Raw genomic sequence first — 56,247 nt, forward strand, 5'->3', positions numbered from 1 at the left:
GTTTAACAATTCCTCTAAGTCTGAAAGACCTAGAGAGCAAGGTGAAATGATATTTAGTGCTACTTGAAAAGTTTCATGGAATGCTGTGAGTGAAAAGAGGGTCAATGGGCATCAAATTCACAAGGCCATGATTCAGAGGGCATTTTTATATAGAATCAAGAGAGATATAAAATACTCTACAAATTTAAATAGTTTTGTGGAAGTGCTCCTGGTGTCATATCGCAGCGTGAACTTCTTACTAATGTTAGGTATTACCCAAAGCTATAAGGAGTTTCACTCTATTCAGAATAAGCAAACAAACAAACAGAATAACCTCAACAAATAAAAAACCCACAAATATGTGAATAGTTCACACCTCTGGTTAAAGTCACTTCCTTGTCATGGACTTCTGTGATGGACTAAGGAGGAATAATGTAGGACGGATGTTATTCTGTGTCCTTGGACAAGGTTGTTAACCTCTTGGTGTCTCAGTTTCTTCATCTGTACCATTAAGATAATAGTGCTGTACTTCATAGGACATAAGGATTGACTGGGATCATGCATGTAAAGTTATTAGAGTTGTGCCTGACACATAGAACTCAATAAATGTTAAGCTTTATTGTGTAATTTCTTATGATGATGATGAATAATATAATATTTTATGTTAAGTATAACCAAATGTATTAAATATCAAGGTAGTTAATAACTGAATTTAATATGCCAAGACTTCTTTAAGAGCCTTTGGTATTTGATCATCTTAAGAAACTGGGATTATATATGATAGAAAAGAAAACTTTAAAATGCCATTTAAAAGCAAATTTATGAAACTCTGGGACAACTAAATTACATGGTGGTATATGATATGTACTTATTCCAGATCTTTGGTACATAGAAAATTGTTATCAATAGATAGAGTAAAATCCATATTTTCTGGGAGGAGAAAATTCAGTGGATAAAACATTGCCTCTTATATATCCAATCTAATTGAAGCTTAAATAAATTTCAAATACTATCTAAGGACTCGTGAAGACTCTGAGTCAAATTTTCAGTAAATACTGAAAATTTCTACTCTTGAAAAATGAATATTACAAACTGAAGTTACTTAACTTGTGAAGACTGTATGGTTCATAAAACAGGACTCATGTTCACCTCTACAAATGGAAACCAAGAATATGGCCAATAATAAATGTTTCTCCCCTACAAAACTGCCAAGTACAGGCACAGTGCGTGCATCTGTCTCTTGTCAGGATGCAACTGCTCTTCCCTGCCTGCTCTCCAGCCTCCTACTACCCTCAAGAAGAACCATCTTCTTGATCATTCCATCATCTGCTTCTGAGACCCCTGAATGCCATTTTGGGGCCATAGTTGGCTCCTCGTGGCCAAAGAACTATGAGACCCCAGATCAGCTAGAATTGTTCCTCCAAAGTAGAAGCTGCCATCAGAGCCTGGTCAGCCTGCATCTGCGGACCTCACACACCTACCCAATCTGGGCCTCCATTTCCATGTGGAACACCATGTGGCCCTGTACAGTATGCAGCACTTCTTCGGCAAGTTAGCTGAGAAGAGAGGACACCCTGCCTCTCTTAAAGATGCAAAAGCAGCAGAGTGACCAAGCCTTTCTCCAGGAAGTTCACAAGCCATCCAAGACAAGTGGGGTGGCAGCCTGCATGCCATGAAAGCCTCGGGAGACTAGGCACACCCTGGGCTCTACCTGTATGGGTTTCCACCTCTGTGACTTCCTGGAGAACCACTTTCCAGCCCTGGAGCTGAAACTCATCCAGAAGATGGCGGCCACCTGACCAAACTCACCAAGCTGTTGGGCCCCAATCCTGGCTGAGCCGGCCTCATTTTCAAGTGTGACTAGGAGCTTCCCATGTGCCCAGTGGCCTTTGCACCGTCCTGGCCTACCTGAGCCTCTCCTTCCCACGTCAAGGTCGCTTTTTAACCACCCTGGAGCCCTCTCCCAAGCTGTTGACCAAGTAGAAGCAATAACAGAAAAAGAAAAGAGAAAAAGCCACCTGCAAAAGACTGTTAAGAAAACAAACAAAAAGAAAGGAAAGTAAATTGTCATGTTGAACAAAAATAGTCTGCTTTTAAATTTGTTTTAATTAAAATGCTCTACACATTTTCATGGTTCATAGCTACTTCTTTTTATATATGATACAAATAAGGAATTTCTACAGAAAGCTGTATCAACACTGAAGAATTGGGGCACCTGGTCTCTGTACATCTAAAATGTGTTGTTTTGCCCAGTTTTGCTGATAGTGAAATTCTTTCACAATGACTGCAAGAGTTGGCCAAGATCCAAAATAAGAGACTCTAACTCAGTGCCTAAATTCTGATCAGATTTAGTTCACAGCAACACCCATTCTGCAAAAACTAAGACATGAAAGCTGATGTTTCAAACAGCATCCTCTAACCCAACCCTTAGGAGGTGTTGGTTCCAGTCTTTCACAGTGCTGCCTGGTAACTTGCAATGGACAAGGACATAATTCCATAAAGTCTGAATGCCTAAAACCAAAAGCTTTATGCTACGGTGAGATAACTATGGTGTGGGATCGTGAAATAGAAAACAAATAATAAAAGTCAGTTTTTGATAGGAGTACTTTGCTTAGGCCTTTCTCCACTAAACATGAGACTTCTTGCTTTGTCATGTAGTCTGCTTAAAATTAAAGTTCATAAGTATTCCCTTAGGACCACAATTTTTTTGAAACCCATTATACACACTAATTTAGAATGCATGTTTAATAGGAGTAACAGGTAAAAATGACCTAAGATAATTTCTACAAGATGCTTTTCTCTTAGATATGAGTCTTGGAGGCAATCCAGTTGCGGTAGGCAGTCACTCGCATATAGACTCCTGGCTTATTGATTTTACCACATTCTGATCCCCAGCTCACTGTTCCAACAAGGTACCAAATATTTCGAAAATTGGGATAAACAAGAGGTCCTCCAGAGTCACCCTAAAGAAGACAAAGAATATTTGTCATTATGAGAATTTACTCCCAGATATTTCACTCACACAAAGTGATAAGCCCAGATGAAGTATGTGATTCATATTTCATAGAGACCATGGGAAGCTGTATGGTATAAATCCTTGCTTCACCCTTATCCATAACAATGACTAGCCAGAATATATTCCCTAGGGCTCTTTGAGGTTCTACTGAACTTTGAAGGCATGAACTGATAAGTTACAAGGTCTAGTTCTATGAGAAATCTTTGGGAGACATATGTTATTGATATACTCCAAGTATCTGAGAAAAGTACCCAGGCCCCTGGCCATGAGAAAGCTAAGAAGGTAAGAGAAGTGGGCTGGAAGTAACTGAAAACTTTCTGAGACTGATCCTTTATTGAAATATGGTTAAAAGTATGGACTGTGATGCTAGACTACCTTGTTTTGGATGTCAATCTTCCCACCTTTTAGCTGTGTGACCTTCTGCAAATTACTTTACCTTCCTCTGCCTCAGTTTCCCACCTATAAAATGATAATAATGGTAGTAACTATATCACAAGCTGTGATGAGGATTAAATGGATTAATATTTGTAAAGGACTTCAATCTGTGCTTGGTTCAGAGTAAGTCCAACGTAAGTGTTTATTAAACACAAACTTATGTTGCATGTAAGGGAGAATTACTTAAGTGCCAAAGCCAAGAGGGAGTTTGACAGGATTGTCAAAGTGCAAATTAATTGTAGTATAGAATTGTCTCCACATTGATAATTTTAAAAAAATAATAGTTATTTTAACATTACATGGTCAATGTAAATAATGTCCAGACTTACCTGGCAGGCATCAATATTTCCTTCCTGGTACCCAGCACATAGCATTGTGTCTTTCACCAAGCCGTTATATCCTTCCCTAGCATTACAGGTCTTTGTATCAATAATCTTCACAGGTGCTTTCTGAAGTAACACTGGGTATACACCTATAGGAAGTAAACATCAGCAAAAGAGCTGCTCTGAAACAGAGCAGGACGGAAAATTTGTTTTGTCCTCTGTACGTAAGTCTTGTATTTGACTCTTGCCTATTAGGATGAAAAAGCCCACTCAGTTCCCTGACTCAAATCAATTAAAAAGAAATGTTCGAAGAATAATTTGGAACAGGTTCCTAATGCTTCCTTTCTATGGCCTGATCTCTCTTCTTACATCTTTGGAACAGAATTTTCTAAATTAGTTTCTCCAGATTAGGGAATTTCCACAAACAGATTGGACTTCCAAACCAAGGAAATTTGCAAAGTCATAACTCTATTTCCTGAGAGACTCCCCTGGGAGTTCCAGGCATCCAGAGGTAAATGATGACTTTATACCTAGATCACTAATTTTTTTTAAAACCTTACACACTATGTCAAGTTTTCACTGAACTTACCATCATACGTCAGTGCTCCCCATCCTGTAACAACAACTCCTTCACCTGGTAGAAAAACCTGTGTGGCCTCAGGAAGACAAACTCGATGCACATCATTATTAAATAAAACTTTTTCAGTGAGCTCTATAATTGCAATATCATCATGATGTTCATCCCAGGTGTAGTTTTCATGAATAATAATATTTTTAACATAACGTTGCATGTAGGATGGATATACTTTGGTGCCAAAGCTGACAGTATAGTTTCTGGGATTTTGTGTCCTAAAGAAACAAAAATTATGCACTTTGTATTTATTTCAAAATAATAGAAATATGACATTAGAATTTCCTTGTTGAATAGTCCATTGGCAGTGATACAACATGATTTTTAAACTCATTTTGAAAATCCTGTTTGGGCCCCTAGACCATACACTATGTGAGGCAATAAGGATATAGAAATAAAAATAAATAAATTTAAAACAATGAAAAATAGCATAAACACAGGCAGCTATAATTGCTTAAATGGTTGTATATACAATTAGTGGGACCACGAAAGAAGAGGATTTAAATCTGCATGCTCTAGGGAACGGAAGATTCCTTAAGGAATGTGGCGTTTTGGATGAAACTATAGAGCTGAGTCATATTTGCCTAAAAGAAGAGGAGAGAGGGACAGATGTGCCAACCGGGAAGGTGGTTTGAGCAACTATAAATAGTTTGGGATGTCTGGAGTATAAAGTGATGTGAGATAAGAATCACGTCAGAAAAATATGTCATGTGACTGGTAAGGTAGGAAAGCCTTATTGGCTTACCATATAATTTTTCTCTCAAACCTTCCAGGATGCTATTGAGAATGAAAGGAAGTGATATTGATTATTAAACTGGGATAATAAGGATAAACTGGAATTGTTCCAGGGCCTTTAGTCTTCCTAGCCTTGGGCGACGTGATGAACTTACTTTCGAAAGCAGTGAGCTGCAGTCACTAGGTATTTTTCACTGATCAAAGATGCCCCACAGATGTGTTGGCCATTCTTTTTGAGACTTGCTTGCCACGGCCACTCTCCCTCCTGAGCAGCAGAACCTCCCTTGATTCTATCATATGTAGCTGACATCCTTGCTCGTCTCCCACAGCCTGTGAAACGGAGTCAGTTTTGTTTCATTGAGAATAGGAAGACACTGTTAATTGGATTACAAAGCTGACAGTGAAATGAATTATTCTTGTATGTTCTGTCTGACACTATCTTACATTTATAGGAACAAAATAACCTGTCCAGGAATCACTAGCATTCCTTGAATCACCTCCATACCTAGCATAGTACCTCGAAGACATCTCAGCACTTGGAGAATATGAAAGTTGTGGGAGTCAGATAAAGTAATGGTTAAGTCCATGAATTCTGCAACAAGACTCCGTGGTTTTAATTCTGTTCCCACCATTTACAAGCTAGTTGAATTTGGGCAAATTATTTCACTCCATTGTGCTTCAGTTTCCCCATCTCTAAAAAGAGACCGTAATAATACCTATTTTAGAATGCTTGTGAGAATTAAATAAATTATATATAAAACACTTAGAGCTGTGCCTGGCCAAGAGTAACAAATCCTGACTGTTATGTTTTAGATCATCTCATACATTTAATTAAAAAGCATATGAACTTACGGCTGTTAATAATCTTTTCAGCATTGACCTTACTGATTTCTGAAAAAGAACCAAAAGAACACGGTAAATTTAATACCTCGCATTAATCCAATGACCCAGGGGCCCATGAAGTAAGGTGGTAGGTCCAGCAGAGCAAGAAGGACCAGAAATAATCTGGAATCTCACGATAAAATGTTGATAAAAAGGAACGAACACTGGCTTATTTGAATTGTTCTTTTACTATAAGTAAATGTGTGATACGGAAATACCATCTTCATACTTCCATGTGAGAGACTTCTTTTTATTTAACTGGAATTATATTCTGCATTATCTAGAAAGTAGCCAATATCATTCTTTAGAAGAACAGGAAGTTCCTACAAGTGAACCTGATTTCTGTCAATATACAAAAATAACTTTTAGAAAAGTGATTTGTCATAATGGCAGATCCTAGGCTGTTATAGAGCATGAAAAAATAGCAAGACACATCTTTACTTACAGGAACTGTTCAAAGTCATACTACCTGCTTTAGAATAAGAAGCAACATTTTCCCCTCAGAACTAGTTTTAAGGTATGGCATTATTATGATTTCAACGTGTTTTTAATAATGAAGAATAAAAATTATTGCTCTGATATAAAACAATGACATTCATTTTTTTGAAACTATTGGGGATCAGCTTTGCGTCTGGTGCTTGTGATATGTGTTAGGGATAAAAAGATGAAAAGTAATACGCCTCACAGCTAATGCATAAACTTACCCACGAGCCTAAGAGAATTAGGATCTGCAGTCAAGGTTTGTGAGCGGTTATTTAGCATCTGACGTAAGATGTTTTCTATTCTTCTTGTTGTGCTTTCCTTCCTTGATCTGGGAGCCTTGAATATCAGCCATATATGTGCTATCACACTGTTGTCATCAGGACTGGAAACAACATAAAGGTGTCGTATGTTGCTATAAAAAAACTGCAATTCTTTCCTCATATCTCGATTTCTTCTGCTTTTTTATGGGTTTGTGCAATACTTTCACTTTACTCACAGGACTATCCATCTGTCTACCTTTACTTGGTGACAGTATGCATGCAGCTATGTTACTCAGTTTAGAGGGCAAGCAGTTCTACAAATCTGAAAAGTAGGAGAGGCCTAAGGCACAAGGTAGAAAAACTGGGATAATTTATTCATGCATCCACCAATCATTAATTGCACAAATGTTATAGACAAGTGAGTTAGGTACTATAGGGTGATGTGAGGGTGACTAAAACATGGTTCCAACCCTCAAGGAATTTCCAGATTATTAAGTGAGATAAAACATATCTACAAATGACTATAATAAATGAGGCAGAAATGGTAAGATGTGTATCTTATATGCAGATAGTCAGAGGAAGGATATGTCATTTTTTTCTTAACAGACCACAGAAATTTTCATGAAAGAAGTGACAAACCCATTGGAACTTTCAATATTTTCACCACTGTATCATCAGCAAAAAATATTCATCAGGCAGAGAAGAGGAAGAATAGCACTCCAGAATAATTGAAGAGCAATAACATTAATTAGCATTTATTGGGAATCTGCTGGGTTCCAGGTACTCTGTCATCACATTTATTATCACATTTAATCTTCACCACAACCCCGCAGCATCAATGTCAGTCTTTATTTTAAAGACAAGGAAAAATTGAGGGTCGGAGAGATTACCTAATGTGCTCAAGATTACACAGCGACTAAACTAGGATCCTGCTTCAGTACAATTGACTCTATAATCCGGGGTTTTTACACTGTGCACTGTCCCCCTGTGCCCAGACAGCCAGTTACCACAGTGTCTAGGAGATTGGGCTCAGATGGAGGAGGGTCTTTAATGCTAGCGAAACGGTAGTAGTGAAGAGAAGTTGAGTAAAACCATGCTTGAGGAAAATTAATGTGACTATCGTGTTCAGGGAAGATTTGTTTGTAATTGGGAAAGGGATGGGCAACCCAAGAGGCTAGCCAACAGCCATGTAAAAATTGTCAAGCAGTCCTGAGACTGGTGTCTGAAGTGTCATTCTTTTACTTTGAATCTCCCTAATGGATGGCCAATCTTCTGGCATATAAATCAGTAATCATTCCTAGGATGCACTCAACTCATGCAAGTTTGATTATCATAACAGGGTGTGCCAAAATAAAAAACTGCCTCTCCATCATTTCCTGTGGTCCCATGCTTTGTGTAGATACCTGAAGTTACATACATAAGAAAACAAAACAGCCTACCAGTGGTTGCAGTTTTCTCTGAGAGGTACACGGGCCCTTTAATTTTAGTCTCCCATTTCTTTCCAATACTCAAATTGAGCCCCAAGGTTAATGCTAGTTGAGAGCTTGACCTATTCTGCAATTCCACGAGTCTCATGAGTTCCAGGAGCAGAGAAAGAAGGGAGACATAGTCTGGTGGTATTCTTGAAGGTGAAAGCAACAGTTTCCTTCACTTGAAATGTGTTTATTTGCAAATATTTCCACACACGTTAACTTACGTTAACTTCTTTGACCCTGAGTACAGTTTTATTAGAGAAGCAGTGTAGGTATTATTATCAATATTTCATAGATAGGGGAGCAGACTCAAAGTGATATAATGACTTGCCCAAGGCTCTCTAGGGCACTAAGAGGTAAAGGCTGGGCTCAGGTTGTCTAACTTCCATGCTAGGCCTCCCTCTGCTTTCCCATGCTACTCCAAACCCACACACAGAGAACACAGCATAGGTATTTTACTTTTTGTTATGGTGACTAGAAGGCTTTCCTTGGCATCAAAGTCTGGTGTGAACATGCTCTTTTCTACCCTTTAAGAACTCTTAGACAGTTCTATAAGGTGTTTAACTGACTTGCAAGGAGAAAGATATGAGAAAACAAGGTCTTTATTTATGCTATTGCTAAATAAAAATGTCAGAGCATTAAACGTTGATCTTAGGGACCATCTAATGTTTGCTGGTCATAAAAACCTATGAAACCAGAGGGATACATCATCTGTAACTTATGGATTGATACGTTCTCAATATAGCTAATGAACTAAACTATAGAGCCTGATCTTTGCTTCAGTTTTATACTCAACACTTAATCTGACACTTTAGAATAATGTTGAAAATTAATAACTAATTACTTAATGACTATAACATATCAATAGACTCTTTTTACAGAGGAACTTTAAGCATAATTGTATGTATGATGGGTTGATCTCTTTTCTGTTATTGTTTGCTACTTACACCAGCGTGATGACTTGAGAATTGATATATTGTCTGTAAAGGCTAGAATTTTGAAATGCATCAACCATCTGTTAAAGAGAACATAGTCAAACATCAAATTCCAATAATATATTTATATGTCAGAAAATTAACAAATAAATATAGGAAATACTAAAAACTATTTACCTTAGTCTCGAGAATGTTGCTAAGATAGTTATTTTCTGGTGATGTCTCCCTTTCATAATTCATGTTAAATGGGATATCCAGCACTTTAAAGCTACCTTGGTAGTAGTAGGTTCTGTTTTCTGTGAGATAAAGAAATGACCCAATAATTATTTAAGTTAAATGGATTTCAAATCCAGATATAAATTACATAGTAACACCACCTAGTAAGTATTATGCTCATATTAGATTTTGGTAAATGCTGTGACTTTTCCTGGCACAGTTGATTAGATAATCTGGATATTGTGGCAACTGTTTATTAGACCAAGAATGAAGTACACATATATCAGAAAGAGGTCAGAAAGAATCACATCTTGACTGAGACACATATGACCATATACTATAAATAAGATTACTGTCTAGAATAAACAGTTCCCATACTGAATAAAAATAGTTACCATTTATTAAGTATTTACTATGTACAGTTATTTTATAAAAATGATATGAAGTGTACCCACTTTTTAGAGAAATGTAGTTTCGGAGATATTCAGTAACTTATCAAATATCATATAGCTATTAAGAAAAGCCAAGTCAAAACTTGATCTGAGTCCAAAGCCCACATTGATTCCATTATATTTCCTTCCTAATTTTTCATAGATACTAAGCTATTTGATGTATAATATATCTCACCTCTAATATGTGATATATATTAAGCATCTGGCAGTGCCTTGCATATGACAAGCACTAAATAAATGTTAATATTAGTTTGCAATATGATCATTGCCTTTGAAAGTCATCTTCGGAAGAGACAGGCTCAATATGTATGAAATTATTACTAATGAAGTACTAATAAGCTATTAATTGAGTGATATAGTTAAATGTTCAACTACGAGTCCTACATGAATGCAGAGAAGAGAGATACTATACTTAAAATAAAATATGATCTGTCATTGTAAATGCAGTGAAAATATTTTACAATGAGAAAGGTGATGGGAAAAAAGTCAGAAAGTTCTAAACAAAATGCTGAAATGGGTTGATTATAAATAGTAATTTGTAAATGAAAATTATTAATTGTAATTAATTTGTCTGTAAGTTATGGATCTTTTACTATAGAGACCAAGCTTTGCAATGGCAGTTTATTAGGTTTTACAATAAGTAGCAAAAAATAGACCTTGAAATGATTCAACTCTGTTTTTCATAATTTAATACTCACAATGTATCCTTCAGTTCTTCAATTAGATTCCTAAATATTTCTACCTATTACAGCAATTAGACAGCTATCAATATTCCTCAATGTAAAAAAAAAAAAACAGTTTGGCAAGATACGGACAATTTTTATTACTGGAACACTTTTTGCAGAGCCAGTGAATAAAGTGCATATGTAATGGGTAAGACATTTAAGACTAACCAACCATACTCTGGAACAAGTAAATCAACTCTTAAGTATCTTATTTTTAATTTAATTGTATGTAGCAATCCTAATGGGTTACTGGGATTGCTCACTATGCTGAGGCCACTGGGAATACAATTATTGTACTCTGTTGATACCTGATGAGATGAAAATAACCCTTTGGGATGGGATATCAATAAGTCATGATTTATATTCCCATCTCTATAGGTGATTCAAATGCCAATAGGAATTGATAAAGATGGATAAAGGGCAGAAAGAAGGAAATTGTTTTACAACTTTTCCATGACTTGCTACTTATAACTTATTTCTTTAAAGAAAACTTACACAAACACATGATATGTTCATTTTTGTTTGTTTGTTTGTACTAAGAGTGTTCTCTAGGTGCAATAACAGAGTTTAAGCATGAATTATGATAACACATATTTAAAGGTGGCAGAGTATAAGCACTTCTTCTACATTGTCCTGCTTCTATGCCCTGGCAGGGGTGCGGAGAAAGACAAGGGTAAAGGGCTCAATTCCAAGGAAAATAAGAAAACAGCCACAACTCCAAACTAAAACCTATGAAGCAAACATGCCAAAAGCTGTGAAATATACACTAAGCTAAGGAATGACATAGATCAGAGATACATCTTCTCACAAGTTGTGTTAAATGAAGATTTTCTAAAAGTTCTCAATGATTCCATGATTTGAGTAATAAGACTTCAGGTTCTGGAAAAAGATAAGGAATATTTGTGGAGACACCTATTTGACCCTGCAGCATGTCAGCAGTGAAAATAGAAGTGAAACCATACTACTGTGCCATTTTTATTATATCTGATCCAATTTCCCAGCTGAGGCAACCTGCTAGAAGTAAGCCAGGGTAGAGGAAGGAACAAGTTGGCATCACTGTATCATAATTTAGAGAGTCTGAGAATTAAGGAGCTTTCCTCAATGCCTCCCTAGCTTCTTAATTATTAAAAACTGAAGGTAAATGTGCCCTGGTAATAAAGACAATAACAGACTGGATAAGAGAATGTTTGAGAGGACAAACCAAAGTATAAGTTGCAAACTCCCTTAGTGTATGAGCCAACCCTAGACTCGCTTCCCACAGTGCTCCTTAGAAAACGATCTCACCCAAATCAAAAAGAGTAAATAATGATTACAATGGAACCAATAGGGAGTTTGTACATAGATGCTGAAGGGGAGAAAAGCCAAAGGAGGAAAAATATAAATAAATATTAAAGGAGGAATTATCAAGGTAACAGAGGAAGAGTTTCAACTACTACTTCTTATTGTCTTCAAAATATTGTAGAATAAAGAGCTCAAAATATACAACAATTTAATGATGAAGAAAATCTGGAGAATTCAGTAAAGAAATGAAAGAGGAAAGTAAGACTATAACATATGAAAGCCACACTGGAAACAACAGATATAGATTTAAAATGTTGTGCTATGGAAGACAGGCTTGAGCAAAACAAGCAAATGGAAATGGAAATGGAAACCAGTATAAAATTATTATTGAGGGAATAAACAATGTGAGAGGCAAAGGTGATCCAACAAATGCATAATTGATATTCCTGACAAAAGAATTGAATAAATGAATTTGAATCTGTAGTTTAAAAGGGCTTGTTGTGTTCTAAGAAAAAATGATACATTATGACCACGAGGCTAAGACAGACTAGATGTGATGAATCCAAAGGATAAAAAGTATTGCAATGGGGGCAGTAAAAATTTGTGCCATTTTAAACCAAAGATCCCTGAATGGCATCAGGCACTTCTGGAAGTAGAATTGAAAGTGTGATTAAAAATAGGAAGATTGGTTGAAACAGCTAGATCCCAGTGTCTTACCCAACTGCTGTTTTTAGATCAGAGAAACTGAGACACAATTGAGGGCAGGTACATCGTACCCAAAATTTATATGCTGGATTTCTGCCCTCCCTTCCCCCCCACAACTTGACTACAGAAAGCCAGAAGCCCAGAATACCTCCACTGGACAAAACAAGGGAAACGTTTTTTCTCATCTGGGAATTCTTACCAATCCCAGAGCAAAAACCTAAGTATACTGATAATTTGGGTTCTCTCAAGAAAACAACCTAGATAGAATGATCTATATTAAAAGTCATTGTCAACAGACACTCCTTTCATAGACAGCTTCCAGTCAGCTTTTTAATCCCCAATCTTAAATGTCAGCAGACACTAAAAGATGAACATATATTTGACAAAGTTATCTAATATGAAATACAGTTGACCCTTGAACAGCATGGGTTTGGACTGTGCAGATCCATTTATATGCAAATTATTTTCAATAAATACCTGTACTGTTTTTGATCTGCAGTTGGAAATCTGCTGTTGTGGAAGGCCAATTTGTGCTATGAATTTCAGACTTGCCAACTTCACAATTGTGTATGCATTAATCTCTACAATTTCAAGATTGGGGATTAAAGAGCTGACTGGAAGCTGTTTATGAAAGGAGTGTCTGTTGACAATAACTTTTAATATACGCCGTTCTATCTAGGTTGTTTTGTTGCGATAACTCTAATTATCAGTATACTTAAAAAAGAAAGAAAGAAAGAAAGAAAGAAAGAAAGAAAGAAAGAAAGAAAGAAAGAAAGAAAGAAAGTCAAAATATTATGTAAATGAACATGATAATATATATTATCTAAATAGCTAGGTAATAAAGAATATATTTTAGCAATTAAATATATAACAGGAACAAATAATTCAATAGGATTGGAAAATAAATTTGAGAAAATGACCAAGAGAGTGATTTAAAAAAAAAACAAAAAAACTAAGAGTAGAAAACAAAAAGATAAATATACATAAATTAGAGGCAACATTTAGGTAGTCCAATATCCAAATTATAGGATCTCCAAAGAGAGAGAGAAAGAGGACAGAAAATTATCAAAGACACAATCTAAAATAAATTTCAGGAGCTAAAGTATATGAGTTTCTAGATTGAAAGCATAATGGATAAAAATAAGATATAGACAATGTCACATTACTAACTGCCAGCATAATGGATGAAAATAAGATCCACACTATGTTACATTACCATGATATTTCAAAACACTGAGTACAAAGAAAAAGATCCAGGAAGGTTTCAGACGTTCAGGGAGAAATTTTATTCAGAAGTTCTAGAATCAAAATGACATCAGACTTCTTGACAGAAACTTTGAAAGCAAAAGGACAATAAAGCTTTATCTTCAAAATTCAGAGGGAAAATTTTTTTTCCAATTCAGAATTCTATACTATTAATTAAGGTTAAGAGTAGACATTCAAGTTGCCAAAAATGTATACTTCTTACAAAGCTCCTAGGATATACATTTCACCACAACTGAGTGAATAAAATAATTAAAAGGAAATACGGAATGCAATCATTACGAAATTAAGTCCAACCTACTGCCAGAAAATGAACCAGGAGACAATTGAAAGTCATCCCCAAAATGTTGCTGAAGGGAAATCTCAAATCAAGACCTATGTAGCCAGGGTGTGAATGAGTATGGAATTCTCATCTTGCATAGTAGAAAGTGAATAGATAACACCAATAACTGAAAAATTAGGATATAACGATATTACAAATCAACTTAAAGAGTTGAAAGTGGTGGCCTCTGAGAAACGGGACATAGGGAGGAGCTGCATTTTTCATAAAAAGTTCTGCCAATTTGACTCTTTAAATTATGAGTACGTATAGCTTTGTAGGAAAAAAAAAATCCAAACATGACGAAGTCACAGAAAAAGCGTTGATGATGACCACATCCTCCATTTAATATATGCATATTCAAAATTTAAAAACTGTAGTGATTATGATTACAAACCAGAATGAAGTGTTATAAACTTTGATAATTGACAAAGAATAATATTGTTAATAAACTATGGGGAAGTGTGGGAGAAAAATGAGAAGTATAAGTATGCTGATTTTCTTGTCTTTCATAGCAGGATATAAATATGATTATGTCTAAAGTTAAAACATATTTTTTTAAAAACAACTCCAACTTATGTTTCCAAAGTCTTTTTTAATCCATGTTAAAGGGATTTTTTATTAATGTTTTTGTTATAAGGAAAAATTAGTCAAAATTAAATATTCTTTGGTTTCTCTTCTTCACATAAAGTAAGTGTAATACCTTAATTATAAAGTGACATATATAATACCATCTTGATAGAGTACTTTTGTATCTATCAATTATCGATCTATGTATTCATATCTCTATATGGCATATATTTTTACCTGTGTATATTCAAAACAATGTTTATGATAAAGTGTTTGGTAAATGTTAATGTTTATTTCTGGGATCTCCCAAAATCCCAGAAATAAGAATTTTAAAGGGAGATAATTCATTACTTGTCACTGTCACTTTTTCTTTTGTAGAAATGGAAATAAAGTTTACAACAAACTGAAATAAATAGAAATGTATTCTTTACCAACCTATTGCCAAAAAATGAACCAGGAGACCAATAGTTATTCCCAGGATTGCCAACACTCCAAACACAATGAGGGCAATCATCCATAGTGGCAAAGATGTACGAGAAGTTCTGATTGGTCTGCAAGTAAAAGGCATAAATATGAAGGATACATCAGAAAAAGCAGTCATTCCAAATCTTTATTTCTTTCCTCTTGCTCACTCTTAGAAACTCCACAATTTAGGCAAAATAGCAAAAGACATGGAGAGAGAGAGAGAGAGAGAGAGAGAGAGAGAGAGAGAGAGAGAGAAAGAAGGAGGGAAAGAAGGAAGGAAGGGAGGGAGAGAGGGAGGGAGGGAGGGAAGGAGGGAGGAAGAAAGGAAGCAAGGAAGCAAGGAAGGAAGGAAGGAAAGGAGGAGGGGAAAAAGGAGAGAGGGAGCGAGGGACAGATGACTGGAAGAAAAAAATTCATGAGCTTACCTGAAAGTTTATGATCAAACCTCTGTGGATCGTGCTATGAAATTATTTTTCAGGAGTCTAAGAGTTGGTGCCAAGTTATCTATACTTAGCATCTAGCTCCCTCCCATAATCAATGGGTAGTGACAGAGTTAGTTAGTATCAATAAATGAAGAACTTGCCAGGCTGGGAGGAAAGAGGAGTGGGGAATGAAAATGTCTCAGAAGTTCTTTATGCCTAAGCCTATCATAAATTTTTAAATGTATGATCATGAGCCTATATTATTTGTTATGTCCTTGTTATATACAAAGAACACACACAAAAATGAAGTGCTATGTTGGGTCAGAGTAGTGTCCATCTCTCTTACTAGCTTGTTTATGGCTGTGGTTTAAAGGGATGTTTTATAGATGTGCATGCTATGATCAATCTGCAATAAATAATTTAGGTATTTTCACTGTGTGTCATTTATACAGCAAATACATGTTGAGAGCCTCTGCCTAAGTTGAAACAGGGATTTGTGGGAACTTTCCAGACAAAGAGGCATGGAAAGACATGTAGGTAGAGGGAACAATATACCATGCTCAATGAAAGGACAGCAATTCAATTTTTGTGCAGCAAACTGTGAGCCATGTATTGGCCAAAAATGAAGTTAGAGAGTGTAATGGTTAATTTTACATGTTAACTTTGGCTAGGCTATGGTGCCTAGCCATAGGCACCAGTTGTTTGGTCAAACACTGTTTGACATGTTGCTGTGAAGGTATTCTGTAACTGTGATAAACGTTTATAATCAGGGACTTTAAGTAAAGTATACCCACGATAATGTGGGTGGTATTCATCCAATCAGATGAAGGACTTAAGAGCTGAAACTGAGGTTTCTGGGAGAAAAAGGAATTCTGCTATGGAATATAACATAAAAATCCTGCTTGATTTTCCAGCCTGCCAATTTGTGCTATGAATTTCAGACTTGCCAACTTCACAATTGTGTGAAGCAATTCCTTAAAATAAAATCTCTCTCTCAATCTCCAGGTAGATAGATGATACATAGATGATAGGTAGGTAGGTAGGTAGATAGATAGATAGATAGATAGATAGATAGATAGATAGATAGATAGATAGATAGATACTATTGGTTATAGTATATCATATATATCTATATGCCCATGAATTTATGTCTATCTATCATCTATTAGAGATCTTACTGGTTGTGTTTTTGTGGAGAATCCTGACTTACAGACAAAGACGCACTAACAAGAAGGACTTTTGATGCCACACAAAGATGTTGAGATTTTTGTCTTAAAAATTGGGACTCCTCCAAGTATGATTAGAGGATCATCTTAATCAGAATCACCTGGAAGTTCTAATTAAATATGCAGACTATCATATCCTACCTCAGATCTACTGAATTCAAATTCCTAAAAAGGCCAAATAGTTTGCACTTTAACACTCTGGTGATGCAGATTCTCACTTAGTAAGTAGTGTGATGTCTTAAGGAAATCACATCTATCTTTCATCTAGCCACATCACATTGTCAAGTTTTTCAGATTAAAAGTAGCATCAGGGGCAGTGTGTATTATGTATTTGATCTCAGATAAAAAATAAATTGGGTTGATGCTTTCAGGAGAACAAGAATTTTTTTATTTTTTAAATCCATCCTCTATTGATTTTTTTCACTCTGTTTTAAAACTATTTCATGCTTCTTTTTCCTCAAACCTTCAGTACCACCCACCCCATTCTTAGTCTTAGCTGATAACCTTACTTCCTAGCCCACTGAGAAAATGGTAGGCATCAGAAAAGAATATTTACAATGCCATTATCACATTTGTGAACTTCTCTTCATTTGTACCCCACACTCTGCTCTTTTTCCATGTTTCTATTAATTAACTGTGACTCTGTCCTAGGCCAACCTCTCCACCATTTCATCTTACTTTCCAACCTATGTTTCTAATCTATGTGCCAGTCATTTCAAATTACTCAGAGTTCCACGCTCAACCAGACTCTTTCATGACTCCATGTCTTTGCACATTCTGGTCCTTTTGCCTAAAATATCTGCCTCAAGTCTGCCCAGTGAGCTTCCACTCAAACTTTATCACTGAATTCTGTCATCTCATTTTCTCTGAAGTCTCCCATGGCCCAGCCAATTATGGGTCTACATTGAAAATAATTTTTGTTTCTACATGGAAGTCTTTTTACCTCTAGTTTTGACCATGTTATCACCTGGGGCCATGTCATTATTTGTTGTGTTATATATACCCAGAGCCTAGTGTGGTGTCTAGCATCTTATAGATCAAGCATGTTGAGGAGTGAATGAATGAATCAAGGGCTATTAAGGACAGTAATAAAAGAAAATGATGGTAGTAATAAAAGAAAATGATGGATTTAAGAAAATTTAGTGTAGAATATTTGTCAGAACTTGGTAATTTAGTTAGCTATATTGGTAAAGGATGGGAATATGTTAAAGATGATGCAAGAGTTTACCTTGAGAAGTAAAAGAGAATAAAATGAAGCCTAGAAGAGATAACTTGTGGAGGAAATGGTAAATATTTTATATCTTGAGTTTGAGAGACATTTAAATTTCCAATACACAACTGGAGATATCAGACTGGTAGTTAACTGAGGAAACATAACTGGGATGTCAACATAGGAGTCATCCCAAAACAGGGAAGAAACAAAGATGTGAAACTATATTAATATATTATAGTACATGTTGTATAAAATATTGTACAGAAGTGATACTTCTCTTTCTAAGACAAACTTATGTTTCCATTGTAATTATAACTAATTTATCTCATTTTTTCATACCTTTCCTAAATTTCCAAGTCTTACTGTTTGATATCTCTCAAAAGATTTTAAACTCTCAGTACATATTTATTAACTATCAAATTCAAAATATAGTTCACCTTTCTTTGAAGGGTAAGCACTTACCTCATTTCATAAGCATTTAGCCCCACCAAAACTACTTTGTTCACTTCTTGTTTCTTTAATCTGCCCCACACCCTTTCTTTACTTTTCTGTCTCCCATGAACTCTTACTAATTACTTTATATTTATACATTTCATGTTTGACTAGTTTTATTTTTAAAGCTTTACCTCAGAACAGGACTTCATAAAGATTTGGGCAAATTTTTCCCTAAATCAACAAGTTGTTTTAAGAACTCGTATTCTTTTCAGTATAGAAATAAATCTAAGTCTATTAAAACTCAATCAAATAAGACGTTTTAGACTTCATCCAGACACAATGGTTTGAAAGTAGAGAACTGAAATGAAACTCAAGAGTAAAATTAAGCCTAGAATAGGTGGGGAGGAAATGATAAATATTTTATATCTTGAGTTTGAGAGTAATTTAAATTTCCAGTACACAACTGGAGACATCAGATATCAGAATTTATTTTTAATTGATCTTTATTGAAAACACTGTAGAATTTTACATTTACAATTCCTATCCTCCTTTTCCCTTTTGATTATTGCTTGTCACTATCTCAGATGCTACTCTGGGTTGTAGCAACCTTTTACTCATAACCTGAAGATCTTACAAACCATGGTGTAGATTAAATAGCTGCTTAAAAATGACAGACTTCCCAGGCAGAAAAATCACTCAGCTATTTCGCCAATATTTTTGGTAGTCCATACTACAAATTCTCCTGAAAAGTCATGTAAAGGGAATTACCAGAAAAGGATCCAGATTATTCATTTGATTTTGCTATTAAAAAAACCTCTGACCATGAACTCTCAGTGCTACCTTGACAAGAATCTAAACACAGCTTTCTTTCTTTTACAACCCAGAGAAGTACCTGAGCTGGTGACAAGCAATAATCAAAATGGAAAAAGAGGAATTGTAAATGTAAAATTCTACAGTGTTTTCAACCCATTCCATCCTATAGGAATACCATAAAAAAATTAAAATTGATAAAATGTGGTTTTGAAGTCTTGATTTCTACTTCTAGTGTTCTTTCCTTCCTCTTGGCTGTTTGTCATTCGGGCAGCCAAATGCAAACATTGGATTGACTAAAGTCTCCTCAAATGCAGCTGCAAAAGCAACCATGTTGCCAAATCCCTCCCAGCCCTTCTGAGCAACCAGATAAATGCCTCACTCTGAGAAGCTAACCAATGAATTAGTGCTTGAATTTTCCCTAGGTAATTTGGAGTGCTTAGAAACAGTGGCTTTAATCCTTTGAAGTCATTCAGGTTAGGACTGCACACAAGTGTCAAAATGTTGAAGGAGAAGGAGGAGGTGCCCCATAAATAAAAAGAAAATCATCCACCCAGCATTAAAGTGATGACTATCTTATAGGCAAAACAAAACAATCATACTGTTTCCTCTTCACTTTTAAAGGTGAGTAATGATTCTTCACCGATAGATCGGAGACGTGGCTAACAGGGAAACGGCAGGGTTATAATATAATATCTTTAATAAAAAAATTACACAACCATAAATTATTTAGTTCAAGACAAAAATGTTCTTGTATATTCTGTCACAGTGAATACACTTTTTCTAATAATGTTTTACATGAATACTGATACTGTGAAAATGCGTGTGTGTGTCTTAAAGAGCGCAACTATTGACTCAATGTACACATTTTAAAATATATATTTGTATAAATCACGTGTTTATATTTCACAGTTGTCTGAACATTAAATATTTTATGATTAGGTTCTCTGAATTTTACTGTTTTGCATATGAGTATATTTTGATGAAAACACCATATGAGCTAAAAGTACAGTTTTAGAATGGCATTAATGATCATTAACATAATAATTATCTAGTTAGGTACTTTAAAAATAAACAGCACATGTCTATGCATAATTAAACTCTTCTAGTTTATCAACATTTTACAGATAAAAATACATTGTTGTATATATGATTCTATAGAAAACACCTATGAATCAATGATACTGTTAAAATTCAAGAAAATATTCATGGAAGCACTTTAGAAAGCACAAGATGTTTAAAAAATACAAGGGAGTCATAATCATGATCACCACCAAGAACAATTTAACATTTGATTTATAAGAGCAAAAAATTTTCTCTCTGCTTCCTCCTCTCCACCTTACAATAATCACACATTCGTATTATTTTTCATTCACAGGATGTCAAGCCGCATGTCACCTTTCTGAAGCACTCCCCAAATCACTGCATAAAACTACAGATTCCAGACACAAATGCACGTATGTGGTAGAGTTGTCTCCATGCTGGAAATTTAAAATGCTGTGGAGGAATTACAAATTCCTCCTAAACTCAGTTATTTTACTGCAACTTTTGGGTGGGAGTCAGTAGGGAAATAGTGTTACTTCTATTTATGTCAGAATTTTAGGCAAGCCAATCTCCACTTACCTATACATAATGTGCTGATATTTCGGCTGTTGGTATCATAAAGATAAAGAAAACTTCTTCACTTCTTTTGTCCTGATCAGTGGTTCTCAGGTAAATGTGCTAACCACAATGAGACTTGGGATTTTAAGGGTTGGGTGCAATAGCAGAAGGTAATTAATGGCAAACTTGTTTAACAAGTGTTGGTGACAGCTGTGGATCTGTGGTTTAAAGGAAGAACTGAAAAGTCCTCTTTGAGTTGGATGTTTAGAAAAACACAGTAGACGTAACCTGGATTGGTCACCTGAGAGGTCCACCCAAGAAATAGGACCACAGATTTGTGAATCAGTATTCTGACTCAGATTCCATTCATCGCTGTAATGACACAGAGCTTCTCCTCAGTGAAACCAACTGTACCCATAAGAGCAGTCTCTGAAAATGACTTAAATAGAAGTTGGTTTTTTTTTGATACAATAATTCTGCTACAGCATTATTCATTGGTAGCATGCTTAACCTAAAAATTCTTATGTAGGAATGGGATGACGGAGGTAGGTTTTGGTGTAATAAATTCAGTTCTATTTTGGTAATTCTTTATAAGAAAAGGAACTAATTGACATAGTCAAGAGTTGTTTATTAAGTGAATGTGGATTAAGTTTTTGGGTAACACAAAATTTTTACAAAAACCAAAAATAAAGAGGTTATTTAGACATTTTGGATACAAATATCTAGATTTATTTTTTTTTCAGTTATAGTTGACATTCAATATTATTTTATATTAGTTTCAGGTATGCAACATAGTGGTTAGGCATTTATATAATTTATTCAATGATCCCCCTGATTAGTCTAGTACCCACCTGGCACTATACATAGTTGTTGCAACATTATTAACTATATTCTCTATGTCGTAGTTTACATCCCTGTTACTATTTTGTGACTACCAATTTGTATTTCTTAATCCCTTCACCTTTTTCACTCAGTCCTCCAACCCCTCTCCCATCTGGCAACCATGAATTTGTTATCTATGGGTTTGTTTCTGTTTTGTTTGTTCATTTATTTTGTTCTTTAGATTCCACATATAAGTGAGATCATATGGGGTTTGTCTTTCTTAGCATGATTTATTTCACTTAGCATAATACCATCTAGGTCCATCCATGTTGTTGAAAATTGTAGTATTCATTCTTTTTTGTGGCAGAGTAATACTCCGTTGTATATATGTACCACTTCTTCTTTACCCAATCATCTATTAATGGGCACTTGGGTTGCTACTATACCTTGGCTATTGAAATAGTGCTGTGATGAATACAAGGGTGCATACATCTCTTCAAATTAGTGTTTTGGATTTCTTCGGATAAATACCCAGAAGTGGAATTGCTGGTCATAAGGTAATTCTCTTTTTAATTTTTTGAGACACTTCCAAACTGTTTTTGTTAGTGGTTGCACCAATGTGCAATCCCACCAACAGTGCATAAGGGTTTCCTTCTCTCCACATCCTCAGCAATACTTGTTTGTTAATTTATTGATGATGGCCATTCTGCAGATGTGAAGTGATGTCTCATTTTAATTTGCATTTATCTGATGATTAATGATGTTGAACATCTTTTCATATGTCTATTGTCTGTGTCGATCCTCTTTGGAGAAATGTTTATTGAGATCCTCTGCCGATTTTTATAATGGGACTGTTTGTTTTTTTGGTGTTGAGTTGTATGAGTTCTTTATAAATTTTGGATATTATGCCCTTATCAGATATATCACTGGCAAATATCTTCTCTCTTTAAGTAGGCTCTCTTTTCATTTTGTTGGTGGTTTCCTTTGCTGTGGAAAAACTTTTTAGTTTGATGTAGTCCCATTTGTTTATTTTTGTCTTTTGTTTACCTTTCCCAATGAGACATATCCAAAAAATATTCCTAAAAGCAATGTCAGAGAGTTTACTGCCTATGTTTTCTTTTACGAGTTTTTATGGTTTCGGGTCTTACATTTACATCTTTAACTCATTTTGAGCTTATTCTTACATGTGGCATTAGAAGGGGTCCAGTTTCTTTTCTTTTTTCACATGTATCTGTCCAGTTTTCCCAACACCATTTATTGAAAAGACTGTCTTTACTCTACTGTATATTCTTGCCTCCTTTGTCATCGATTAAATGACCATATGGGTTTATTTCTGGACACTCTGTTCTGTTCCATTGATCTATGTGTCTGTTTTTATGCCAGTACCATGCTGTTTTGATTACTATAGACTTGTAATATAGTTTGATATCAGATAGTGTGATACCTCCAATTTTATACTCCTTTCTCAAGATTGCTTTGGATATTTGAGGTTTTTTGTTGTTCCATATTAATTTTAAGATTATTTATTCTAGTTCTGTGAAAAAAGTCATAGACATTTTGATAGGGATTGCATTGAATCTATAGATTGCTTTGGGTAGTATGGACATTTTAATGATGTTAATTCTTCCTGTTCATGAGCACGGTATATGCTTCTGCTTCCATTTATTTGTATCTTCTTCAATTTCTTTCTTCAGTGTCTTATAGTTTTCCAAGTACAGGTCTTTTACCTCCTTGGGTTTGTTGTTGTTGTGGTTGTTGTTGTTGTTTTATGTAATTGTAAATGGGATTGTTTTCTTAATTTCTCTTTCTGACAGTTCATTATTGGTGTATAAAAATGTGACTGATTTCTGAATACTAATTTTGCATCTTGCTACTTTACTGAATTCATTTATCAGTTCTAACCATTTTTTAATGGAATCTTTAGGGTTCTCTCTCTGTATAGTATCATGTCATCTGCAAATAACGACAATATTACTTCTTCCTTTCCATTTTGGATTTTTTTTTTTTTTTTTTCGTTTCTGATTGCTGTGGCTAGGACTTCCAATACTATGTTAAATAAAAGGTGTGAAAGTAGGCATCCTTGTCTTGTTCCTGATCTTGAGGAGAATGCTTTTAACTTTTCCCTGTTGAGTATGATGTTAGCTGTGGGTTTGTCATATATGGCCTTTATTATGTTGAGGTATGTTTCCTGTCTTCCCACTTTGCTGAGAGATTTTGTCGTAAATGGATGCTGGATTTTGTCAAATGCTTTTTCTGCATTTATTGATATAATCATATAACATTTATCTTTTATTTTGTTTATGTGGTGTATCACGTTAACTGATTTGCAAATATTGAACCAGTCTTGCATACCAGGAATAAATCCCACTCGATCATATTGTATGATCTATTTAATGTATTGCTGAATTCGGTTTGCTAATATTTTGTTGAAGATTTTTGCATTTATGTTCACCAGAGATATCAGCCTATAATTTTCTCTGTTTGTAATGTCTTTATCTGGTTTTAGAATCAGGGTAATGGTGGTCTCATAAAATGAGCTTGGGACCTTCCCCTCCTCTTGAAATTTTTGGAATAGTTTGAGAAGAATAGGTGTTAATTCTTCTTTGAATGTTTGGTAAAATTCACCTATGAAGTCATCTGGTCCTGGACTTTTGTTTGTTGGGATTTTTTTTGATTATTGATTTGATTTCAATAGTGGTAATTGGTCAATTCAGATATTCTGTTTCTTCTTGATTCAGTCTTGAAGATTGTATGTTTCTAGGAAATTATCCATTTCTTCCAGATTGTCCAATTTGTTGTATATAATTGTTCATAATATTTTCTTATAATCCTTTGTATTTCTGTGGTGTCAGTTGTCACTTCTCTTTCATTTCTTATTTTATTTTTTTAGGTCCTCTCTCTTTTTTTTCTTAATGAGTCTGGTTAAAAGTTTTTCAATTTTGTTTATCTTTCCAAAGAATTAGCTCTTGGGTTCATGGATCTTTTGTATTGTTTTTTAGGCTTTATTTTGTTTATTTCTGCTCTCGTCTTTATTATTATTTTCCTTCTTCTCACTTTGGGCTTTGTTTGCTGTTCTTTTTCTAGTTCCTTTAAGTGTAGTTAGATTGTTTATTTGAAATTTTTCTTGCTTCTTGAGGTAGGCCTGTATTGCTATGAATTTCCCTTGTAGAACTGTTTTTGCTGTGTCCCATACGTTTTGTATCATTGTGTTTTCATTTTCATTTGTCTCAAGGTATCTTTTGAATTCTTCCTTGATCTTATTGTTTTGTTGACTTATTCATTATTTAGTAGCATGTTATTTGGCCTCCATGTGTTTGTGTGTTTTCCAGTTTTTTTCTGTAATTGATTTCTGGTTTCATACAATTTTGTTCAGAGAACACACTTGATATGATTTTACTCCTCTTAAATTTATTGAGATTTGTTTTGTGGCCTAACATGTGGTCTATCATGGAAAATGTTCCATGTGCATTTGAAAAGAATGCATATTCAGATGCTTTGAGGTAAAATGTTCTAAAAATATCAATTAAATCCATCTGCTCTAGTGTGTCACTTAAGGCAACTCTTTCCTTATTGATTTTCTGTCTGGAAGATCTGTCCATTAGTGTTAATGGGGTATTAAAGTTCCCTACCATGATTGCATTATTGTCAATCTCTCCCTTTAGGTTGGTCAATATTTGCTTTATATATTTAGATGCTCCTATGTTTGCTACATAAATGTTTAAAAGGGTTTTATTCTCTTGTTGGATTGATCCATTTATCATTATGCAATATGCCTCTTTGTCTCTTATTAAAGCCTTTGTTTTCAACTATATTTTGTCCGATATAAGTATCGCTACCCCAGTTTTTTTGTTTGTTTGTTTCCACTTGCATGAAATATCTTTTTCTATCACTTTACTTTCAGTCGTCTTTGTGTCTTTCAATCTGAAGTGGGTCTCTTGTAGGCCGCATATGTATGGGTCTTGTTTTCTTATCCATTTTGCTACCTTATGTCTTTTGATTGGAGTAGTTAAGCCATTTACATTTAAAGTGATTACTGATAGATACATAGTTATTGCCATTTTATTATTCATATTTATGTTCTCCTCCCCTCCCCCTTGTTCTGAAAGAAGTTTTTTCTTTTTTTCAACATTTCTTGTGCTATTGGTATGGTGGTGATGAACTCCTTTAGTTCTTTTTTTCTTGTCTGGGAAGCTCTTTATCTCACCTTCAATTTTAAATGATAACCTTGCTGGGCATAGTAGTCTTGCTAGTTTCTTGCTTGTCATCACTTTGAATATTTCATGCCAGTTTCTTCTGACCTGCAAAGTTTCTGTTGAGAAATCAGCTGACAATCTTATGGGAGCTCTCTTGTAAGTAACCAGTTGCCTTTCTCTTGCTTCTTTTAGGATTCTCTGTCTGTAACCTTTGCCATTTTAATTACAGTGTGTCTTGGTGTGGGTCTGTTTTACTTTATCTTGTTTGGAACTCTCTGTGCTTTCTGGGCTTGTATGTCTATTACTTTCACCAGGTTAGGAAAGTTTTCAGTCATTTTTTTCTCAAGTAGGTCCTCGATCCCTTGCTTTCTCTTGTCTCCTGCTGGTATCCCTATGATGCAAATGTTGTTACATTTGATGTTGTCCCAGAGGTCTCTTAAACTAGCCTCATTTTTAAAATTATTTTTCTGTCCTTTGTTTATTTGTTTGTTTGTTTCAATTGGGTGTTTTCTACTACCTAGTCTTCCAAATCATTGATTCTGTCCTCTGCTTCATCTCGTCTTCTTGTGAATACTTCTAGTGAAGTCTTTATTTCAGTTATTGTATTCTTCACTTCTGACCAGTTCTTTTTATGGTTTCTCTCTCTTTTTTTTTTTTTTCTTCACAATAGTTTTCCAATTTTACTGAGGTATGACTGGAATACAATAAACCACACATATTTAAAATATGCATTTGAGTTTTCACTTGTGTGGACACCCACGAAACCAACACCACAATCAAGATAATGAATATATCAGTCACCCCCTAAAGTGTGAAGTAGATCTCTCTATATGTGTTAAAATTTTAACTTAACCTAACATTGTGTTTTTTTTTAAGTGTCTGTATGTGTAATATAATCCCATATTTATAACAACAAAAAATATTTAGATACCCTGAAAAAACTGGAAGAACATATACCAAACTTAATTGTTTGTTGTTGGGAATCTTGTGAAAATTGTGTGACCCCATTTTGGCTGGCACCTCAGAAATTGCCCATGCCTGTTGTCCCATATCATGGTCTCCAAGTCTCTGAAGAATGTTTAGCACACTAGAAATTTGTGATTATGACCTCCTTACTTGAATGATTTTATTAAAATGTCACTGAGGTCATCATAATGAACTACCATAGAAGGGATGTCTGACTCTCCTGTTTTTCTTTCAGCTCACCTCCAAGACCATTCTCACATCACCCCTCCAAACAGGAGATATTCTAGCAGGGTACTGGCTGTGGCTGGGGACAAAAGAGTGATTCCCCAACTTGTTTTCAACTCCATCTTTTATTATCACTCTTCATGTAGCTCATAAGTACAGAAAGTGTTGAAAGACTGTGGGGACTGGGACATTTTTAGTTTTGTCTGGTTATGGGTTTTATATACAGGCAGTCATTAAGTGTTTTACTTTTGTGTCTGGCTTCTTTGACTCCACATTATTTATAAGAATTGCATGCAACTGTAGTCCATTCACTTTTAGTGTGATATACAACATTCTGCTGAGTGATTATACCACTAATAATTTATCCCTTCTACGACTAATTGACCTTTGGGTTGTTTCCAACTTGGGGCTATCATAAATAATGCTGCTGTGAACATTCTTGTACATATCTACTGCTCAACCTGGGCATTTATTTCTCTTAGGTATATACTTTGGAGCAGATTTGCTGGGTTATAGGAATGTCTATGCTTAACTTTAAAAAGTAATTCCAAACTGTTTTCAAAAATGATTATACAAGTATGCTCACCCAAGCAATGTGTAAGAGCTCTCTTGTCCGTTCAACAATAGTTCTCCCCAGCAGTTGGCACTGTCAGACTGTACTTTTAGTCATCTTCTGGGTCTGTAGTAGTTCATTCTAGTTCATTTTCTCTATTACTAATGAGGCTAAGCAACTTTTATATGTTTTTTTTGCCATTTGTATTTTCTTTGTGTGAAATGAAGAGTGTGTTCTTGCCCATTTTTCCATTGCTGTGTCCTTTTTTTTTTTTTTTTTTTTTTAATTCTGGATATGAAACCTTTGTCAGTTATGTGCATTGCAAATCTTTCTCATCTGTGGCTTGCCTCTTCATGTAATGGTGTTTCTTTTGTTTTCATTTACTTCCTATTAGTTTCAGGTGTACAATGCAATGTAATAGACATTTAAACTCCTCATAAGGTGATAACACCACCCCCAAGCTACTGCCCTTCTAACATCTTATAAAGCTGTTACAATGTCATCAACTATCTTCCCTATGTTGTACTCCACATCCCATGACTATATATATATATATATATATATATATATATATATATATATATCCTATAAATTTAGTTATATTTGGCATTCATTATTATTTCACTTCGGCCTCAGGTGCATAGCACATTGTTCAAGCATCTACACAGTCTATGATGTGATTCTCCTGATAAGTCCAGTGCACATCTGGCACCTTACATGATCTATACAACATTGTTTATTATATCCCCAGTACTGTATTAACTGCTAATTTGTATTTCTTAATGCCTTCACCATTTTCACCCTGCCCCCAACCCCATTCCCATCTATCACCCTGATTGATCTAGTACCTATCGGGCACCATACCTAGTTATTACATTATTGACTATATTCCTTATGCTATACCTTACATCCCCATGACTATTGTGTAACAACCAATTTGTAATTTTTAATCCCTTTCCTTTCACCCATGCTTAAACCTCCTTCCATCTTAAAGAAGTCCCTCTGAGATTCTTTGTAATACTGGTTTGGTGGTGATGAACTCCTTGGCTTTTTCTTGTCTGGGAAGCTCCTTACCTGTCCTTCAATTCTAAATGATAGCCTTGCTAGATAAAGCAATCTTGATTGTATGTCATTGCTTGCCATCACTTGGAATATTTCTTGCCACTCCCTTCTTGCCTGCAAAGTTTCTGTTGAGAAATGAGGGCTCCCTCGTAGGTAACTAACTCCTTTTCTCTGGCTGCTTTTAGGATTCTCTCTTTGTCTGTAACCTTTGCCATTTTAATTATAATGTGTCTTAGGGTTGCCTTCTTTGGCTTTATCTTGTTTGGGACTCTCTGTGCTTCCTGGGCGTGTATGTCCATTTCCTTCACCAGGTTAGGGAAGTTTTCTGTCATTATTTCTTCAAGCAGGTTTTCAATTCCTTGTTCTCTCTGTTCTCCTTCTGGTACCCCTATAATGTGAATGTTTGTACACTTGATATTGTCCTAAAGGCCCATTAAACTCTCTTCAATTTTTTGGATTCTTTTTTGTTCTTGCTCTTCTGGTTGGGTGTTTTGTAGATTAGTTGTCATTTTGGTGTGGTTGTGAGAGAAGGTAAGCAAAGCATTTACCTACTTTGCCATCTTGGTTGTCCCCTCTCTATGTCCTTTTTCATGGTTACTATCTCATTGTTAAAGTTTTCACTGAGTTCATCTACTCTTCCCCTAAGTTCATTGAGCATCCTTATAACCATTTTTTTAACTCTGTTTCTGGTAGGTTGCTTGTCTCCATTTTATTTAGTTGTTTGTTGTTGTTTTCTGGAGTTTACTCATGTTTTTTTCCTTTGGGACCTACCAGAATCAGTGAAAACTGCAAGATGTAGAAGGTCCAGCAAAAGAAACTGAGAAGGAATAGCTAATGACAGAAAAATTGTTTCTGCTCACACGTCCACCTCACTTGTTTCTGTCTCAAGGACTTTACATTTGTTCCTTCATTTTGCTGTTCCCTCAGATGTTCTGTATATTTTGTGTCTTCATCATTTAGGTCCAGCTCAAATGCTCTGTCTTAGGGAAGTCATTCAGACTACTCAGTCTCATGTATTCCTCATCTGCCCCACTATTTTCTATCATATTACTTTTTATTTACTTCTTAGTCTTAGCATTTATCACAATCCAAAATTCTCTTATTTATGTTTATACTGCCTTTCTTTATCTACTTAATGCAGCATCCTTGAATGAAGGCATTGTCTCCATGTCTGTATATACCTGACAGTTCCTGGAACATACTAGGTGCTCAATAAATATGTGTGACCTGCCTGTGAAAAGAGTGAGAGAGAGAAACACCATCTTGTCACGCCTGGTTGTGGATTGTCTTGACATTATGTATGTCATTTGAGTCATACTTTATAATTAAAAAGTAATATCACAAACATTAAAGAAAGGAGTAGTTTTACTTTATTTTAGCTGCTTTTAAAATTTTTAGCTACTTTTTAATTTCAGGAAATTACAAAAGGTAAATTATTTGCAGAGATTAGAGCTACTGCAGTAAATGCCACACAGTCCCCTGCCCTTGAGGAGCTCACATTATTTTTGCTTCAAGTGAAAGCCAACAAATAACAAAAGAAGGACATGAACAAAATGTTATATAAATAATTACAACTTAAAATCATTTTTAAATTTCTGATGAATTTTGGATCTGAACCGTTGTGAGGGGAAATTCACATGAGGGTTACAACTTAATCAGAGAGGCTGGCGATTGACTTTAAGTACACAAATTTTCCTCTCTGGTATTCAATTTCTTGATCTACAAATTGAGAGACTCGGTCTAGCTGAACCTCTAATATCCCTTTTCCACTCAAAGCTTGTATTATTTTAGGAGGTACACAAACTATCTCACATGTAAATAAAAAACGTACTTTATATGTCTTACATATTCCTGTGAGACAAAATGCAATTATAATTTATAGTATGAAAAATAATTTATTTTGTAGATCCAGCATATATGTTCTCATACTAACAAAATATGTTTTTTAAATTCTGAAAAATAATTTAAGGTCAATTCTGAATATAATGATAGGATAAATCAGAACTAGGCTATTAATAAAAATATTTTGGCCATCTTTTTTTCTTGCAGTTTCCTATATTAGGTAAGTAGATAAATAAACAAATAGTGTTTTAGAGATAAAATATTGATAAAGACTTTTATATATTTGTATATAAGAAAATGATTGGTATACCAACAATCAAAAGAAGATTTTAAAGCAACAGACAAGAATACCCTGAGGCAGTTTTCTTTATGTTTCATTCCAAAGTTACTTTTCTTTCAGAGTCCAGTTTTGGAGGTAATCCAGTCACGATAAGCAGTCACTCGAGTGTAGACACCTGGCTTGTTCTTTTTAGCACATCCATCACCCCAACTTACTATTCCAACAAGTTTCCAGATATTTCTGGAATCAACATAAGCTAGTGGTCCACCAGAATCATTCTAGAAGCAAAAGAGAAAAAAAAAAGTTTCTTGTCCTGTCCACGAATTTCCTTTTACCTCTCCTCCAGCATTTTCAATAGCCCCTGGGCACTGAAAACAATCTGCCCTCTTTGGTCCTAGAAATCTTGGGTTTATTCAAATGCCAGCAAAACTCCAAATTAGAATACATTACCTACAGCTGCCAAATGTTGGATTGGGCAGCCTAGAAGTTGACTTTATAATGAGTTCAACCTTGACTATGGTGAAAGTGACTCAGCTGCTCTGAGCAATGGGAGACATTTGCACATGCTGAACCTCCTGCTGCACCTCTGGATAAGAAGAAGGCAGCATTCTAGATCTGTAGGTTGCCCAGAAAATAGGCTCACATTTATTTTATTTCCTTGTAAGTATTATCCTTTGTATGGATTCCTAGACTGAAAACTCCGTGAGGGCAGGGATTCTGTTCACCACTGAATCCCAGCATCTAGGCTGGTGTCTGGTACATAAAAAGGATTCATAAATGTTTGTTATGTGGGTTGAAATAAGAAGCTGCTCCGCAGAAATCATTAACACAGAAAAATACTTTGTGTTGATAAAAACTTCCATATAATCAGTACTTTGTGAGAAAATTATTTGAAAATGTATCTGGACATACCTGACAGGAATCAGCTTCTCCTGACATAAATCCAGCACATAGCATATTATCAGTCACGTGGCCAGATAATGCATATGGAGCATTGCAAACTTTGTTGTCGATAATCTTCACAAAGGCCTGTTGAAGTATCCTTGGAAGAGGACCTAAAGGCATCAAATTCTGCATATTATGGGGACTTTAACCTTGTTTGTTGAGACAAAAAATATCTATAAAATACAGCAGATTCTTTGGGTCCCCAGGAGCCAGACCAGTCCCAGATTAGATTAGTCTCTTTCTGATGTTTATTATAGTTGGCTGCCTCACACACAACCACAATTTTTCCTGTTCTTATTTCCAGAGAAATTTTAGAAATTGAATGTAATACCACACTTTTCATCCCACCACTTGGTTTTCTTTTCAGTATATTTACTGATTGGTTAATTGCATTCTACAGTGATTGATTGATTGAGTATTTAAATAACTATTCCTATAATGCTATTATGTTTTTACAGAAAAACTTACCACTCATAGAAAGTACTCCCCATCCTGTAACTACAACACTGTCATTTTCTGAGAGCTTCATTTTGGCTTCAGGAAGACAAATCTTACGAATGTACTTTGTAAAAGAGACTTCTTCAGTCAGCTGCACAAGGGCAATGTCATCATGAACCCTAGTCATGCTATAATTTTCATGATAAATAATGTTTTGGACTTTCCGTGTCATATATGGTTTATTTACTATAGTTCCAAAGTTGACAGTCCAATCTTCTGAATTATTTTTCCTGTTAGACACAATTCAGTAAAAATACACTCAGTTTCTGTGTCACAACAGTGTTCATAGTGGTTATTATCTCATAACTTTAAGGCATGAGGTTTTCAAACAATACTGTAAGACAATTTTTTTTTTTTTTACTTTTTCATTTATTTTAAGTGTATTTTTCCCAGGATTCATCAGCTCTAAGTCAAGTAGTTGTTTCAGTCTAGTCATGGAGGGCGTAGTTCACACTGGCCCATGCGGGGATCAAACTGACAACCTTGGTGTTACGAGCATTGCGCTCTAACCAACTGAGCTAACTGGCCACCCAGCACTTAAATTCTTATTTTTAACAGATGCCTTTGACTTGGAAATGTTATAAATGCTGCAGTCACATAAAAATAGTGCTAAGGACTAGTAGAGCCATCAGCCTTCTGCAAAGCCTCCTAACTAGCATCACTGATGTCTTTTGCTACTATTTCAGCCCCATCCAGTTCCTGAGCATTTGACTGAGGTAGGAATCAGCCTCAGTGGATGGGGTCAGAATCATTCTTACAGCCTGAATTCCAAGAGCCTGGAGGCTCTGGACACCTGCGTAGATAAAAAACACTGCAACTTATTCTCATCCAACTACCCTATTATGTTTACCAAGTCACTGCATGTTAGCTTCTAATGTAGATTTTATGACCCATTTATCCAGTTCCCCACTGAAACTCTTTCTCAAGTTAGTACTTAATATCCTGTTTCACTATTCTTACCTTCCCTCAAAAGAGCAGATGCTTCTTTAAAGGTTTCAAGACCCTCATGTAACAGTGACACTCTTTAATCTTTCTACCATTCTAAAACCTCCAGTGAATCCACATACTTACAGCTGTGTTTCTTAAACTCCATTCCCTTAGAATCAACCACTTCCATAGATTTATAACTAAAAGGTGTAGTGTGATACTTAAGAATCTGTACTTTTAACAAGTTCCCCAGGTGGTCCATGGTCCACGGACTACTTTTTGAAAGTAACATCGGAGACAAATCCTATCAAATGCTTTGTGAGAGACTACTTCAGTAAGAAAGCATCTTGCCATTTAAAGATGTCCCCAAGTAAATTTTCTAAGTCTACTTTCTAACGTTTCGTTTTACAAACTCCTTTCTACTTCAAATTGTTGTTTTTGTTAGTTGTCCACAGAATATAACTTGTGTTGTTCCATCGCAGCACATTTGATGAATAGTGTTTTCTCAACTGAAAACACATATTATGCTTTCCCATCCACCTACCCCATCAATCAAATCTTATTATACACCTATGTAGGGTCCAGAACAAATCTTACATCTTCATATCACAGTTGGATATGCTATCTTCCTTCATTAAATTTCCATAGCCCTTATTGTGCCATACATGAGATATTTACTACACTATGCTGCCTTAGCTTTATTTTGTGACATTTGAATTTCTTGAACTAGATTGTAAACCCCGGGAGGGCAAGACAAGTAAGCATCTAGTAACTAGAGTCAGACATACCTGAGTTCACATTCAATTTCTGTTATTTAAGAGCTGTATCATCTTGGCCAAGCTATGTCACTATTTCTGAACCTTAGTTTCCTCATCTTTAAATAGGCTTAATCATACCTTCCACACAGAATTATTGTTATGATGAAGTAAAATGATGTAAGTAAAGCATTTATTATCGTATCAGGCCAAAGTAGCTATTGGAAAATTTGAATTGCTTCCATTCACTTTCCCGTCTTTGCCAAATTAGATGCCTCCACTGCCCTTCAATTATGCAAGTAATTGTAAATTGCATCTGGCCTTGGTGAATCTTCACACATTTAGGTTAACCCCCAAGACTACCCCAAATAAGCCAATACCCAGAATCCTACATTTAGTCAGACTTTCACACTTACCTAGCAAAGCAGTGAGCTGCAGATAATAGCCACCTGCTGCTGATCAGAGATGCTCCACAGAGAGGTGTGCCCTTCCATTGCATACTGGCTTGCCATGGCCACGCCCCTGCCAGAGAATTTTTCCCATTGATAATTCGGTTGCCTGCTTTCATGATATTGGCCACTTGTCTCCCACAACCTGAAGAAAGAATTTCTTTTTACAGGAGCAGATATCTTAGGTTATGCTTTATAAAATATATATCTTAAAAACATTGCTTGAAACCCTCCAGTGATTGTCTGGCATCTCCTAAGTGATGCTGTTTCTTTCCTGGAATATACTGTTATAACAGCACCCCAGTCCATCTTGGTTTGGGTGTCTTTTACTAATCTTCTTTTCCAATCTTAAGCATCTTGCAACCACTGACTTTCATTATCTATTTGTTATAATTCTCATCTCCCTAAGTAAATTGCAAAATTCTTCAAGGTGAAGACTGCTTCATTAATGTCTGCACCTTGCATAGCATATGCAGTGCTGTCTATAAGGCCCCATGTGGTCAATAGATACTCCATAAATATCCATTAAGTGAATGAATGCAGGGTTGTATCTTGTGAGCAACATGACAGTCTAAAGAGAATTTATTTAAAAGGTACAGAACTGTTTTTCATCTTATAATAAATGTTTTTGATACAGCCTAGTTTTTTATTTTCTTATTATCCTAAGTTGCCCTTTTTGTTTCTTCAATCTTTCCTGTTTTAATTTATTCAGATGTGATATTCTTTACTCATGATCGTATTCTTCGGAATAAGTTCTTATTTCATCCTTTTGGACAAGTGCTTACAAATGTTAAAAATTCACATGCCAGTGTTTTTCAAAAAGAAATTCCAGATCTATATCTGGTATATCCAATAATTTTGAAAGACTACTATGGATTTCTACGTGATGTACTTCAAGATTCTTTTTAGGAAAATAATGGGGGAAATATTTGTGAATATGTTAAATTTACAATAAGGTTTCTAAACTTACAGTTGTTGGTAAGCATTTCAGCATTAGCCTTGCTGATTTCTGAAATTTAAAAAACATAAAATTGATAAAATATCACCGAGTAATTATTTTCAATCTAAGTGCATAGATGCAAACTCTCCTAGCCCAATTACACCCACATTTAATTATTCAGACTATTTTACATATTGATTATCAACCCTTCTCACTTCTACTTGTTATATTTTGACCATCTCTCTGCATCTCTATCAAGTAGTATAAGAAAAGAGAAAATAAAAGAAAAATACAAAGCTCTCAATTTTATAATAATTGTAGTAAAATATTTAGTCAGGTAAGAAACTGACATTATTATTAAAAATTGGATGGGGCATTATCTTTGGATTTCTTTCTCTGTGATAGTTCTCATTACTCTGAAATGCTCAGATTTATCTATAGTTTAAAGGGAAAAAAATCCAATTAAAATTATTTTTCATTGGGCCTGTCCTGCTTTTTAGTCATCTCATTACTAAGAGTGAGTTATGAAATTTTGAGAATTTAACTTAAATCTCTTTTCTATTGGGAAGAGATGTTAGATAGAAAGGGAGAGTAGGAAATTAAAGGAAGACACATAAGAACACACAGGGGCAGTAACTAGTACAGCTTTCTTTCCCACAGCTACCCACAGAGGAATTGTATTGCTCCTTTGAGCAGTTCTACCTCAAACTCACTTCCCATGAATGGCCCATGGGTGGTAGGGTCAGTAGTCTGAGGCAGAGGAACTATAACTGGCAGTTGGCAGTCTTCAAGGACACTAGGATCAGCCGCCAGTCAGGAAGCACCACAAAACTGGGCTCTGCAACCACATGCTTATCACCTAACAGAACTTTTAACAATCCAGGTGAAAGTTTCAAGACATTTGCAAGACCTTGAAGATCTTTACAAACTTTACTTTCTGTACTGGGCAAAATCCTATCATTTTCTTCCCTTGTTTTCTAAGGAATTCTTCCAGGTTATGTTTTTTTTCTTTTTTTTTTTCTTTTTTTGTCTTTAATAGTATTACTCCCATTCTTCCACAAGAGACAGTGAGAATTTCCTATCGCCAATTTCACACTTACCCCTGTAATCACCACACTGCATGATCAAGAAAACCCTAAATCTGTTTTCTATAATGAGATCCTGACAAGAATAGAGGGTAGGGAGAAATAACACTTCACTTAGGACCTGTCATCCCCTTTTCCATACAAAACAGCAAACGCTTCCAAACTTGCATACATGTCCACAGTTTAACCCTCATTTCTATCACTCTTCAGATAAAAATCCTATGTCATTGCCCCTTCTGCATTTCATTGTATAAGTGCCAGACTTTGAGAAGCATATTATTTCCTGAATAAATTTCTGAAACTCTTGATTTATTTTTTTTCTAGTACTTAAAAAAAAAAAAAAATAGTAAAAAAAACCCTAAGAATAGAAAATAATGGAAATAGGTAAAATACCCATAAGTTTAATGAAAAACCAAAAAACCTAAGAATAGAAAATAATGAAAATAAGTAAAATACCTATAAGTTTAATGGAAGCTGAAACTGCATTCCAAGATGACATGTTGTCTTCCAATATCTGATGCAAGATAGCTTTGATTTCAGGCTTCATGCTATCCCTCTTTGATGGAGGAAACTTGAATGTCAGCTGCAACTGTACACTTGAACCATTGGGATTAGGACTAGAAACAACAGAAATGTCCTGCTGTGTCACTTCTTGATTTTTCATATGTTTTGTAAACACAATGAATTTCTCACATTTTGATTATATTTCCTTTACATATATCTAACAACAATACACAGATATTGTCTTATTATATATAAAGGGAAAGTGTCCCCAGAAACCTTCTAACTGGTTTAGAGGTATTGTTCATAAAGGAATATGTAAACCACAAACTAGAAATCAGAATATTTTAAACATATAGGAGAAACTGAGTACTGGCCAACAAATGATTCACATGAGATTTTATCATAACCATGTTCTCAAACAGATATTTTTCTAATATCTTAATTTTAGATTGTGATAAATGAGAATTTAAATGTAGGACTGGGAACTATTCAAAAGATAACTTCTAGAATGTATTCAGGAACCAGTCCTAAGCATCTTCCTATAGTTTCTTATACACGTCTACCCCAATAGATTTCTACAATGAGAAATCTCAGAAAGACAACTCTACAGCATGAAGAGCATCTCCATTATTTAAACATTCAGTGCATTTTATTAATCAGGAAAGGAGATTAATTCATTTTAGAAGACTTTCAAATCAAAAGCCATATTAACCACAATTTTTTAAAAATACCACAACTTTATTTCCAAATAATTATGATCAGTGGAAGGGTCTTTGAAGGCTTTTGTTTGTCTATAGGTAAATACTTGGTTGGTTGGCGGTTGGATATCTGGATTTTACATTTATTTTGTTTTGGAAATTCAGAATTCCCCAGAATAGATACTGGCAATTAGCAAAGTAGAAGTGTGCTTGCTCTTTCTCATGCATCCCCTATGCTCCATGATGCCCTCTTTCCTGCTTCCCTCCCCTCGACCCTCAAGCACACTTCAAAGACTTACATAGACATGTGTTATCTTAAATGATTCACTTTGCTCCACAGTTATTACAATAATGGTAATACTAACAAGATCAAAAGAGGATCATTTTAGGAAAATTATGGCCAGTTGGGTATGGATGGGTGAAGAGGTGGCTAATATAAGGGGGAAAAACAATCAGGTTGGACTCCTTGTTTTCCACAGAGTTACAGTTATCTTTTATTATAGATGTCAGTTAGGACTGGCTGCCACCAACAACTTGCAATTCTTCTTTAAGTATAGAGATTACAGATTTGTACAGAACAGTTCCTACTGTGAACAGAAATTTGTTAAATAAAATGATACTTTAACTTATAAAGTGCTCTTCTTTCCTTCCTTCCTTCCTTCCTTCCTTCCTTCCTTCCTTCCTTCCTTCCTTCCTTCCTTCCTTCCTTCCTCCCTCCCTCCCTCCCTCCCTCCCTCCCTCCCTCCCTCCCTCCCTGCCTCCCTCCTTCCCTCTGTTGTTTTTGCTCTTGTTATTATGTGAAACCAGGGCTGAGATGTTTCATATCACCTACTTCCCTTTCCATAATACCCTGAATATGTTTGTACTTACAGAAGTTTGATGACCTGAGAGTTGATATATTCTTTGTACATACTAGAATTTTGAAATGCATCAGATATCTGTTAGGAGAAAAAATAAAAGATCCATTATGTCCATTTCAATCAAATTTATAATGAAATTAATGAAAGAAATTACTGACTTACCTTAGTCTCAATATCTTTGTTCAGATCTGAACTAGCTTGTGAAGCTTCGTTTTCACAACTATCATTGTATGTGACTCCAGAAATATGAAAATCACCTTGGTAATGGTAAATCTTTCCTGTGAAATAAGGAAATACTCAAAGAATTTTAAAATAGTAATTGGCCTTAAGTCCCTCCAAATCTCTATCTCAAAATTAAAATTCAACCCAGCTTTAGATAGAAGCAGAGGGTGGGAGAAAGGAAGAGGATGGAAATGAAGGGGAATGAATATCCACTTATTCTAGAAATGGCAACTACACAGCATTCATAAAGTGATTCCCCTTTTTTATTCATATGATAATAGACATTATTGTCCTTCAACATCCTCCTCAAAACATCAGCCCTGGCAACCAATAGCAATTTACCTGAGTATTCACTAGAGATGAAAACTCTTTTACATGTTATAATTGAAATTCTTAACCTAGTGATTATGCAATAAATCTTTCTAAGTAGTTCTGATACAGGAAACATTACAAACATCCCCTTTCACTTTCTGAATGATCTTCTCCTCTCTCTTATGCCCACTGCCTGTTGGTCTGCTTTCCAGTCCCTGGAATCATTTCTTGAGGACTTCATCCTGCCCGTGCACTTCCCAACAGCATGTGGTGGCTGGTGTTTGGCATGCATCACAGGTCTCATATTCCCCATTTTTTTCTGTCCCCAAATGTAAACTGCTTCCCCTAATATACTAGACCACCATAATTTAAAACAGGATAAGACCTGAGGTAGTTTTTCCAGGTCACATATATACTTTTAAAAATAAGAACTACTATAAAAATGGTATCCTGTTTTGGTTAAGCTATTAGCCATTCATACATTTTGAGAACAATTGTGATTTTGAGCCACCTTAAAAAGCGCTACATAGTGCAGTGGTCAGGCATCTACACTGTGCTATGTAGTGCTTTTTAATGTACACCTGAGACTGAAGCTGAATAACAATGTCAACTATAATTCAATATATATATGGTCAGATGATGTGGAGTACAACATAGGGAATAGTCAATGGAATTGTAACAGTTATATAGAATGTTAGAGGGGTAGTCGCTTGGGGGTGGGGGGTTATCACTTTGTGAGAAGTGTAAATGTCTAACTATTACATTGTTTTCTACACCTGAAACTAATAATTTAAAAAAAAAGTCTAACTCAAAAAAAAAAGCACTACATAGTCTTTAAGGAGTGCTAATAGTAGACTAAAAACTGTGATCTCTTAAGCTATAATAATTCATTTTCCTAAAGGTCAGAAATATCATTTCAATCTAAAATAGAAATTAGTTTCCTCTATCCTAGTTTCCTATGTTTTTCCTTATGGCAACCAGTGTATATGCAAAGCAAATGCCAGGTTCTAAGAAGTTATCTAAGATCATTCTGAAAAGAAGAATGTGTATGAAGTTAGAGGAACTAGTTTAAGCCCTGTCAAATATTGGCTGTGTCACTTTGGCATATAACTTTAGCTCTCTGGGACTTTTCCCTCCTAATTACAAAGACTAAATTGCAATAAATAAACTCCAAGACTCTCTTTTTCCTACCATTTCATAATTTTAATTTGTAAAGTTTATCACTAAACTGAAGAGCAAATAACTAGAATGTGTAACGTACTGTTACATCCAATATGCTGAACTTGGATATTTGCAGGTTAGCAGATTAATCTGTCAGTACCAGAATTGAGCTAAGACGAGCAGTGATCTCTATAGTCTGAGGTATATTTACTAAAAGCTATAACAACTCAACTACAAACCTACTACATAAGCTCCTTTATTGACAATGAATATTAGCATCAAAGTATTGAACATTTCAGTCTTACTCAAATTCCCGTAATTGGTGATACAACTTACAGAGTAGAACAAGGAGGCATCTAATTCAAAAAAATTTATAAAATTTGGTATCAAATAATATTAAAATATTATTTTGAAATAAAATAGGAAGTAAATGAGAAATTTCCCACAAAGAAATTTAATATTTCTGTTGTTTCTTGACAATTTCTAAAGTAAGAGGACAGTTAGTAGTAGTAAGGGTGAAAATGAAAACGTCTGTACTGACCAACTGCCAGAAAATGAACAAGGAGACCAATAGTTACTCCCAAAATTGCCATCACTCCAAGAAAAGTAAGAATTGTCATCCATAGTGGCCAAGATCTCCGGGCAAATGTGCCGTACCTATAAAAGGGGGAAATGGCTCAAATCAGATGGTAGACCTTCTAAATCTAAGTTTCTCCTTCAACTCATACAACACAATTTATAATTTATGCATTAGGCCGTTATATTAGCTGAAAACTTAGAAACCACAAATATCTCAAAGAGAATAGACCTAATGCTCATTCTTTTAACAAATCATATATAAGTACTATGTTAGCTGCAGGTGATACAGCAGTGAGCAAAATAGACAGGGCTTCTGTCCTTATGTTACTGAGGATAAACTTATTTGCTCTTGTTATTTATCTTAATCAGACCGTGTAACATTAGGTATGGTCTGATTGCATTTTTGTAAACTATAGCCACGTCATGTACAAGGACATATACAGATTTATAAACACAACTATACAGTGCAACCACTTATAAGTTTTAATTAAATGTGGAAGAAAAAATCATGATTTCAATTGCAGTTATCTCATGTTATGAGATCTTTGATAGATTTTTTTACTTTTTTTTTTGTTTACTTATTCTTTAACTACAGTTTCTGTTTCTACAATAACATGGATTATTTGTATAATATAAATTAATAGATAGGTAAGTTTCATCATCAAAATCAATTAGATAAAAAATAATCAGAAAATATAGTGACTTGGCATCATACAGGAAGAGTGATCTAGGGTTACAGTAAAGTCTTATGACTATCCTTAGTCTAATCTATATAAGGTGTAGATACTAATTATTCATTGTATCTTAAAAGACATGATGTCATGGAATATTCCATTTGGAGGAAGGCCTGTAACATTAAAAATATTTCTGATTTCAAATTTCAAAATTGCCTCAGCTGTTCCCTCAGTAGCTTTGTTCTGCATCATCCTAAACAAAATGTACAAAACAGAAGAGTTTGTAATCAGCGGATACATTAGGCAGATTAGACATTCCCTATGAATATGAGAATCTTATTGTTGTTCTAATCCCTCCAGGACCAACTGAATTTTAGGTAGGAAAGTTCTTTGGGGTTTCTTAAACAATTTTTTTAAACATTATCTTTTGCCTCCATTGCACACCTCCACCCAGTTCTTTCCTCTCCACTTTGTTCTCTATTCTTAATCCTTCCTCTTCCTCATATCTCTTTTAATGACTTGTAATTAGTGTTCCCAAAACCAAATGCTCTTCAAAGAAAACTCCCTTCTTCATGTACACTTTCATACTAGAATTTTGGTGTTTAATTTCATCCTCAGAGGAAAAAAAGGCTACTTCAACACTAGTACAAGTGTTTCTTGTACTAGATGAATCATGCTTTTAAAGGAATGTGCAATTAGGTAATTAATAACAATATTTATTATCCTATTACTATCTGATAATATGCTTCTTCTAATGACTGGAAGTGCAGTATGATATTGAGATCTCAAATATGTTTTGGTGCAATGAACATAGGGGTACATATACCTTTACGAATAAGTGTTTTCAGATATATGTACCCCTATGTTCATTGCAGCATTATTCATGATAGCCAAGACATGGAAACAACCAAAGTGTCCTTCCACAGATGATTAGATAAAGAAGATGTGGTACATATATACAATGAAATATTACTCGGCCATAAGAAAAGATGAAATGCTGCCATTTGTGACAACATGGATGGATCTTGAGATTGTCATGCTAAGTGAAATAAGTCTGACAGAACAGTTGAGAACCATATGACTTCACTCATATGTGGCATATAAAACTGAAAGCAACAAACAAACAAGACAAAAAATAAAAATAATCATACACACAGACAACAGTTTAGTGGTAAGGAGGTGGGAGAAGAGAAAAGGGGGGTCAAATATGTGGTAATGGAAGGAGAACTGACTCCAAGTGGTAAGCACAAAATGCAATACATAGATAATGTACATTTGAAACCTATATAATTTTACTAACCAATGTCACCCCAATAAATTTAATAAATATAAAAAAATTTGTTCTGGATTACCCATTTTCACTTAGACTGGTAGTTTATTCTTTCTGAAACTTGCATATTGGTTTGAGGGACTCAAATATTATGTAGCCTGAATGGTAATTATTATGTGGCTACAATGATTTCTATACAAATAATCCCTACCTTACAGCTTGTAAAATGTTTTCCTTTGCAAGCCCTTATAGATACTCTGGAAAGTTCTAAAGGCTACATATTTTTGACAATAGTGCTGATATGGCTTTTTTCTCTCCTCATTATGGATTTCTTACTATCATAAACAATTAGGGAATTTCTTTTATATCTAAAAGAATACAGTAGTTTATGATTAAACACTAGTAAATATAATGCACAAACTCAAGGAATTTATTATTATTTTTGAATAATAGCTGAAATGTTAAAATGATGTTCTAAATACCAAAAAAAGTCCATTCGTGAAACATTTTATCATTTACTAAATTAATTTTTGGCCATAATTTTCCCCCTTCTCTGCCCCCCTACCCTCCAGCCCCCCGCCACCCCCCCACCCCTACCCCACCTGTTCAAGGTGTTGTTTCTCAGTTTAGTTGTCTAGGGCCCAGCTCCCTGGCCCATGCTGGTATTATGAGCTTGATGCTCCCCCCCCCCCCCCCGGTGAGGCAGTTGGTCCCTAGTTGGCAGCTCACTTGTCCACAATTTTAGCTGTAGAGAGTGCAGCTCACTGGTCCATGTGGGAATCAAACCGGCAACCTCAGCGTTAGGAGCACAGCACTCCAACCACCTGAGCCACCGGGCCGGTCTGGACATATTTTTTTTTTTTAATGTAGGGGTTTTAATTCCACAATGAACCACTCATTGAACAAAGAGAATAGGTTAAAAATTTTAATCTTCAATAAATTTAACCAACTCCATATACTTAACTGCACTATAATTGCCTTACTTTTGGATTGAATCTACTTCAAGTAAAAGTTCATAGCTGTTCTGGTATAATCAACCATTACCTTAATCAAATTACAATATTAATATTGATTAAAATCATGGTAACTACATTATTCACAATTGTAAAACATTAATCTCACTATAATTTATCCCACAGTCTGTAACAGGTGTCTTTTCCTAGATTAGATTTCCAAACAACCACATTCTGATATTGCATTAGTAGTTAAACTGTAAACCATAACAAATTGTAGTTTTTATTTATTAGACTTTCATTTATAGGCCATTTGAATAAGATGCACCTAAATTGTTATACAGTGAAGAACGTTAAAGTAAGATTCTAGTACAAAATTCCCCAAATTTTATAAAGACAAACCTTTTATTTTTCATAGAGGATTTTAAATCACTAGGGAGAGAGTTTTGAATAAGGAACAGAGAAATTAGCAATCAAATGAGTTGAATGGCTTTCTCTAGAAAAGCAAAGTGCACTAGGATTAGAACTCATTTAAATATTTATGAAGTTTTGAAGGACCCCAGCAGTTTGCCAGCTACTAATCCAGGATGTGTATTATAAAGTACATTATTCCAAAAATCTATAAAGATATTTAGATATTTAAATGATTTTTATAAAATATTTTTACATTAGAAAATTTGATTTCAGTTATACAACTATAGAACAAAAATGGTAGTGCTCTCATGGGTGATTTTTTAAAAAGTAAGTAAAATTTTGCTGAAATCTGATTCTTTTTTCCAACTTCCTAAAACTTTCTTAGAGACTTTGCAAGGACTTAAGACCTCAGAAACATATTCTATAGCATATTTCTTGACAGTGTCCAGAAATAAAAATCTAAATTATAGAAAGCAATTAATTAACAAAAAGCTAGAAGATACTCAGTAGCAACTTGTTAGGTTTTGCAGATTTGATTTCCCAAATTAAATCCCATTTACCTGTACATAATATTCTGATTGTTGTGGCTGAATCAGGAGCAATGGTGGTGATGATGATGATGACAACGATGATAGTGATAATAAAAGTAAGAACCTTCTCGTGTAGCTTTTAAGGTGGTCGATGTTTCACAGGTTTATCTGCTACATCCAGTGTTGGTTGGTTTGTTTTTATGGGCTAGGTGAAATGTAGAGAACAAAATAGATGAAACTTGTCTGACTAGTGTTAATGACTGTCATATTTCCATAGTTTCAAGATAGGAGTCATCCAAATTTCCCTGACTTGGCTATTTAAAAAAAAAAAAAAAAAATAGCCTAGTCTTGGATTGGTCACCTAAAAGATACACCCAAGAAACAGCTTTGTGGTAATTTGGCATAATCCTAGCTCTGTTTGACCAAATCCATTATACTAGCTTCAAATGAAATTAGCTATAACTAGGTAGAAGTTTCTGACAAATGACTTACCACAAGGTATTTATTTCTTTTTTTGTTTGTTTTGTTTTATTTTATGTATCTATTTATTTTTAACATTTTTTTATTAGTTTCAGGTGCACAAAACAATGTGATAGTTAGACATTCATATCCCCCACACAGTGACAACCCCCTCCCCCATCCACTACCCCTCTGACATCGCATACAGCCATTATATTTCCACTGTCTCTATTCCTAATGTTGTCTCCGCTTCTTGTAACTATATATATACACAAAATTGTAGTTGACATTCAGCTTCAGCTTCAGGTGTACAGTGCATTTCAATATAACTTATATTGCCATCGTTTCGATGTAAATGAAATTTTATTTCATTGTGGCTTGCATTTGCTTTTTCCTAATTACCAGTGAGAATGATCATTTCACATATATTGGTTGGGGGAGGATCTGGGTTTCCTCTTCTGAGATTCCTTTTTGTAAATTTAGCTTATTTTTTTTCTATTGGTTGTTTCTGTTTACTTATGGATATATGTGAGTTCTCTTTATATTGGATATTGTGCTTCTGCATGTAAGGTGCTTTGAAATCACCCTTCCATCCTAACAAGTACAAAGTTCCACCAGATTCCCACAGTCAATACTGAAGAAAAATTCCTTTCAGCTTCTGGCATGGGAAGGAAAAAAAGAACCATTTTGAAATATTACAGAGCATTCTATTCTTCTTGGCAAGGCCTGCCATCAGGGCTAAATAGTTAACCAGAGCCTAAACTGCTGGGGTATTTTCAGAGCCTAATAGACCTGAGGGGTCCCCAACTTGGGACCAACTTGTGAGAGGCAAGACCCAACTTCAAACCATTCCAAACATCCTGTCCTACCTGAGAGTGGATAGGAAAACTGAGAAACACTTGTGAAGTTTACAGTCCAGAGGCGTAGGCTCACTACATGACTGGACCTAATCAGAACTATACTCATAGAGCACTTCCTGTCTCCCCAGGCCTCACCACTAATTACTAAAGACCTATTCATAGCAATTCCTTTTAACTGGTACATCATGTTCAGTTATCAAGAAAAAAATTGCAAGGTATACCAAAGGCAAAAGATGCAATTTGAAGAGACAGAGTAATCATCAGAACTAGACACAGCAGGGATATTGGAATTATAAAACCAGGAATTTAAAACAACTATGATTAATATGCTAAGGGCTATAATGAATAAAGTAGACAGCATACAAGAACACATGGGAAATGTAAACATTGAGATGGAAATCCTATGAAAGAACCAAAAAGAAATGCTAGAGCTAGAAAACACTAACAGTAATGAAGAATGCCTTTGATGAGACATAAAAATACTCAGTGTGTATGCACCTAACAACAGAGTGTCCAACTACATGAGGCAAAACTGATAGAGCTGCAAGGAGAAATAGATGAATTCATTATGATAGTTGGAGACTTCAATGCCCCTCATTCAGAAATGGACAGATCCAAGCAGCAGAAAATGAGTAAGGACTTTAGTTGAATTTAACATCATCAGTCAACAGGATATAATTGCCTTCCATAGACTACTTCCTCTAACTGCAGAATACAGACTCTTCTCAAGATCACATGGAATATTCAACAAAATAGGCCATTTTCTGGGCTATGTAACACACCTCAACAAATTTCAAAAAATAGAAATCATGCAATGCTTGCTCTCCTAATAGAAAGGTACCTGGAAATTCCAAATTATGTGAGGATTGAACAACATACGTCTAAATAACACATGGATAAAAGAGAAGTTTCAAGAGAAAAAATATTTTGAATTAAATAAAAACAAAAACACAACTTAACAAAATTTGTGAGATGCAGTGAAAGCAGTGCTCAGACTGAAATTGATAGTATCAAAAGCATATATTAGAAGAGAAGAAAGATCTCAAATCCATACTCCTAAGTTTCTACCTTAGGACACTAGAAAAAAAAAGAGTAAATTAAACCCAAAATAAGCTGAAGAAAAGAATAAGTAGAACAGAATTCAATGTAATTGAAAACAGGAAATGAAGAAAATCAATTAAATCAAAAGATGGTTCTTTGGAGAGAGCAAGAAAATCAATAGCCCAGCTAAGGCAAAAGAAAAGATACAAATTACTAATGTCAGAAATTTAAGAAGTAATATCACTACAAGTCCCATGGACATTAAAAGGATAATAAAGGAATGCTTTGAACAACTTTATGCCTACAAATTTGATAAACTAGATGGAATGCACCAATTGCTTGAAAGGCACAGTCTGCCAAAATTTACACAGGAAGAAATAGGTATTATGAATAAGCCTATATATATTAAAGAAAATGAATCACTAATGAAAAACCTCCCAATGAATAAAAACTGGTGAATTTTACCAAACATTTAAGGAAGAAATTATATCAGTTCTCTACAATCTCCTTCAAGGATAGAAGCAGAAGAAATATTTCTTAACATAGTCTATGAGACTAGCATTACAAAAGAAAATTATAGGCCACTATCTCTCATGAATATAGATGCAAAAATCCTCAACAAAATATTACCAAATTGAATCAAAAAAGAATTATAGACCACAACCAAGTGTGATTTTTCCCAGATATGCAAGGCTGGTTCAACATTCCAATCAGTTAATGCATCATATTGACAGACTAAAAGAGAATTGCATCACTATTTCAATATATATTATTGAATTGGGTATTAACCAATTCTGTTCACCTATTTAATAATTACCTAATCCCAGGGTACAACTTGACATTTCATTATTTAATGGGGTATTTTCATGCATAGAGCATTTTTAAAATCTTAGTCTAATTTGTCACACTATGAACTATAAAATGTTAAGAAATATTTCCCACCTTGATTTCTAGGAAGCATTTTCCTGTATTTTCATCTAAAATTTAAATTTTTATATTTTTACACAAGTTTTGTTGCTGTCATTCATGTCTAGTTATAAGCCATTTCTCTTTGTGCCGAGGCAAGTAAAGGTACAGAATACTTGTTAATGCAAGTAAATAAATAAATAGAGAATCTGCTTATCAAATAACCAAGCTGAGATGAATTTAACCTAGAATATGACTCTCCCTTATCATAAGCTGCACATTTTTTATATATTGTTTTCCCTTTGCTTTTAATGTAAAATAAAATGTTTTTTTTGTTTAAACTGCTGTTAGGTATCTGAATTTATAATCTTTAATTCCTAAGCTTATATTACTACCAAAAGCTTATTTCTTTTGAGACAGTTTCAAAGAGTTAAAAAAAAGTAGAACCCCACATACAAACACACAGACAGTTAGGTTAAGAAATACTAATTAATAAAATACACATCTGTTAGTTTTCATTGCAAACATGATCATTTTTTTCTCCAAAAAAATCTACATAAATACAGAACTTTTGTTTTTGAAAGAACTACTCTAACTGTATTAATTTTGCAAAAAGTTTAAATAAAATTGAAGTGATTTTGATCATTTCTAATTTTCCAAACACTTCTGGCCTCTTACCACACTCCTTCTCTTTATGTGTATTTTTCTCCTGTCCTGACCTTTTTATAGATCACTAAAAAGGTTTTGATTACATTTCCCCTCACCTCCTTTCAGTTCTATATTTTATTTTTGTAATTTTACATAAATTTTAACATGAAGACTTAATGTAACAATCAATATTTTGACCTTTTTTGCATTGCTTTTTTAATGATTATGCTAGGAACTAAAAACGTACATTCTTATCATAGTCTCCACTTAGAGTTAATATTGTACCACTTCAGTATTTTTCCCTTTACTTTTCAGCCATGCAACAGCCCCAATCTTTTTTCTGAGGCCTAAAGCCACTAAGACTGTGGCGTTCTGCTAGACTTTTTAGCTGCCTTTTGCTACCTGGACTCGTCAAGAAACCATATGTATGCAAATCTCATCCAGTATATTTTCTTCCTTTAACTCTCCCTTTATTGACTGTCCAACAGTTTTTGCCGGTTTGGGGTCACTCTCCATTGCCTTCATATAGTTAGTTTTTATATTTTTTCCAAGGTTTACAATTATTAATTCTAGAAGGGCTCAACATAAGATACTTTACCTTTGCTGGAAGTAGAATTCCTTCTTAGTGACTTTTAAAAAATGAAATTTCTTAATTTTAGTTTAAAATTGATAAATATTTCCTTTTAAGGTTAGTGAAGTGTACATGTGTGCAGTGTTTTAAGAATTCTTTGTCTTTCGTAAGGATATTGTCCCACATTTTCTTCTAGAAATGTTAACATGTTACCATTTGCACTTAGATCAACAGTTCATATGGAATTCATTTTTATGTACATTATAAAGTAGAAAGAAAGATACATTTTTTCATGACTATTAGTTGATTGTGCACAGTTTATTGAAACGTACACATGCAATCCTTTATCCACTGCCCTGAAGTGCTACCTCTGTTATAAATCAAATATGGGTCTGTTTCTGAACTTTTCATTGTTTCTTTCATTTGTTTTTCTATTACTGAGCCATACCACACTGCTTTAATTAGTGAAGTTATAGAATGCCTTGATATCTGTAAGTCCATATTTGTTTTCCCTTTTCAAAGTTGTCTTGGCTATTTTTAGTCCATTGAATTTCCTTATAAATTTTAAAACTATCTGATCAATTTTCAAAACAAAATTTCTCAAATATTGTTGGTATAGCATTGACTCTATAGAAGAAATAGGAGAGAATTGAATTCTTAAAATACTGAGGTTTCCAATTCATAAATTTGGTACATTCTTTTACTTAGATTTTTAAGACTTTCTCTCAATAGTGCTTTATAAGTATCTCAGTAGCAGTTGTGTACATGTTTTCCTAGTTAGGTATTATGCATTTGATTTATTTTCTCCTATTTTATGTGGTGTTATTCTTTAAATTTCATGTTAAATTTGTTCTTGGCGTATAGAAATACAATTGATTTTTGTATATTGACCTTGTATCCAGAAAACTTGTTTGATTGATTCATTTATTAATTTTATGTTTTTCTATTGGATATTCTTTGGACTTTTTATCAATATCTACATTATCAAGTTATCTGTCAATAAGAATATATTACTACTTCCTTTCCATTGCTTGTATTTTTTTATTTTGTTTGGTTGATTGGTTGATTGATTGTTTTTGCCTTATCTCATGGAACTCTGTTCACTGTCAAATATAATGATGATAGCTTCTCTTGTTTCCAATTTCAGGGAAAGGTTTTCAGTATTTCAGTATTGCATAGGATGCTTGTGTCACTTTATCAGATTAAGGAATTTCTCTTCTGTTTTTACTTTGATGAGTTTTATAATAAATGGATTTTGAATTTGATCAAATGGGATCATTTTTCCATTTATTGAGATAACCATATCTATTTTCTACCTTTATTTGATTAATGTTGTGAATCACATTGATTGATATTTAAATGTTAAACCAGCCTTGTATTTCTGGAATAATCCCAATTCAATTGCAATTTATTATACATTTTATATATCACTGAGTTTTTATGCTATTTGTTTTGGATTTTTGCATTCAAGCTTCTGAGAGAGAATGACCTAATTTTCCTGTTTTTTAATGTCATTTTTTTTTAAGATTTTATTGGGGAAGAGGCACAGGACTTTATTGGGGAACAGTGTGTACTTCCAGGACGTTTTTCCAAGTCAAGTTGTTGTCCTTTCAGTCTTAGTTGTGGAGGGTGCAACACAGCTCCGGGTCCAGTTGCCGTTGCTAGTTGCAGGGGCCGCAGCCCACCATCCCTTGCGGGACTCGAGGAGTTGAACCAGCAACCTTGTGGTTGAGAGCCCACAGGCCCATGTGGGAATCGAACCGGCAGCCTTCGGAGTTAGGAGCATGGAGCTCCAACCGCCTGAGCCACTGGGCCGGCCCTTTAATGTCATTGTTAAATTTTATAATCCAAGTCACGTTGGCCTTATAGGACAAGTTGGGAAATAATTATTTTATTGTAAAAAAAAATTTTAAATTATATGAAGTAAACAAATTCCTAGAAAAAAAATTCAAGTTGTCAAAACTGACATAGTTACCACTATAACAATTGCTACCTACCCTTCAATCATACCACATTTTGGACTTTGCAAAACTTGAAATAAGCTTTTCACTTCACCAGTTCACTGAGATTCAGGAATTTGTAGAAAAGCTAATATAAATATTATCTGTAACTAATAAAGATGTCACATAATATTTACAGTCAATGTATCTTTTTAAAATAAGACTTAAGATATATATATATATATATATATATATATATATATATATATATATATATACACATATATATATGTATTTATATTAGATACCAGTCATCTCATATGCATCTCTTCTTCCTTTTGATTTGCTTCTAATATCAGAAATAACAACTATGAACTGGTATGATTCTCCAACTTTCAGTGTTATTCGAGATGAGCCTTTCTTCCATTTTAACAAAGCCTAAAAGTTCAGTGTTTATGTCACCTTTCTCCTCTTGGCCCCATAACCATGGACATCCTGTCAGTTATAAAAGAAAAGCACATACATCATGTCATTTTATGGTCTTGTTGAATTATCATAGTTTAATGAGTGAGTTATAGAATATACACTGTTCCAAGGACACTCCCACAGACTGCATGTTACAGTTAATTCAACCATGAAGTCCTGCTGTCAGCTTGGGCAAGAATTAATTAAACGCTCTGTAGCAACTGGAATTATTCACCCCATGACAGAACTTCCTCTTCCTGGGTTTATATTTTCCCCAAAAGTTTTATGATGGTATTTGTATCTAGATCCATTTCTTTTCTTTTTTTTTCCCATTACTTTTCTCTAAGATAATTATTTTATTTTATTTTGTTTTCTTTATTTTTAATTAAACATTATTGGGGTGACAATGGTTACTAAAGTTACCTAGGTTTCAAGTGTACAATTCTGTAATACATCATCTATATATCATATAGTGTGTTCACACCTAGAGTTAGTTTTCCTTCCATCACCATATATTTGATCCTGTTTGCCTTCATCTACCACCCCCTACGCCCTTTACCCACTGGTAGCCACTAAACTATTGTCTATGTCTATGAGTTTTTGTTTCTTTCTTTGTCTTGTTCCTTTATTGCTTTCAGTTTTATATCCCACATATCAGTGAAATCATATAGTTCTCGACTTTTTCTGTCTGATTTATTTTGCTTAGCATAATAATTTAAAGATCTATCCATGTTGTCACAAATGGCACTATTTCATCTTATGGCAGAATAATATTCCATTGTGTATATATACGACAACCTCTTTATCCAATCGTCTACCGAAGGACACTTTGGTTGTTTCCATGGCCACCGTAAATAAAGCTGCAATGAACATCAGAGCACCTATATCTTTACAGATAAACATTTTCAGATTTTTTTGGTATATACCTAGGAGAGTGATTACTGGGTCATGTGGTAATTCTATTCTTAATTTGTTGAGGAACCTCCACACTGCCTTCCATAGCGATTGCACCAATCTGCATTCCCACCAACAGTGTATGAGAGAGAGTTCCTTTTTCTCCACAGCCTCTCCAACAATTATTATTTGTCTTGTTGATGATAGCAATTCTATTATAATTGGTGTGAGGTGATATCTCATTGTGGTTTTTATTTGCATTTCTCTGATGATTAGTGATGTTGAGCATTTTTTCGTATGTCTATTGGCCATCTGTATGTCCTCTTTGGAGAAATGTCTGTTCAGATCCTCTGCCCATTTTTTAATTGGATTGTTTGCTTTTTTGTTCTTGAGTTGTTTGAGTTCCTTATATATTTTGGATATTAGTCCCTTATCGGAGGCGTTGTTTGCAAATATCTTCTCCCATTTTGTTGGTTCCCTCTTTATTTTGTTGATGGTTTCTTTTGCTGTGCAGAAGCTTTTTAGTTTGATATAGTCCCATTCATTTATTTTAGGTTTTACTTCCCTTGCATTTGGGATCAAATTCATAAAATGCTCTTTGAACCCAAGATCCATAAGTTTAGTACCTATGTTTTCTTCTATGCAGTTTATTGTTTCAGGTCTTATGCTTAAGTATTTGATCCATTTTGAGTTAATTTTGGTACACAGTTACAGATGGCAATCTAGTTTCATTCTTTTGCATGTGGCTTTCCAATTCTCCTGGCACCATTTATTGAAGAGGCTGTCTTTTCTCCATTGTATGTTTTTGGCTCCTTTGTCAAAAATTATCTGTCTAAATTTAGGTGGGTTTATTTCTGGGTTTTCAATTCTATTCCGTTGGTCTATGTGTCTGTTTATCTGCCAATATCATACTGTTCTGATTATTGTTGCTCTGTAGTACAATCTGAAGTCAGGGAGTGTGATACCTCCACCCTTATTCTTTTTGCTTAGGATTGCTTTGGCTGTTCAGGGTCTCTTGTGGTTCCATACAAATCTGATGATTTTTTTGTTCTATTTCTTTAAAAAATGCAATTGGAATTTTGATGGGGATTGCATTAAATCTGTATATTGGTTTGGGTAATATGGCCATTTTAACTATTTTGCTTCTTCCAATCCATAAACACGGAATGTCTTTCCATTTCTTGGTGTCTTCTTCAATTTCTTTTAAGAACATCTTATAGTTTTCAGTGTATAGGTCCTTCACATCCTTTGTTAAGTTTATTCCTAGGTATTTTATTCTTTCTATTGCAATTAGAAAAGGAATTGTGGTGTTTTTCTTTTTCTTTCTTTTCCTGAAATTTCATTGCTAGTATGTAGGAAAGCAGCGGGTTTTTGTACATTGATTTTGTAGCCAGCTAATTTCCTGTATTCATTTATTGTTTCTAATAGCTTTTTGGTGGAGTCTTGAGAGTTTTCTATATATAGCATCACGTCATCTGCAAAAAGTGACAATTTAACTTCTTCATTCCCAGTTCAATCCATTTATTTTCAAAATCTTAAAAATCCTTCAAAACTTTTTATCCACGTCCTCTCCAACACTTGTTGTTATTTATTTGTCTTGTTGATAATAGCCATTCTAACAGGTGTGAGGTGGTATCCAATTTGATTTGTATTTCCCTAATAGCTAGTGAAGTTCAGCATCTTTTCATATATCTGTTGGCCATTTTATGTCTTCTTGGGAGAAGTGTCTGTTGAGGTCCTCTGCCCATTTTTTAATTGGATTGTTTGGTTTTTTTTGTTGTTGAGTTGTATGAGTTCTTTATGTATTTTGGATATTAGCTTCTTATTGGAGGTGTTGTTTGCAAATGTCTTCTACCATTCTATTGCCTTTTTTTTTAATGGTTTCTTTTGCTATGTAGAAGCTTTTCAGTTTGATATAGTCCCATTCCTTTATTTTTGCTTTTACTTGCCTTGCCTTTGAGCTCAAATTTATAAAATCCTCTCTAAGACCATTGTCCATAAGCTTAATATCTATGTTTTCTTCTATGCAATTTATTGTTTTATATCTTATATTTCAGTCTTTGATCCATTTTGAGTTAATTTTTGTATATGGTGACAGCCATCTAGTCTCATTCTTTTGTATGTGACTTTCCAGTTTTCACTCTACTGAATCTTCTATAGTAACTCTGGCTCACATTAATTTTATTATTTTCTGTGATAAAATTGCACATGCCTCTTAACAAATAATAATTATTTATTTTTTATTTGTGCCATGTTTGTTTCTCCAAGTAGATATAAGGTCCTGAAATATAGGGTTTATGCCTTATATTAATTTTTCATACATTCTAGGTTCTTAATCAGAACTTACAGGTTGATTGTCTGATTCCTACAACATAGAACAGGAAGCAAGACCCCTTCTTTCTATTGTTTACTTATTCCTACATAGTATTTGGTTCTTATTAATACTATACTATTTTCTTTTGCAATTTTAATAATATGTTGATTAGCTTGGCTAGCGAGCTAACAGAGGCTCTTTTTTTTCTTTTCTTAAGCTGTTATTTCTTTTAATTTTGTTAACTTTATTGAGGTGACATTAGTTAATAAAATTATATAGGTTTCAAGTATACAATTCTATAATATATCATCTGTATATTGCATTGTATGTTCACCAGCTAAAGTCAAATTTGTCATCAGATATTTGACCCCCTTCACCCTTTTAGAAAAATAGACACATAGACCAATTTAACAGAATTGACAGCCCAGAAATAAACTCACATACACTTACATGGGCAAATAATTTTCAACAAAGGAATGGAAAACATACAATAGTGAAAAGAAAGCCTCCTCAGTAAATGGTGCTGGGAAAATTGGAAAGCCAGATGCAAAAGAATGAAACGAGATTGTCTATCACTATACACAAAAATTGACTCCCAGCTCATGTTTGTCCCATTCTCTAATATGAATCCTTCTCATTCCTTCCTCAACTCTAAATCCTGCTATGCTGTTCTCGGGAAGTCACAGTATGTTTTCTTCAAATTCTTCATGTCCCCAGACTTTTCTCCAAACATCCTTGTCATCTTGCTTTAACTAGAACCTGATTTTCCTCTAGTACACAGATTTCTTTGCCACCCTCTCAAGTGATGACTACTTCCCTACCGCTTTTACTACTGTCCCTATATGTGGAGTGGGTATCCCCAGTGGCTTTGTGAAGCTGGGTGTCAGGGCTCAGTAGGGGCAGGAGTAAGGGAGTTGAGAGGCTGTTATAGTTGTCTAGGTGAGAACAATGGCTATTTGGACTGCACAGGTAATAAGAAATTGTTGAAGTCTAGTATATTTTAAAGGTAGAACTGGCAGGATCTGATGAATTGAATGTGGTAGAAGGTTTGGGACCTGAGGGATGGGGTTCACGATAATGCCATTAACTGTGATGGTAACATTTAGAGAAATAGGGAATGGAAAATGGAAATCCAGACCTAGGTTTTAGACATGCTCCATTAGAGAAGGCTTTTAGATATCTATGTTGAATTGGTAATTGCTTATACGGGACTGGAGTTCACTGAAAAGGTTGTAACTTGAAATATAAATTTTGGGTGTTGAGGTAACTGGAGACCAATTCTTGTGATGAAATATCTAGACAAGTTGATTATTCTAATTGATGTCTAAAGAGAGTCAGGTATAGATTAATTGAGATGCCTCAACAATCCATAAACGAGAAGCTGAATTGTAGATAACAGAAACTCAAAGGAAAGAAAAGATTTTAGGGAGCTACTTTGCCATTATAAATACTTTCATTTTTTCTCTTCCCAGCATGAACTCTATTCCATAGTAACAACAACGTTGAAAATGATTACTTGACTAATGAAGCTAACGTCTCTGGAATTATAGCAATTCAGAGAATGGGAGAAATGGC

At 34.6% G+C, this 56,247-nt stretch overlaps 2 protein-coding genes across 2 annotated transcripts; both read right to left on the reverse strand.

Annotated features, from left to right (window-relative positions):
* Window positions 1–2,780: 2,780 nt before the first annotated feature.
* LOC109436813 (transmembrane protease serine 11B-like protein) lies at window positions 2,781–18,475 on the reverse strand. The gene is made up of 10 exons (XM_019715639.3): window positions 18,471–18,475; window positions 15,118–15,233; window positions 9,329–9,447; window positions 9,164–9,231; window positions 6,706–6,866; window positions 5,972–6,010; window positions 5,275–5,449; window positions 4,343–4,602; window positions 3,760–3,902; window positions 2,781–2,942 (listed from the first exon to the last, which is right to left on the reverse strand). Exons 1-10 carry the CDS (start codon window positions 18,473–18,475, stop codon window positions 2,781–2,783), a joined length of 1,248 nt encoding a protein of 415 aa, XP_019571198.3.
* Window positions 18,476–30,845: 12,370 nt separating this feature from the next.
* LOC109436812 (transmembrane protease serine 11B-like) lies at window positions 30,846–44,612 on the reverse strand. Its single transcript, XM_088794776.1, has 10 exons — window positions 44,605–44,612; window positions 40,696–40,811; window positions 38,622–38,737; window positions 38,470–38,537; window positions 36,854–37,014; window positions 35,343–35,381; window positions 34,340–34,517; window positions 32,212–32,471; window positions 31,711–31,853; window positions 30,846–31,076 (listed from the first exon to the last, which is right to left on the reverse strand). Exons 1-10 carry the CDS (start codon window positions 44,610–44,612, stop codon window positions 30,915–30,917), a joined length of 1,251 nt encoding a protein of 416 aa, XP_088650902.1. The 3' UTR covers window positions 30,846–30,914.
* Window positions 44,613–56,247: the final 11,635 nt, after the last annotated feature.

The sequence above is a fragment of the Rhinolophus sinicus genome, chromosome 1 (genome assembly GCF_057876585.1).
Source record: "Rhinolophus sinicus isolate RSI-liver-muscle chromosome 1, RSI-T2T, whole genome shotgun sequence".
NCBI classification, from domain to species: Eukaryota; Metazoa; Chordata; class Mammalia; order Chiroptera; family Rhinolophidae; genus Rhinolophus; species Rhinolophus sinicus.

Bases quoted from the DNA above. Each gene is read 5' to 3' on its own strand.
- LOC109436813 (XM_019715639.3), bottom strand. The intron at 6,867-9,163 runs GTAAGTAGCAAA...TGTTGTTTCCAG, and splicing joins TCTCAAGTCATCACGCTGGT to TCCTGATGACAACAGTGTGA. The intron at 6,011-6,705 runs GTAAGTTTATGC...GTTCTTTTTCAG, and splicing joins TAATTCTCTTAGGCTCGTGG to AAATCAGTAAGGTCAATGCT.
- LOC109436812 (XM_088794776.1), bottom strand. The intron at 38,538-38,621 runs GTAAGTCAGTAA...TTCTCCTAACAG, and splicing joins ACAAAGATATTGAGACTAAG to ATATCTGATGCATTTCAAAA. The intron at 34,518-35,342 runs GTAAGTTTAGAA...TTCTTTCTTCAG, and splicing joins TGAAATGCTTACCAACAACT to GTTGTGGGAGACAAGTGGCC.